Source organism: Salmo salar, chromosome ssa08 (assembly GCF_905237065.1).
Source record: "Salmo salar chromosome ssa08, Ssal_v3.1, whole genome shotgun sequence".
In the NCBI taxonomy this organism is placed as follows: domain Eukaryota; kingdom Metazoa; phylum Chordata; class Actinopteri; order Salmoniformes; family Salmonidae; genus Salmo; species Salmo salar.
Window position 1 is genome coordinate 20364367 of NC_059449.1, and position 72089 is coordinate 20436455.

The 72089-nt window shown below is 43.3% G+C and overlaps 3 protein-coding genes across 5 annotated transcripts; 2 read left to right on the forward strand and 1 right to left on the reverse strand.

Annotated features, from left to right (window-relative positions):
- The first annotated feature begins 10284 nt into the window (after window positions 1–10284).
- LOC106610441 (fatty-acid amide hydrolase 2-A) lies at window positions 10285–20175 on the forward strand. Of its 2 annotated transcripts, none has more exons than XM_045722964.1 (11): window positions 10285–10605; window positions 11683–11765; window positions 12104–12240; window positions 12712–12921; window positions 13140–13259; window positions 16813–16948; window positions 17287–17404; window positions 17957–18076; window positions 18183–18291; window positions 18666–18854; window positions 19055–20175. In XM_045722964.1, exons 1-11 carry the CDS (start codon window positions 10414–10416, stop codon window positions 19282–19284), a joined length of 1644 nt encoding a protein of 547 aa, XP_045578920.1. In that variant the 5' UTR covers window positions 10285–10413; the 3' UTR covers window positions 19285–20175. The 2 variants fall into 2 exon arrangements, with proteins under 2 accessions (XP_045578920.1, XP_045578919.1); XM_045722963.1 differs by having other exon boundaries at window positions 10286–10605; window positions 18180–18291.
- Window positions 20176–21562: 1387 nt separating this feature from the next.
- On the forward strand, window positions 21563–41725 carry tesk1a (testis associated actin remodelling kinase 1a). Of its 2 annotated transcripts, none has more exons than XM_045722965.1 (10): window positions 21563–21776; window positions 22341–23024; window positions 33790–33911; window positions 34465–34513; window positions 34860–35006; window positions 35138–35220; window positions 35598–35688; window positions 36431–36514; window positions 38671–38757; window positions 38948–41725. In XM_045722965.1, exons 2-10 carry the CDS (start codon window positions 22839–22841, stop codon window positions 40151–40153), a joined length of 2055 nt encoding a protein of 684 aa, XP_045578921.1. In that variant the 5' UTR covers window positions 21563–21776; window positions 22341–22838; the 3' UTR covers window positions 40154–41725. The 2 variants fall into 2 exon arrangements, with proteins under 2 accessions (XP_045578921.1, XP_045578922.1); XM_045722966.1 differs by having other exon boundaries at window positions 22368–23024.
- Window positions 41726–53304: 11579 nt separating this feature from the next.
- LOC106610455 (GTPase IMAP family member 9) lies at window positions 53305–64548 on the reverse strand. The gene is made up of 3 exons (XM_014209833.2): window positions 64334–64548; window positions 54817–54891; window positions 53305–54520 (listed from the first exon to the last, which is right to left on the reverse strand). The coding sequence occupies exons 2-3, from the start codon at window positions 54821–54823 to the stop codon at window positions 53622–53624; spliced, it is 906 nt and encodes a 301-aa protein (XP_014065308.1). The 5' UTR covers window positions 54824–54891; window positions 64334–64548; the 3' UTR covers window positions 53305–53621.
- Between the last annotated feature and the right edge of the window lie 7541 nt (window positions 64549–72089).

Consider the following 72089-nt stretch of genomic DNA (forward strand, 5'->3'; position numbering starts at 1 on the left):
CTCTCTCTCTCTCTCTCTCTCTGTCTTTCTCACCCTCACCTGTTGTCTATCACTGTTTATGATCACCAGGTCTGCTCCTCTCTTCAGACAGTCCTCTCTGCTCTCCTTCCAGGTTTTAGTCTCAGTAGACAGGAAGTACCAACTGGATTCAAACTTCTGCCAGCCTTCAGGACAGGTTTGTTATAAAAGATGAAAACATGTATTTCCTTCAATGTATCATGCTGGACACAATGACAGAATACAATACAATACAATAAGGTGCTTGGGATTAATGATAATTTATTACTGTAGGTTTACTCACTGAGATTGGTAAGCCTCCCGCTAGTAACATCTCTCTGTCTGTAGCTGGTATCTCTCTTCAGTCAGGTTGTTGTAACTGGACTGTAGCTGGTCTCTCTCTTCAGTCAGGTTGTTGTAACTGGACTGTAGCTGGTCTCTCTCTTCAGTCAGGTTGTTGTAACTGGACTGTAGCTGGTCTCTCTCTTCAGTCAGGTTGTTGTAACTGGACTGTAGCTGGTCTCTCTCTTCAGTCAGGTTGTTGTATCTGGTCTGTAGCTGGTCTCTCTCTTCAGTCAGGTTGTTGTAACTGGTCTGTAGCTGGTCTCTCTCTTCAGTCAGGGTGTTGTAACTGGTCTGTAGCTGGTCTCTCTCTTCAGTCAGGGTGTTGTAACTGGTCTGTAGCTGGTCTCCCTCTGTTGTGTTGTGATGACCAATGACTCCATCTATAAAAGGCAAGAGTTATTCAAACATCTAACTACCACACCATTGGTGATTAAGTATGTTTAAGTAGGCTATATAAGTCTCAGTGACAACATACTAAACTTACAGTAGACCGACAGGCCTATGATCCCAGTCAGTAGGAGAACACACAGCAGCCCCAGACACACTGCAGCAACTCCAGAGGGTCTCTTCCACCACTGAAAATGTACTGAATCACAAAAGTAAGATCTTTGGTAATGTGTTTTACTGTATGATCCAGGATTGGGACAAATAAAGCTATAGTACTACAGGGTAATCTGTTTCATTTATTGTGTGTGTAATTTATGTGTGTGTGTGTGTGTGTCACATATGCTCCTGCAACGCCCTCTACTGCTCATCCTGTGTCTCCTTGACCTGCTGCCACTCCCGGAGTGCTCTCTCCCTCTGTGTGTGTGTGTGTGTGTGTGTGTGTGTGTGTGTGTGTGTGTGTGTGTGTGTGTGTGTGTGTGTGTGTGTGTGTGTGTGTGTGTGTGTGTGTGTGTGTGTGTGTGTGTGTGTGTGTGTGTGTTCGTGCAATCTTACCTGAAGCAATAACTCCATCTCTTGGACTGGGCTTGAAGGCTCTTATGTTGGAATATAATTGGCCATCAATGTCTGTGTTCTTCATTGCATCAGGCTCATCATCTTCAAATCCATCTGGGTTTTCATAGACTCCTATCTGACATCTTAACACACTTGTGGTCAAATACAGTAACTTCTACTTCTAACCTCAACTCTAATATACGTCTGTGTTCCTGTGTCTTGTCACTGGACTGTCCTGCGTCTGTGTGACACTGTAGTTACAGTATGTTTTTAACATTCAACCAGAGTGAAGAGGAAACTGTCAAATCAACACAAAACTGGCCACCATGTGACTTTCCCAAAGTGCTCTTCTGTTTTAAACATGTGATTCAATTGAAGTGATAGTATACAACATGATATGACTCCCACCAGCCTTAGTTTGATAATATAACACATGATATGACTCCCACCAGCCTTAGTGTGATAATATAATACATGATATGACTCCCACCAGTCTTAGTGTGATAATATAATACATGATATGACTCCCACCAGTCTTAGTTTGATAATATACTACATGATATCACTCCCACCAGCCTTAGTTTGATAATATAATACATGATATGACTCCCACCAGTCTTACTTTGATATTATAATACATGATATGAATCCCACCAGTCTTAGTTTGATAATATAATACATGATATGACTCCCACCAGTCTTAGTTTGATAATATAATACATGATATGACTCCCACCAGCCTTAGTTTGATAATACAATATATGCTATGACTCCCACCAGTCTTAGTTTGATATTATAATGCATTATATGACTCCCACCAGCCTTAGTTTGATAATATAATACATGATATGACTCCCACCAGCCTTAGTTTGATAATACAATATATGCAATGACTCCCACCAGTCTTAGTTTGATATTATAATACATGATATGACTCCCACCAACTCCGGCCCTGTGTAAAGTACTTTAATTATGTCAAGACCTTCCTTCAGTATCTTTACTAGAAGATCAACAAGTCGGAAAGCCTGAATGGTAATTCACTGAGGCCAACCACACATGTTAAGAATATATACTGCTCAAAAAAATAAAGGAAACACTTAAACAACACAATGTAACTCCAAGTCAATCACACTTCTGTGAAATCAAACTGTCCACTTAGGAAGCAACACTGATTGACAATAAATTTCACATGCTGTTGTGCAAATGGAATAGACAACAGGTGGAAAGTATAGGCAATTAGCAAGACACCCCCAATAAAGGAGTGGTTCTGCAGGTGGTAACCACAGACCACTTCTCAGTTCCTATGCTTCCTGGCTGATGTTTTGGTCACTTTTGAATGCTGGCGGTGCTTTCACTCTAGTGGTAGCATGAGACGGAGTCTACAACCCACACAAGTGGCTCAGATAGTGCAGCTCATCCAGGATGGCACATCAATGCGAGCTGTGGCAAGAAGGTTTGCTGTGCTGTCAGCGTAGTGTCCAGAGCATGGAGGCGCTACCAGGAGACAGGCCAGTACATCAGGAGACGTGGAGGAGGCCGTAGGAGGGCAACAACCCAGCAGCAGGACCGCTACCTCCGCCTTTGTGCAAGGAGGAGCAGGAGGAGCACTGCCAGAGCCCTGCAAAATGACCTCCAGCAGGCCACAAATGTGCATGTGTCTGCTCAAACGGTCAGAAACAGACTCCATGAGGGTGGTATGAGGGCCTGACGTCCACAGGTGGGGGTTGTGCTTACAGCCCAACACCGTGCAGGACGTTTGGCATTTGCCAGAGAACACCAAGATTGGCAAATTCGCCACTGGCACCCTGTGCTCTTCACAGATGAAAGCAGGTTCACACTGAGCACATGTGACAGACGTGACAGTCTGGAGACACCGTGGAGAACGTTCTGCTGCCTGCAACATCCTCCAGCATGACCGGTTTGGCGGTGGGTCAGTCATGGTGTGGGGTGGCATTTCTTTGGGGGGCCGCACAGCCCTCCATGTGCTGGTAGCCTGACTGCCATTAGGTACCGAGATGAGATCCTCAGACCCTGGGTTCCCTGGGTTCCTCCTAATGCAAGACAATGCTAGACCTCATGTGGCTGGAGTGTGTCAGCAGTTCCTGCAAGAGCAAGGCATTGATGCTATGGACTGGCCTGCCCGTTCCCCAGACCTGAATCCAATTGAGCACATCTGGGACATCATGTCTCGCTCCATCCACCAATGCCACGTTGCATCACAGACAGTCTAGGAGTTGGCGGATGCTTTAGTCCAGGTCTGGGAGGAGATCCCTCAGGAGACCATCCACCACCTCATCAGGAGCATGCCCAGGCGTTGTAGGGAGGTCATACAGGCACGTGGAGGCCACACACACTTCTGAGCCTCATTTTGACTTGTTTTAAGGACATTACATCAAAGTTGGATCAGCCTGTAGTGTGGTTTTCCACTTTAATTTTGAGTGTGACTCCAAATCCAGACCTCCATGGGTTGATAAATTGGATTTCCATTGATTATTTTTGTGTGATTTTGTTGTCAGCACATTCAACTATGTAAAGAAAAAAGTATTTAATAAGATTATTTCATTCATTCAGATCTAGGATGTGTTATTTTAGTGTTCCCTTTATTTTTTTGAGCAGTGTATATATTTTTAATTCAAAGTTTATTTTATTTTCTATTTTGTAAAAACATACATATTGTCACGTCCTGACCAGTAAAGGGGTCATTTTGTTATTGTAGTTGGTCAGGACGCGGCAGGGGTGTGTTTGTTTAGTGTGTTTCGGGGTTTTTGGTTTATGTTCTATGTTTTCTATTTCTATGTGGGTTTTCTAGTTTTTCTATTTCTATGTTGGTTTTGGGAACGACCTCCAATTAGAAGCAGCTGGTTGTCGTTGCTTCTAATTGGAGGCCATATTTAAGTGGGTTTATTTTCTCTTGTGTTTGTGGGTACCATACAGGACTGTTTTTGCCGGTATTTTGGTCAGTGTTCATTTCTTTAATAAAACAAGAAGATGTTTCACATACCCGCTGCAGTTTGGTCCGATCATTATGACGAATATGACAGAACCACCCACCATAAGAGGACCAAGCAGCGGAGGAAGGAGCAGCAGGAGGAGTATAAGAAGAAGGACCATGGAGGAAGGCTGGAGAGGACCGGGAATGTTATGCGGGAACACGGCTGGCAAGGAAGTCTGAGAGGCAGCCCCAAAAAAAATTTGGGTGGGGGCACACGGGAAGATTGGCTAGGTCAGGCAATAGACCTGAGCCAACTCCCCGTGCTTATTATGGGGAGCGTTTGGCGGTAAGAGCACCGTTCTATGCGGAAGTGCGCACGGTCTCGCCCATCTGCACGCACAGTCTGGTGCGAGCGATACTAGCCCTCCGCAGGTGCCGTGCTAGAGTGGGCATCCAGCCAGGGAGAAGTATGCCTGCGCAATACATCTGGCCACCAGTGCGTCTCCTGGGTCCAGGCTACCCTGCGCCTGCTCTACACACGGCAGCCATTTTGCCTCAGCACAGTCCAGTTCGCCCTGTGCCAGTACTCCACCTGTGCCGGGCTACAGAAGAAATCCAGCCAGGACGGCTTGTGCAGGCTGTACGCTCCAGACCTCCAGTGCGTAGTCAAGGCCCCGTGTATCCTGTCCCTGCTCCTTGCACTAGCCCTGTTGTGCGTGTCACTAGTCTGGCGCCTCCAAAGCCAGCCCCACGCACCAGGCCTTTAGTGCGCCTGCCCAGTCCAGTTCGTCCTGCTCCTGCTCCTCGCACTAGCCCTGTGGTGTGTGTCACTAGTCTGGCGCCTCCAAAGCCAGCCCCACGCATCAGGCCTTCAGTGCGCAGTCCCCGTCCAGATCTTCCGGCGACAGTTCCCCGTCCAGATCTTCCGGCGACAGTTCCCCGTCCAGAGCTTCCGGCGACAGTTCCCCGTCCAGAGCTTCCGGCGACAGTGCCCCGTCCAGAGCTTCCGGCGACAGTGCCCCGTCCAGAGCTTCCGGCGACAGTGCCCCGTCCAGAGCTTCCGGCGACAGTGCCCCGTCCAGAGCTTCCGGCGACAGTGCCCCGTCCAGAGCTTCCGGCGACGTCCCACAGTCCGGAGCCTGCAGAGGCGTCCCACAGCCCGGAGCCTGCAGAGGCGTCCCACAGCCCGGAGCCTGCAGAGGCGTCCCACAGCCCGGAGCCTGCAGAGGCGTCCCACAGCCCGGAGCCTGCAGAGGCGTCCCACAGCCCGGAGCCTGCAGAGGCGTCCCACAGCCCGGAGCCTGCAGAGGCGTCCCACAGCCCGGAGCCTGCAGAGGCGTCCCACAGCCCGGAGCCTGCAGAGGCGTCCCACAGCCCGGAGCCTGCAGAGGCGTCCCACAGCCCGGAGCCTGCAGAGGCGTCCCACAGCCCGGAGCCTGCAGAGGCGTCCCACAGCCCGGAGCCTGCAGAGGCGCTCCTCAGCCCTGAGTCTCCAGAGACGCGCCTCAGCCGAGGTCTCCAGCGACACACCTTAGCCCAGAGCCTGTAGCAGTGGTCTACAGCCATGAGCCTTCAAGGGGGGTGGGCAGGTTAGGATGGGGACTAAGGCCGGAGCCTGAGCCACCTCCGTAGATGGAGGATTGGGGGGGGGGGGGGTGTAGCACGGGAGCCGTCTGTGACGGTAGCCACCCTCCCTTCCCTCCCTTTAGTTTGGGGTTATTTTTGTTGGGTTTTTTGTTTCGGTGCCTTCGGTGTCTGGACCTTTGGGGGGGGTACTGTCACGTCCTGACCAGTAAAGGGGTCATTTTGTTATTGTAGTTGGTCAGGACGCGGCAAGGGTGTGTTTGTTTAGTGTGTTTCGGGGGTTTTGGTTTATGTTCTATGTTTTCTATTTCTATGTTGGTTTTGGGAACGACCTCCAATTAGAAGCAGCTGGTTGTCGTTGCTTCTAATTGGAGGCTATATTTAAGTGGGTTTATTTTCTCTTGTGTTTGTGGGTGGTTGTTCCATGTACAGTCAGTGTACCTTACAGGACTGTTTTCGTCGTTCTTTTGTTCAGTGTTCATTTCTTTAATAAAACAAGATGTTTCACATACCCGCTGCAGTTTGGTCCGATCATTACGACAAATATGACACATATACAAATGCATTTTGTCAAGGCACATAGTACATTTTACAAATCCTTGTCAAGATATTAATCAAGAGGGATATTTCAAACATGGATTCCTCATCAAAACAGAGCCCCCCTACAACAATATCATCATAAAACTCTTCACTCTATGCATCCTAGCGGTTAAGAGTGTTGGGCCAGTAACCAAAAGGTCGCTGGTTTGATTCCTCAGACCGACTAGATGAAAAATCGGTTGATTTGCCCTGGAGCAAGGCACTTAACCCTAATGGCTCCTGTAAATCGCTCTGGATAAAAGTGCCTGCTAAATGACTAAAATGTAAATTTGGCTGATGAGAAGTAAGAAAATAAACCCACAGTTCTCCACTCCACCACCATTCTCCGCTCCCAGTACCTGCAGTAGAACCTACACAGAGTTATACTGGTCACCCTCTCAGAACCTAGAGTATGAACAACACAGAGAATCCGTCCTACTCCTTACACTGTGATCAGTGTTATTAGAGCAGTAATCTTTTACCTCGGGGTGGTCAGTGGGGTGCCGTCCACCCATTTCCAGGTTCCCGCAGTAACATTGGTGGAGTGGAGAACTGTGGGTATATTTCTTACTTCTCGTCAGCCAAAGAGTATGGTGGGATGTTGAGCATCTCAGGGCAATTCATTGGATCTGTGAGAAATAGGCCTCTCTGGCTACGTTTACACAGGCAACCCAATTCTGATCTTTTGCCCAATAAGTGGCAAAATATCTGATCTAATTGGTCAAATACCAATTAGTGGAAAATAATCAGAAGTGGGCTGCCTGTGTAAACGCAGCCTGGTACTTTCTCTGCATTGCTGTTTAAGGAACTATATAAACAGGAGGAATTCTAAGGTGGAATTACACAGAAAAAGATATATATTCAGGTTCATCCATTTGGATCTGATCCATATCATACGAAATGGACACCACATTTTGGGGACCTGTCTTGGCTAGTGAGCGCTACCATCAAAGCTACTGGCTGAAATGATACAAAACCTTTATAATGCATATTCAATACAATGTCTGTAGCAGTTAGAATAGCGGATAAGTGTGTTGGGCCAGTAACCGAAAGGTTGTTGGTTTGAATCCCTGAGCCGACAAGGTGAAAAATCTATTGGTGTGTCCTTGAGCGAGGCACTTATCCCTAATTGCTCCTGTAAGTCGTTCTGGATAAGAGCATCTACTAAAATGTATTCTCTCTCTTTTACCTGTTCCTCTCTGCTCTTTATGATCTTACTCTGTGGTCAGTCTTGGTCAACCACTTGTGAATGGAGGACCTACACTGTGGTCAGTGTTATTAGAGCAGTAGTGTATTACCTTGGGGTGGTCAGTGGGATACCGTCCACCCATCTCCAGGTCCCCTCAGTAACAAAGTCAGTCAGACCAATCCAGACTCTCTTGTTGAGGTTGAAGATAATTTTCTGTTTTTGAAAAAGATAAACATATGTACGTATTCTGTTTTGATTATATCTAATCCCTGCACACCCATATCATCTCTCTCTCTTCTCTCTCTCTCTCTCTCTCTCTCACCTGTTCCACATTGCGGCTTTTGATCACCAGGTCTGCTCCTCTCTCCAGACAGTCCTCTCTGCTCTCCTTCCAGGTTTTATTCTCAGTAGACAGGAAGTACCAACTGGATTCAAACTTGTGACAGGTTTCAGGACAGGGTTGTTGTGAAAGATGAAAACATGAATTGACGTCCAACTTCTTACACTGTACACTTAATGACCGAATACAGACACATGCTCAGGTGTGTGTGATTAATGACATAATCATGTATTACTGTAGATTTACTAGCCTCCCGCTGAGAACATTTCTCTGTCTGTAGTTGGTCTCTCTCTGCACTACATTTGTTTTCATAAGCTAAGAATCTCTTTAAGACCTACATTATCTGTAACAACTAAAAAAAGAGAAGTTGCTCACAAAATTAGATAACATCAGAACTGCTAAAATAGTAAGAACAATATCTATAATATTTACAGTAAATTTGAGCTGCGCAGCAAGAATGTCACATTGCCAAGCCACATCCAAATGTAAGGCAAAGATGTAAATAGAAAATTTGAAAATCTGCTGATCTGTGAAGAAGACGGCACAGCAACAAGTCTAGTGAATGTAATGAGGCCTTATACTCATAGTAGACAGAGAGGCCTATGATCCCAGCCAGTAGGAGAACACACAGCAACAAGTCTAGTGAATGTAATGAGGGACTTATACTCATAGTGGACAGACATGCCTATGATCCCAGCCAGTAGGAGAACACACAGCATCCCCAGACACACTGTAGCAACTAGGAAGGGTCTCTTCCCTGAGCTATCAGGCTCTGTAGACAAATAAGAGAGACTTGTGGTGTGCTGTGTTGGTAAATTATTTGTAACGGTGTCTGCTGTCTCGTCTCTCTTGGTGCTGGTCTCACCGTCTCTCAGGGTGTTTGCACTGACGTAGATATCCACAATCCTCTCCTCCATCTGACCTCTGTCAAACTTGACCTTCTTGTTCATGTCTGCTACTACAGCAAAAGTTCAGAGTGTTTGTTGTCGACAGCGGTCCTTTGAGGCCTATTGCGTAAGAAACTGGCTACTTCTGTGAAGACACTCAAATTATATTTTTGAGTGAAAAGTAAGGTATTTGAATTAAAAAAGCATGCCAGGTGTATGTTAAAGTAACTCTCCAGTGTTTCCAGATTTCTATAAAATATTACCTATAATTTATTAAAATATGAGTGAAATAGTTTTAGTTCCAAAAAATTGTAAATAAGTACGTTATGTTAAAATGATTTTCTGTGTTGGAAAGGTGTCACCCCAACAACAGAATGGGGCTTATACCGGTCATAAAAATATGAATGTGAGTAGATTGCTGATTGGCCAGCTCATCCTCAGGAGGATGACATCATTCCTTATGAAGAAATAGAAAGCTTTTTTTAACGGTCTGTTTGAGATACAAGTTTGAGGTGGAGACATATTATTATTTTTTACATATTTTTTTCTCCAATTTATGCATTGGTAGCAAATTCGAGTAAAGGATGAGTCAACAAATTATTTGGGTATGAGTTAACAGAATATTAACTTTGTGAGATTTTCACTGGACAGGTGTTCATTTATTGGTTTCTAACTTTATTGTTAGCAAAACCAACACGAGTGGAAACCATTGAAGGAACGAAGCTGCACAGATATTCAATGGCTCATCATATTCACATTGTTGTTCTGCAGCCTATTCCTTCCTACTGCATGTTTGACAGGTAGGCCTTCGTTGAAAGGGGGTGTTAAAAACCACTCTAAAATACTAAATAGTGCGTGTGTGTGTGTGTGTGTGTGTGTGTTCTGTGTGTGTGTGTGTCTCTGCGGGTCTGAATCGAGGAAGCTAAAGCGTTGGACTGACGGTTTAGAGATGTTTGCTTCCATCTACTGGTGGTAAAACGGAACAACGACACTGCAAAGACAGCGCTTGCTGCTACAATATACTGTATAACAACAATGCAATGTAATTGTATCACTGTGTAGTTTCAGCAGATTAGACAGTTTTCATTGTGATCGTGCCCTTACAACAAAAATATTGCAGTTTTGAAAAGTGCAGTAACTGCAGTCGACTGGTATTTTGGACGCAGTAATTGCAGAATAACTGCATTATACTGCAATTGAACTGCAGTTATACTGCACTCTAATTGCAGTTACACTGCAAAATTACTGAAGTAAAAAAAAATGTTTTTTTTATGCATACTGTAGTTATACTGCACTCTGACTGCAGTCTTTCTTTCCGTAAAGGTGATATAACATATCTGATTGTATGGGGTCACCTACGGAAATTCCGGCTAACTTTCATACAAGAAACCTAATGTAATAAAACATGTTGCATAGACAGCTTGTCTGAGAAAGTAAATACAAAGAGAGTCTGACATAACACCTGCAGCTAGCAGAGGTTCATTTTATTACAACACCCCCGTTGCATTCTGGGAGAGTGGAAAGAGACTGAGCAGTGGATCTGATCTTTTTTAGTAGTACGGCAATTTCTGGCACCCGAAATCTCATGTCGAAATAGGCTCGTCTTCCGTTATCGGTAGTAATGGCGCTGATACGGTTCGAACGGTTCCTGGCCTCGATGCTGCGGGGAGCGGTCTGGATGCTGTTTGCCGTCTTCAAGCTGCTCGCTCCGCGGCGGGGAGCCGACAGGTCGGTGAGGAGGCTCCCACCAATCACCAACCCACTGTTGAGGGTCCCGGCGATGCGGCTCGCCCGCATGATTCGACGGAGAGAGGCAGGTGAACTTTATTAAAGTGTTGTTAGATAGTTAAATGCGACCCGGTAGATCGTGACATAACGTGCATTCATATAGGTAGGGCCGGGATAAATGAAGAACTGCCAGTTGCTTGTTTTATTATGCATCGCAGCTCGGAATGTTTAGGGAATAGAAAGATGCTGGAAGGTGACTCCGTGGCACTGACGAATGCTGGGATATGTAGGCTAGTAATAACTCACGACAATAGTTTACTGACATAGTAGTTTACTGTACTTAGTACCTAATAGTACTTGTATTACTCTGGGCCTACTTGAAAAAAGTAGCCTATTGAATTAGCATTTCATGTAAAATATATTCAAGTTGGTTGTGTTTTCAAACACATCCTGTCACATCCCAGAGGATATACTGTAGTTTGGTTCCCTATTACATACAGGGCTCTGTTCAAAAGCAGTGCACTACATAATAATGTACCAGTTGGGACACAGGTTTGTGTGGCTTTTGATGGTTGAGCCGGGCTCCCTGTTGAGAGGGATTTATTTCTAGAATGTAAACAATAGTGGCAGGGGGCCACGTAGAGCCACCGGAGGGGACTTTACTTCACCTGCACAAAGGTCACTATAGTCAGGGGTCTACATCCCAAATGGCACCCGATGCCCTATATAGTGCACTACTTTTGTCCAAGGCTCATATGGTTCTGGTTGAAAGTAGTGCACTATAAAGGGAATAGTGTGCCATTTTGGGATAGAGACAGAAACAATAGGAACTCTTTCCCCTACTCTGCTATGTAACGTTACAGTGCTTTGAACATCTGGAAAAAATCACTATACATCCTGCCAATTGTACTCTCTCAGAATAGCTTTTTACAGTGTTTACAGTGTACGAAAATAGACATATTCATCCTAAATATTCACGGTTCTGCTTCTCATCTCTTTTTTGGATTGATTGTTTGTATCCCAAATGGCATCCTATTACCTATGTAATGCACTACTTCTGGTCAAAGGCAGTGAACTAACAGGGAATAGGGTGCCATTTGGGACACAGATCATATCTTGATGAATCAGACTGCAATTTATATAATTGCCCCTGTTCTCTCAGGTAACCAGTGTGGAGGTGGTACAGACCTACATAGACCGCATCCAAGAGATTAACCCTCTCATCAATGCCATGGTCAAGGACAGGTGAGAGAGGGAGGGTGTGTGTGTGTGTGTGTGTGTGTGTGTGTGTGTGTGTGTGTGTGTGTGTGTGTGTGTGTGTGTGTGTGTGTGTGTGTGTGTGTGTGTGTGTGTGTGTGTGTGTGTGTGTGTGTGTGTGTGTGTGTGTGTGTGTGTGTGTGTGTGTGTGAGAGAGAGATAGAAGACACCTACTTTCAGTGTGCATTTCAAGTCAAGCCACACTCCCTTAATCTCTTACCTCCTATTCTCCTTCCGTCCCTCCTACCCACCCCTCTCTACTCTCTCTCTCTCTCTCTCTCTCCATCCCTCTCTCCTCCCGCCATCCCTCCACCCATCTCTCTCAGGTTTTCCTTGGCCCTGCAGGAGGCAGCCCAGGTGGATAAGCTGATAGAGGAGGAGACAGGAGGAGAGGATGTTCTGGAGGACAGGCTTCCTCTACTGGGTGTTCCTTTCACTGTGAAAGAGGCCTTCTCCCTCCAGGGTAGGCTGCTAATGCTACTCCTTCTAATGATGCTTAGAATAGAGTCACTTTATTTCTATATACTCTGGTAAATAGGGTCACTGCCCTGACCTGCAGCAGTACTGCTATCAGTTGTATTTCAAAATTTGATACAACATTTGGTGCTGAAGTATGGAGTCTTGCATCCAGGGTAGGCTACTAATGCTACTTATAGTGAGGATAATATGATCAACATGGCCAATACCCTGACCTGTAGTTGTGCCTGTGCTGCAATCAGTGTTCTTTCCCCACTGGTTGTCCTTGATGCAAAGTTTGGTGCTAAAGTCTATCTGTCTCTGTGCCATTCCCTCACTCTCAAGGTCTAAACCTGATGAAATTGGAAACCTACTGAGCTGAACTACTACAGTTGAAATAGAAGCCTTGTTTGTTCCAATGCCTTGTTCACTGTCCACATTTACTCTCTCTCTCTCTCTCTCTCTCTCTCCCCCCCAGGTATGCCTAACTCCACAGGGCTGGTGTCACGGCGGGGGGTGATTTCAGCAACGGACGCGCCCCCGGTGGCTCTGCTGAAGAGGGCAGGGGCCATTCCTCTGGGGGTGACTAACTGTAGTGAGCTCTGCATGTGGCTCGAGTCCCATAACCGCCTGTATGGAATCACCAACAACCCATACGACCTGGAGAGAATACCAGGAGGAAGCTCCGGTTAGTTACACCACTGTCATTCTCGAATGGAATAGAGTGGATGGAATCCAATGAAATGGAAAGGCAACAGAATGTTTGGAATACGGTGGAACAGAGTAGGAGTAGATAATAGAATGATACCTTTATTGTCAACCTTCAATATATTGTTGTATGTCAGTGTGACTCCAAGTGTTACTACCATCTAGTATGACCTTTATCTCTCTGTTTGTCTCTCTCAGGAGGGGAGGGCAGTATTTTGGGGGGCGGTGGTTCAGTGATAGGGGTTGGCTCAGATGTTGGGGGCAGTATTCGCATCCCAGCATTCTTCAACGGCATCTTCGGCCACAAGCCAACATCAGGTGAGGGCCGTCCAGTCTGTCACCTGTGTGTGCGTGTTGTGTGTGTGTGTATAGATGTTTGTATCTATCCCGCATTGTAGAGAGACACATCCTGTGTGCGTGAGACACTCACACCAATCTGCTGTCTCTGTAGGAGGTAGCGGGGCCAGTTCCTTCTAATCGTGCGTGTGGTTGTGTTTAATTGCAGGTGTGTGTGTATTTTAAAATTTGGTATTTCATTAGTATCCCCATTAGCTCTTCCTGGGGTCCACACAAAACAGGAAACATAATACAGAATGACATAATACAGAACATCATTAGACAAGAACAGCTCAAGGACAGAACTACATACATTTTAAAAGGGCACGCAGCCTACATATCAATACATACACACAGACTATCTAGGTCAAATAGGGGAGAGGCGTTGTGCCGTGAGGTGTTGCTTTAACTGTTTTTGAAACCAGGTTTGCTGTTCATTTGAGCAACAGAGTTCCATTGAATAATGGCTCTATATAATACTGTAGGCTTTCTTGAATTTGTTGTGGATTTGGGGACTGTGAAAAGACCCCTGGTGGCATGACTGGTGGGGTAAGTGTGTGTGTCAGAGCTGTGTATCCAGTGCAGTCGGAAAGTATTCAGACCCCTTCCTTTTTTCCACGTTACGTTACAGCCATATTCTAAAATGTATTCAATATTTTTTTCCCTCATCAATCTACACACAATACCCCATAATGATGAAGTGACCACAGGTTTTTAGAAATGTTTGCAAATTTATTTAAAAAAAACTACATAAGTATTCACACTCTTTGCTATGAGACTCAAAATTGAGCTCAGGTGCATCCTGTTTCCATTGATCATCTTTGATGTTTCTACAACTTGATTGGAGTCCACATGTAGTAAATTCAATTGATTGGACATGTTTTGTAAAGGCAGTTTGCAGTGCATGTCAGAGCAAAAATCAAGCCATAAGGTCGAAGGAATTGTCCATAGAGCTCCGAGACATGATTGTGTCCAGGCAGAGATCTGGCGAAAGGTACCAACATTTTTTTGCAGCATTGAAGGTCCCCAAGAGCACAGCGGCCTCCATCATTCTTAAATGGAAGAAGTTTGGAACCACCAAGACTCTTCCTAGAGCTGGCTGCCCAGCCAAACTGAGCATTTGGAGGAGAAAAGCCTTGGTCAGGGATGTGACCAAGAACACGATGGTCACTCTTACAGAACTCCAGAGTTCCTCTGTGGAGATGGGAGAACATTCTAGAAGGACAACCATCTATGCAGCACTCCACCAATCAGGCCTTTATGGTAGAGTGGTCAGACTGAAGCCACGCCTCAGTAAAAGGCACATGACAGCCTTCTTGGAGTTTGTCAAAAGGCACCTAAAGGACTATCAGACCATGAGAAACAAGATTCTCTGGTCTGATGAAACCAAGATTGAACTGTTTGCCCTGAATGCCAAGAGTCATATCTGGAGGAAACCTGGCAGCGTCCCTACGGTGAAGCATGGTGGTGACAGCATAATGCTGTGGGGATGTTTTTCAGCGGCAGGGACTGGGAGACTAGTCAGGATCGAGGGAAAGATGAACAGAGCAAAGTATAGAGAGATGAAAACCTGCTCCAGAGTGCTCAGGACCTCAAACGGGGGCCAAGGTTCACCTTCCAACAGGACAATGACCCTAAGCACACAGCCAAGACAACGCAAGAGTGGCTACAGGACAAGTCTCTGAATGTCCTTGACTGGCCCAGCCAGAGCCCGGACTTGAACCCTATCGAACATCTCTGGAGAGACCTGAAAATAGCTGTGCAGTGACGCTCCCCATCCAACCTGAAAGAGCTTGAGAGGATCTGCAGAAAGGAATGGGAGAAACTCCCCAAATACAGGTGTGCCAAGCGTGTAGCATCATACCCAAGAAGACTCAAGGCTGTAATTGCTGCCAAAGGTGCTTCAACAAAGTATTGAGTAAAGGGTCTGAATACTTATGTAATTCAGATATTTTTCTTTTTTACTTTTTTTAACATTAGGAAACATTTCTAAAAACCTGTTTTTGCTTTGTCATTGTGGGGTATTGTGTGTAGATTGTTGAGGGGAAACAAACTATTTAATCGGTTTTAGAATAAGGCTCTAATGTGACAAAATGTAGAAAAGGTTAAGGGGTCTGAATACTTTCTGAATGCACTGTAAATTGACTATGTAAACAATTTTGGATTTTCAACACAATGTTTCTTATAAAAAGAAGTGATGCAGTCAGTCTCTCCTCAACTCTTAGCCAAGAGAGACTGGCATGCATAGTTTTTATATCAGCCCTCTGATTACAATGAGCTACAGCTTAACTAGGTTTTTCCTTGCAGCACTTGACCACATGACTGGACAATAATCAAGATAAGACAAAACCAGTTACTTGCTTTGTGGAGTGTGGTGTCAACAAAGCAGAGCATCTCTTTATTACAGACAGACCTCTCCCCATCCTTACAACCATTGAATCTGTTTGTTTTGACCATGACAGTTTACAATCTAAGGTAACACCAAGTAATTTAGTCTCCTCAACTTGTTCAACAGCCATTACCAGATTCAGCTGAGGTCTAGAACTTAGGGAGTGATTGGTACTAAATACAATGCTCTTAGTTGAAGATATGTTCTGGAACCGTTTATTACTGGCCACTCGTTCCAAAGCTGACTGCAACTCTTTGATAAGGGTTTCAGTGACTTCATTAGCTGTGGTTGCTGATGTGTATTTGGTTGAATCATCAGCATACATGAACACATGTGCTTTGTGTGTGTTTGGTTTTGTTTGCTTGCAGGTATGTGTTATACTGATATTGTCAGTTCTGCTCTCTCTACAGTATAGGTGTAGTATCTAACGTGGGTCAGTTCTGCTCTCTCTACAGTATAGGTGTAGTATCTAACGTGGGTCAGTTCTGCTCTCTCTACAGTATAGGTGTAGTATCTAACGTGGGTCAGTTCTCCTCTCTCTACAGTATAGGTGTAGTATCTAACATCGGTCAGTTCTGCTCTCTCTACAATATAGGTGTAGTATCTAACGTGGGCCAGTTCTGCTCTCTCTACAGTATAGGTGTAGTATCTAACGTGGGTCAGTTCTCCTCTCTCTACAGTATAGGTGTAGTATCTAACATGGGTCAGTTCTGCTCTCTCTACAGTATACATTTACATTTTAGTCATTTAGCAGATGCTCTTATCCAGAGCGACTTAAAGTAGTGAATGCATACATTTCATACATTTTTTTCCCCCGTACTGGTCCCCCGTGGGAATCGAACCCACAACCCTGGCGCTGCAAACACCATGCTCTACCAACTGAGCCACACGGGACCTAGTATCAGTATAGGTGTAGTATCTAACGTGGGTCAGTTCTCCCTCTCTGTAGGTGTAGTATCTAACGTGGGTCAGTTCTCTCTCTCTCTGTAGGTGTAGTATCTAACGTGGGTCAGTTCTCTCTCTCTCTCTGTAGGTGTAGTATCTAACGAGGGTCAGTTCTCTCTCTCTCTCTCTCTCTCTCTCTCTCTCTCTCCTCTCTCTGTAGGTGTAGTATCTAACGAGGGTCAGTTCTCTCTCTCTCTGTAGGTGTAGTATCTAACGTGGGTCAGTTCCCCCCGCCCTCGGGGCAGCAGCCTGGTTTCCTGTGTACAGGCCCAATGTGTCGCTACGCCCAGGACCTGCTGCCCATGCTCAGAGTTATGGGAGGAGCCAACGCTGACAGGTACAGAGGGACAACAACAGCAACAACATGCACAGATACACGACTACACGTTAATAACTCCACGTTGGCGGCAGGGTAGCCTAGTGGTTAGAGCGTTGGACTAGTAACCGAAAGCTTGCAAGTTTGAATCCCCGAGCTGACAAGGTACAAATCTGTCGTTCTGCCCCTGAACAAGGCAGTTAACCCACTGTTCCTAGGCCGTCATTGAAAATAAGAATTTGTTCTTAACTGACTTGCCTAGTTAAATAAAGGTTTCAAAAATCAATAACACCCAGATATGACCACGTCCTCTCTCTTTCTGTCTCCCCCTCGTTCTCTCTCTCCCTCCCCCTCTGCAGGTTGTCTCTGTCGTCTGAGGTGGATCTGAAGAGACTACGGTTCTTCTCTGTTCCTCACGATGGAGGCTCTCCTCTGGTGTCTCCTGTCGACCAGCAGCTAGTCCTGTCTCAGAGGAGGGTGAGAGAGGGGGGGAGGAGGGGAGGGAGACAGGAGAGTTCCTCTGGTATCTCCTGTCGACCAGCAGCTAGTCCTGGCTCAGAGGAGGGTGAGAGGGAGAGGGGGGGAGGGAGACAGGAGAGTTCCTCTGGTATCTCCTGTAGACAAACAGATAGTCCTGGCTCAGAGGAGGGTGAGAGAGAGGGGGAGGAGGGGAGGGAGACAGGAGAGTTCCTCTGGTATCTCCTGTAGACAAACAGATAGTCCTGGCTCAGAGGAGGGTGAGAGAGAGAGGGGGGAGGGGAGGGAGACAGGAGAGTTCCTCTGGTATCTCCTGTAGACAGACAGATAGTCCTGGCTCAGAGGAGGGTGAGAGAGAGAGGAGGGTGAGTTGGAGAAAGAAAGGGGGAGATAGAGCAAGGGAGGTAGAGAGAGAGTAAGAGATAAAGGAGATAAGAGATGAGGGAGAGGGTTGAATTAGGAGAGACAGAGGAAGATTAAAAGATGGAAATAAAGAGAGGGGGAGAGAGAGAGAGAACATTAGAGAATTCAGTGTCACCATGTCTTCCACAGGTAGTTCAGCGTCTGGAGGCAGACCTGGGTGTCAAAGTTCAGCAGCTGAAGATTCCTCAGCTCAAATACTCCTTCCAGATCTGGAGTGCGATGATGGGAGCCCCGGGGAAGGATGGAAAGGTGTGTATCTATTTGTGTGAGGTTTTGCTTGTCTCTGAGTGTATGGTGAGTGCTTGAATGTATAGTATTGCCTTAATGGTCTATATGCCTGTTCATCCAACAGCAGCCCACGTCATTTGCAGAGCTGATGTCTGACCATGGGAAGAAGGTGTGGCCTCTATGGGAGATGGCTAAGTGGACTGTGGGACTCTCCAAGCACACCGTGGCTGCTATAGGTATGTGATGGTGTGTAATGGTTATGTGATGGTGTGTAATGGTTATGTGATGGTGTGTAATGGTTATGTGATGGTGTGTAATGGTTATGTGATTGTGTGTGATGGTGTGTAATGGTTATGTGATGGTGTGTAATGGTTATGTGATGGTAATGTGATGGTTATGTGATTGTGTGTGATGGTTTAAGGACATGTAGTAGGCCTCCCCTACTTCTCTGTTCCTCCCTTCTTTTCTCTCTCTCCCCGTCCCCCTCTCCCTTGTCAACAATGTCATGTTGTCTGTGACTGGTGATAATGTTATATTGTCTTTCATTTAACTCGGTGCTCTTGAATGTGGGGCACATTGCTGTAAATGACATAACTAGAACTCCCCTCAGGTCTGGTCCTGGTAGAGATGTTCCAGAGGGCCCAGCCCACCCAGTTCATCCTGCAGCAGAAGGAGTCTCTCCAGAAGGACCTGGAGGAACTGTTGGGGACGGACGGGGTGCTGCTCTACCCCTCTCACCCCCATCTCGCCCCCAAACACCACCACCCCCTCTTCACCCCCTTCAACTTCTCCTACACTGGTCAGTGGTGCTTTAGCTAGCTTGGTGTCAGTGGTGGAAGGTAGGTAGTAGATTGCAGAGCCTCGGATGAGCTTTACCTGGTCAGGAAAATATCTAACCCAAATTATGACAGCCCTTGCCTGAAGTACAGTTCCTAAACTTATTTTGGTGTCAACATTTTTATCAGCTCTGACACTGTACCCCTCTCTTATCCCTCACAGGTATCTTTAACATTCTGGGTCTTCCGGTGACCCAGTGTCCGTTGGGGCTGAGCGCGGAGGGTTTACCCTTGGGACTGCAGCTGGTAGTGGGCAAGCAGCAGGACCGTCTCTCCCTGGCCACCGCTGTGTTCCTGGAGAAGACCTTCGGAGGTTGGAGAGACCCGGGGAGCATCGCCACTGCCACCACCCAGCTAGATACCTGGCGCGGGACGTCAACACCCACATCGTGAATATACAGAGATGTTTATTCTGAGATTAATGAAAGTCCTAGAAGACAAAGGAATGTATGCTCAGACACAGAAAGGCAGACACACTCACACTGTCTCTTTGCACATGCCGTCCTGTCAGTCGTCCAGCCTTCTCATTCGTTCTTTAAGAACAGACTATCGCTAGGTTACTGAGTCACTCGTCCACTACAGTATGTCTGTTGTGTCTTCGTCACAAAGTGTCCTATGCTTGTCCAAAGAGCCTTTATGTGTCCAGTCGTTGTGTGTTCTTGATTGGTCCCAAATGGCTCCCTATATAGTACACTACATTTGACCATAGCCCTATTCCCTACATAGTGCCCTACATTTGACCAAAGCCCTATTCCCTACATAGTGCACTACTTTTGACCAGAGCCCTATTCTCTTCATAGTGCACTACTTACATATTGCCCCCCCTATGGGCCCTGGTCAAAAGTAGTGCACTATGTCGGGAATAGGGTGCCATTTGGGATGCAGATTGTGACTGTCCGACAGCCATATGTTGCGTCAGGTTTTTTTGTGTGTGTAATGTCCAATAAGCTTTTCTCTCTGTACACTGTATTTGTCCACAACTAAAGAGACGGTGGAACCTTATTGGAGAGAGAATGTATTATGACAGTGTAATGTGTTATGGTGTAGTCCATGTTAAAATGACGGGCATTGATGGGTGATGTGATATACCACATCTCTTATATGACTGGCACTTTTCAACAAGTTAAAAGGTTAATGCGATCTACAGTATAAAGACATGTGCATATTATGATCATTTGAAAGGATGTCTTTGTGATAATGTTTCATATTAAATGTTAATGGTTACTGTCCTACTACAATTATGCCAGAACAAATATTATAATAAAATGCACATTATACCGAGGACAACATTGTATTTCCTAAGTGTGTTTTTGACATTTTCTCTGTGAAACTGACCATTATATTTTCCCCTAGCAGCAATGGTACACTACAGGCTGGTTTCCCAGACACAGATTAAGCCATTGAGCATACTTGTAAATCCAAGAGTGGCCTTAATCTGTATCTGGGAAACCGACCCACAACCTCAGAAATGTAGGCTAATCTTTTCTGCTGACAATGTCTTCTTCAATTTGACCACCAGGGGGTGTATATGCTCCAATTCCATTTTATCAATAGCATAGAATGTCCGGTTGTCATTGCAAAGGTTGCGTGCTGTTCAGATCTATGAATGAAAGAGAAATGGAGAACCTGAGCTAGTCGATTCAGTTTCTGTTTCTGTTTGTATTCTCAATTCTCAATTTACAAAGCCCTTTTTACATCAGCCGATGTCACAAAGTGCTATACAGAAAGCCTAAAGCCCCAAACAGCAAGCAATGCAGATGTAGAAGTACGGTGGCTAGGGAAAACTGGTTCATGTGACTGAATCATCACAGATTGGAGTGTTGCGCTTCAGAATGAAATCACGCAATGATGTCATCATTCACCACGCACACACCAGTCCCATAATAAGAATATGTCATCACTCAGGACCGTGGAATTATGCCGCCTTCAAAACAACTGGGAACTCGGAATTCTCCGACTTCAGACCTCGGTGCGTTCAAACCAACTGGGATCACGGAAACAAACGAGCTCCGACTGGGTAAAAATCATTCTAGAGCTCCGACTTTCTGACGTTATGATTGACCTCGTATATTTTCCGAGTTCCTCTGTTGTTTTGAACGCTGCATTAGAATTATCTTTCATTTTGAGCTGTCAGACTTTCATGTGCTCATTACAAACTGATGTGTATGGTCGAGGGAATTTGTCATGGTCAGTGAGGTAATGTTTTGCATCCTGGTGGAAGCTATGGTGGTTTTGTTTTATCCTGTAGCCTAAGGTTTTTATGTGCCAAGATAAGCAAAAATGCAGCCTATACAAAAGCGCATTGTTTTGAATGGATAATGTCCACTGACATCCCAATAGTTAAATATGTTTTATTCAAATGAGCTTGCAAATTCTGCTACTTGCTTTAATGTCAAAAGAGTATGAATTTGCTTCGAAACATATTTATTTCCAGAATATTTAAACTGACCATATGTTTGAATATCTGCAGTAGTTTGAGCTCATCGGGGTTTTCAGCGAGGGGCACCATTGCTTCAAGTTCCAGCGTGTACAGTAAAAGCACCAGTGGCACAGTGTAACAGAATAATACAATATTAGAAAGAAAAAAAGTGTCATTGCAGTGACCCTTCCGCTTCACGTTATTTTCTCTCAGGCCCCGCCCCGTGTCTCGTCCAATCAGAGAGCTCGTTTAGAAGCGCTTCAAGAGAACGTTATTATTATGGTGGAGATCGACGGCACCGGAGATCAGACCAAGAAACGGATCTAAATCGACTGTAAATCCACGGTAGATTTACCGTCGATTGACCATCTGTAGTTATTGTAACGATCGATTATTCTATTGTGACTGTTTTGACCGAGAAGCCGACACAATTCCGACATCATCCGATACTGCTTTGCAAAGACAGGTAAACCGTTTGATATCCGGCTTATTCGGCCATTATAGCAATCATCCAGGCAGAAATCCCCCGGTAATGAATTTACGGTTGTATTCTGAGCGAGCTCTTCCATTATTAACGTTACAGTGTCTGGTGGAAAGTGCAATCAAGCTCGTTTTGTTTTGATGATCTGTCTTGCAGCAATTTATATTTTCGCTGTTTATGTCAGTCAGCTTAATTCGCCAGCTCTATTTGTCAAGTGTAGAGGAGCGAGTAGCCGAGGGCATGGCTTATCGCCACACAAGGTGCTTTAGTAGCGGCCGTCTGCTACAGCGACAGCAACATTGGATCCTATAAACACCCCGTAGGATCGGGATTATCGATAGGGCTACAATGTAGCTAGTGTTGATTCATTGTAGCCGATCAGATTCAGAATAAACTATTGCAATGAGGTGGTGCTGAAAGATTGCGATAGAAAAATTAACAAGAGGGGGCGTAGCTGACTATATTTGAAGGTTTTCCCTTTGACCTGGATGAACTATAAACTATAACAAATAGGCTGTTCTTAAAACGACTTCCTTCTCTCCCTGACAGTGACAGCTGTGGTCTTTCTGCATGCAGCAATAGGTTCCATCGCCGTTAGGACGAGCCTGCATCGACTGAGACATTGTGATGGGCTGGCTATAGGAGAAGAAACCTGCTGCATGCACCTCCGCCTCCCTCCTCCACCGTCAGCAGCGAGGACAGTACCGTTCAGTGCCTGTATCACCCGTTAACGGGATGACGAAGTGAACCAAGCCTCCTCACGCACCGAACGTTGGATTCCGCATGAGGACTGAATGAGTAGAAAGAGAGGGAGGCAAGAGGTGATGGCGATGCTGATCTAGTGAGAAGGGAAAGCCTATTCATTTTCCCGATTGATTGATTTATCAGGACCCTAACAGCCGACACGGGGTCTGTACCGGGGTTTCAACAACCAATTAATCCCCTCGCACGAGGGAGGACATTTGTCATTCCGAGGAGATGGGAACCGCGAGGGGATGCCGGACTGCGGTTTAAACGTGCCTGTGTCTCTGTGAAAGCACCGCTGTGATGGAGCACGACGAAAGTAGCGACGCGGAGGTTGCTGCGGAGCCCCTTCTGCACGGTATTCACGCGCCCAATCGGATCAGGCCCTCGTCGTACCGGGCACTGCGGAGCGCCGTTTCCAGCCTGGCGCGCATCGATGACTTCGTCTGTGAGAAGATCGGGTCAGGGTTCTTTTCAGAGGTCTTCAAGGTGAGTCTTCAATCCAAGTTATTAACAAAACCAGTTAATTCATCACTGTATAATATTATATTGCAATGCTTAAAAAACAATGTATAGCCTCCTTGTATATATGTGCAGCATACTACTACTTCTGCCATGATCCATGAGGTCTGAACCTTGATGGCACTGGAAGTAGTAGTGTGCCCACCCTTTGACCCAAGGCATCACCTCCTCAAGTCCAGCTTGCTACACAAGGTTCATCACAATATACAGGTCACACACAGGAAAATATGTGTAGGACTGTTGACGGCAGACATCACAACCTGTTATTCTCAGTATAGATGACAGACCACCCTATGACCCCCAGAGAGACACATCTCATAAGCACAGCTACTAGGATCTCCGTTTCATTACATTACACATAAGTAATTGGAGGAAGGCGTCTTCTGTAGGGGGAGTTTTGTTAAGAGCGTGACACTCGGTCTGAACATTAAAGCACTCAGAGTGTAGAGAACCATTGTACCATCTAAGCCGCTGTGAAATATCTTTTCAATAACCAAACATATTGTATTTTCAGCCTTTTTTGAAGTTGGTGTTCAAAACCCGAAAGTAAAAGATGCAAAAACGAAACTTAAGAACGGGAAGCATAGAAATAGCACACACAGAACAGATCTACCACTTTTTAGACTTGCGCTCAATGCAATGACAAATCTAGAACTCACATTTCTATGCTTAAAAAAAGGATACATATTTATATGGTTAGTGTTCCCACACGGACATGTCTCCATGGTACAGCGCTTGTTTACCGAGAACAGATGGAAGACCAAGTGCACTGCCTATGCTAATTAGCTATCTGCGTCTCCGAACACCAGTGTAAATGGAAGACAGACGCCACAAACATGTTGTCACTGAAAAATACTGTCGGCTGCAACTGTGTTAAAAACAGCGTACATACAGTAAGTGTGTATTTTGCATTTTTGAAATGAAAGTACAGAGCTTTATGTTTCTGGAACTGTACCACAACTGAGAATCGATTCATGTTTAGATGGATTATTTGTTTGTTTTGGCTGCCAGAGCCAATTCACCTCTAAACACACCATGTAAGGTCCTTGGACTATAAGGAGTAAGGTTAGACTCTTTAGTCCATTGTTGGGCTAGGATCTAGTCTACTTCTTAGTGACCGGTTCAATATACACTAACAAAAGGTCTCGACATGGTGAAAGAGGTGGGAATCTCTCCGGTGTCATACACACACGTAAACAGACGTACATCACACACACAGAACACACACGCACGTAGGCTACATCACAAACATCACCATTGATGGGGGACCACCATCCCCATCAATCAGTGAACATGATCTTGGACCTAAGGGGGTGTGTATACTGTTAGTGTGTGTAATACAATGAGTGTGTGTGTGTATAATATGAGTGTGAGTGTGTATGCTATGAGTGGGTGTGTGTGTACTAGTCTAAGATTCTTAGTGTGTGTTTATATGCATGGGGATGTGTGCATACTGTATGTCTCCCTCTGTAGTGTTCTATGTGGGTGCTACAGCACTGTGCCCCTGCCCTGCCAGAGAGGTGTGTCTCAGTGGTACTGTGCCCCTGCCCTGCGAGGGAGGTGTGTGTCTCAGTGCCACTGTGCCCCTGCCCTGCTAGAGAGGTGTGTGTCTCAGTGGTACTGTGCCCCTGCCCTGCTAGAGAGGTGTGTGTCTCAGTGGTACTGTGCCCCTGCCCTGCTAGAGAGGTGTGTGTCTCAGTGTCACTGTGCCCCTGCCCTGCTAGAGAGGTGTGTGTCTCAGTGGTACTGTGCCCCTGCCCTGCTAGAGAGGTGTGTGTCTCAGTGGTACTGTGCCCCTGCCCTGCTAGAGAGGTGTGTGTCTCAGTGGTACTGTGCCCCTGCCCTGCCAGGGAGGTGTGTGTCTCAGTGGTACTGTGCCCCTGCCCTGCCAGGGAGGTGTGTGTCTCAGTGGTACTGTGCCCCTGCCCTGCCAGGGAGGTGTGTGTCTCAGTGGTACTGTGCCCCTGCCCTGCCAGGGAGGTGTGTGTCTCAGTGGTACTGTGCCCCTGCCCTGCCAGAGAGGTGTGTGTCTCAGTGGTACTGTGCCCCTGCCCTGCCAGGGAGGTGTGTGTCTCAGTGGTACTGTGCCCCTGCCCTGCCAGGGAGGTGTGTGTCTCAGTGGTACTGTGCCCCTGCCCTGCCAGGGAGGTGTGTGTCTCAGTGTGGCAGAGAGGCGGAGAGGACTGTGTGATTACAGGAGAACAGGTCGCGCTCACTGCTCACATTAAGCTGATTACCTCTCAGGCCCTGTGTGTGTGTGTGTGTGTGTGTGTGTGTGTGTGTGTGTGTGTGTGTGTGTGTGTGTGTGTGTGTGTGTGTGTGTGTGTGTGTGTGTGTGTGTGTGTGTGTGTGTGTGTGTGTGTGTGTGTGTGTGTGTGTGTGTGTGTGTGTGTGTGTGTGTGTGTGTGTGTGTGTGTGTGTGTGTGTGTGTGTGTGTGTGTGTCTAAAATGTAAACTATAACAAATTCACTGTGAACTCAAGGTGTGATGGTGAGCACATCAGTGTGTGGGGACTTAGTCACATCCCCTATGGGTGGAACTGGGGGTGTTGATTTTCTACACGTGTGTGTTTGTGCCTGTTTGTGCCTGTGTGTGTTTGTGCCTGTGTGTGTTTTTTCAAACCTCAAGGTCAGTGGCTGCTGTATAAATGCCCATGTCGTTACATCTCCCACCACCACCACAGACTATTAACATGACAGTCAATGTGTTCACTGGGCCAAGATACAGTCTGTTACTGACACACAACATCAATGTGTTCACTGGGCCAAGGTACAGTCTGTTACTGACACACAACATCAATGTGTTCACTGGGCCAAGATACAGTACATTACTGATACACAACATCAATGTGTTCACTGGGCCAAGATACAGTCTGTTACTGACACACAACATCAATGTGTTCACTGGGCCAAGATACAGTCTGTTACTGACACACAACATCAATGTACAAATCTGCTTAGGCTGATATAAGCCTGATATAAGCCTGCAGAACAGTCAAATGACCATGCATTAAAAGCATAAGATTCCTGAGCCCCAGTATGTTATTTGCCTCTGGTGAAAGTATTATGTTTTCTATATTGGCCAGTTCTACATTCCATTGTGCTTAATGATCTTTAGCTTTTCATTCTCTAAGCTCTGAACCTCTCTCTCTCTAGTTAGGTGGGTCTGAACCTCTCTCTCTCTCTCTCTCTCTCTCTCTCTCTCTCTCTCTCTAGTTAGGTGGGTCTGAACCTCTCTCGCTCTCTCTCTCTAGTTAGGTGGGTCTGAACCTCTCTCTCTCTCCCTAGTTAGGTGGGTCTGCAAATACAGTCCAACCTTTCATTTGTTTGCACACTTCAGTTTGTCTTGGATAAGAGCCTTGATTTCTTTCCTCCTATATCTTAGTCACATCCCCTATGGGTGGAACTGGGGGTGTTTATTTTGTACACGTGTGTGTTTGTGTGTGTGCACCTCCCAGTATGTAAAGGTTGTACTTTGTAAGTATAAGTTAGTATGTAAAGGTTGTACTTTGTAAGTATAAGTTAGTATGTAAAGGTTGTACTTTGTAAGTATAAGTTAGTATGTAAAGGTTGTACTTTAAGTATAAGTTAGTATGTAATGGTTGTACTTTGTAAGTATAAGTTAGTATGTAATGGTTGTACTTTGCTTCTGAAGGGTGTTATCATCATGCTGTCAGAGTGGGAAGTGTTTATTCAGTTAGTCATAAAACTGAACTTGGAGATTAAACATTTAAAAGGTTAAATATATGTTATGACCTCATGCATAGTGTGGGGCAACTTCCTGATAACAGACATCAACGACAATAGAATTCAAATATACCAAGACTGACACGATTGGCTCTTTCAAATGTTTACGCCCTCCACTGAGGCATGCCAGAGAGACTAAGGAGACTTCTCTGACCAACATCCCATTGACAGCCCAACTAGCCAACATCTGAATGTTATTCCTAACCTTAACTAAACACTTAACCCTAACCCTATCTTAACCTTCATTTTAACCAATCAACATTGGTTTGCTGGTCAGCCACGTCCCTTTTACTTTTTCCCTGAGGCTCAATTGGAAAGCGGCAGTGGAAACAGTCTTGGTGGATAAGCATTTTGTGGTCGTTGATTTTTTTTTTTTCAGCAGGAAGTAGTGAACTATACAGGGATTGGAATGGCGTGATATTTGGTAGGAATACTATGTTTAATGCTGTTCACTAGACCTGATTCTCAACTTGACATATGCCTCACAGGAGTGGCTTCATGTAAATTAGGCCCCAGATTCAAACCCCATCTCTCTTGATCATAGACCCCTGAACAAGGCAGTTAACCCACTGTTCCTAGGCCGTCATTGTAAATAAGAATTTGCTCTTTAAAAAAAAAAAAAATTATATTTAACCAGGTAGGCCAGTTGAGAACAAGCAAAGCAGTGCGACCAAAAACAACAACACAGAGTTACACATGGGATAAACAAATGTACAGTTAATAACACAATAGAAAAATCTGTATACAGTGTGTGCAAATTAAGTAAGGAGGTAAGGCAATAAATAGGCCATAGTGGCAAAGTAATTACAATTTAGCAATTAACACTGGAGTGATAGATGTGCAAGTAGAAATACTGGTGTGCAAAAGAGAAGAAAAACAAATATGGGGATGAGGTAGGTAGTTGGATGGGCTATTTACAGATGGGCTGTGTACAGCTGTAGCAATCAGTAAGATGCTTTGACAGCTGATGCTTAAAGTTAGTGAGGGAGATATAAGTCTCCAACTGCAGTGATTTTTGCAATTCGTTCCAGTCATTGGCAGCAGAGAACTGGAAGGAAAGGCAGCCAAAGGAGGTGTTGGCTTTGGGGATGACCAGTGAAATATACCTGCTGGAGCGCGTACTACGGGTGGGTGTTTCTATGGTGACCAGTGAGCTGAGATAACAGATTTTTACCTAGCAAAGACTTATAGATGACCTGGAGCCAGTGGGTTTGGCGACAAATATGTAGCGAGGATCAGCCAATGGAAGCATACAGGTCGCAGTGGTGGGTAGTATATGGGGCTTTGGTGACAAAACGGATGGCACTGTGATAGACTGCATCCAATTTTCTGAGTAGAGTGTTGGGGGCTATTTTGTAAATGACATCGCCAAAGTCAAGGATCGGTAGGATAGTCAGTTTTACGAGGGTTGCAGCATGAGTGAAGGAGGCTTTGTTGCGAAATAGGAAGCCGATTCTAGATTTAATTTTGGATTGGAGATGCTTAATATGAGTCTGGAAGGAGAGTTTACAGTTTAACCAGACACCTAGGTATGTATAGTTGTCCACTTATTCTAAGTCAAAACCGTCCAGAGTAGTGATGCTTGTCGGGCGGGCGGGTGCGGGCAGCGATCGGTTGAAGAGCATGCATTTAGTTTTACTAGCATTTAAGAGCAGTTGGAGGCCACGGAAGGAGTGTTGTATGACATTGAAGCTCGGCTGGAGGTTTGTTAACACAGTGTCCAAAGAAGGGACAGATGTATACAGAATGGTGTCGTCTGCGTAGCGGTGGATCAAAGAATCACCCGCAGCAAGAGCGACATCATTGATATATACTGAGAAAAGAGTCGGCCCGAGAATTGAACCCTGTGGCACCCCCATAGAGACTGCCAGAGGTCCTGACAACAGGCCCTCCAATTTGACACACTGAACTCTGTCTGAGAAGTAGTTAGTGAACCAGACGAGGCAGTCATTAGAGAAACCAAGGCTGTTGAGTCTGCCAATAAGAATACGGTGATTGACAGAGTCGAAAGGCTTAGCCAGGTCGATGAAGATGGCTGCACAGTACTGTCTTTTATCGATGGCAGTTATGATATCATTTAGGACCTTGAGCGTGGCTGAGGTGCACCTGTGACCAGCTCAGAAACCGGATTGCATAGCGAAGAAGGTACGGTGGGAGCCGAAATGGTTGGTGATCTGTTTGTTAACTTGGCTTTCGAAGACTTTAGAAAGGCAGGGCAGGATGGATATAGGTCTGTAACAGTTTGGGTCTAGAGTGTCTCCCCTTTGAAGAGGGGTATAACCGCGGCCGTTTTCCAATCTTTGGGAATCTGACGATACGAAAGAGAGGTTGAACAAACTAGTAATAGGGGTTGCAACAATGGCGGTGGATAATTTTAGGAAGAGAGGGTCCAGATTGTCTAGCCCAGCTGATTTGTAGGGATCCAGATTTTGCAGCTCTTTCAGAACATCAGCTGTCTAGATTTGGGTGAAGGAGAAAAGGGGGGGGGGCAGAGCTGTTGTCTGAGGTAGGGGTAGCCAGGTGGAAAGCATGGCCAGCCATAGAGAAATGCTTATTGAAATTCTCAATTATCGTGGATTTATCGGTGGTGACAGTGTTTCCTATCCTCAGTGCAGTGGGCAGCTGGGAAGAGGTGCTCTTATTCTCCATGGACTTTACAGTGTCCCAAAACGTTTTGGAATTAGTGCTGCAGGATACACATTTCTGTTTGAAAAGCTAGCCTTTGCTTTCCCAACTGACTGAGTATATTGGTTCCTGACTTCCCTGAAAAGTTACATATCGCGGGGGCTATTCGATGCTAATGCAGTATGCCACAGGATGTTTTTTTGCTGGTCAAGGGCAGGTAAGTCTGGAGTGAACCAAGGGCTATATCTGTTCTTAGTTCTACATTTTTTGAATGGGGCATGCCTATTTAAGATAGTGAGGAAAGCACTTTTAAAGAACAACCAGGCATCCTCTACTGACGGGATGAGGTCAATATCCTTCCAGGATACCCGGGCCAGGTCGATTAGAATGGCCTGCTCGCAGAAGTGTTTTAGGGAGCGTTTGACTGTGATGAGGGGTGGTCTTTTGACCGCGGACCCAAAACGGATGCAGGCAATGAGGCAGTGATTGCTGAGATCCTGGTTGAAAACAGCAGAGGTGTATTTAGAGGGCAAGTTGGTCAGGATGATATCCATGAGGGTGCCCATGTTTACAGATTTAGGGTTGTACCTGGTAGGTTCTTTGATAATTTGTGTGAGATCGAGGGCATCTAGCTTAGATTGTGGGATGGCCGGGGTGTTAAGCATATCCCAGTTTAGGTCATCTAACAGTACGAACTCAACATATGTTGTCTAGGGTACAGCTGGGAGATGAGGGGGGTCTATAACAAGCTGCAGCAGTGAGAGAATTATTTCTGGAGATGGAGTTGAAGCTCGAACTGTTTGGGCATAGGCCTGGATAGTATGAAGGAACTCTGCAGGCTATCTCTGCAGTGGATTGCAACTCCGCCCCCTTTGACAGTTCTGTCTTGATGGAAAATGTTGCAGTTGGGGATGGAAATTTCTGAATTTTTGGTGATCTTCCTAAGGCAGGATTCAGACATGTCTAGGACATCAGGGTTGGCAGAGTGTGCTGAACAGTGAGTAAAGCAAACTTAGGGAGGAGGCTTCTGATGTTAACATGCATGAACCCAAGGCTTTTACGGTTACAGAAGTCCACAAATTAGAGCGCTTGGGGACACACAGGGCCTGGGTTAACCTCTACATCACCAGAGGAACAGAGGAGGAGTAGGATGAGGGTACGGCTAAAGGCTATAATAACTGTTCGTCTAGTGCGTTGGGGACAGAGAATAAAAGGAGCAGATTTCTGAGCGTGGTAGGATAGATTCAGGGCATAGTGTACAGACGAGTATGGTAGGGTGCGAGTACAGTGGCGGTAAACCTAGGCATTGAGTGACGATGAGAGAGGTTGCATCTCTGGAGGCACCAGTTAAGCTGGGTGCGGTCTCCGCATGTGTGGAGGGTGGGACAAAGGAGCTATCTTAGGCATGTTGAGCGGGACTAGGGGCTCCGCAGTAAAATAAAACAATGAGAGCTGCCCTAAACAACAGTATACAAGGCATATTGACATTAGAGAGCGGCATAAAGCAATCACAAGTGTTGATTGAGAGAGCTAAGACAACAACGGTAAGACAACAACGGGTAAACAACTAAGACAACAACATCGGGTAAATGGCGATAAATGGACAGAGAGGGTCAGTTAGCTACACACAAGGCCTGAGTTTGAGGCTGGGGCCGACAGATAAACAAAATTAAGTACTGTGGTAATAAACAGTCCAGCAGGCATCAGCTGTGTAGCCGAGTGATCATAGGGTCCAATGAGCAGCAATAGATGAAACAGGGAGCCGTTCGGTAGTCGTTACTACGCTAGGCGAGCGGGAGACGCCGTTCAGAAAGCTAGCGGGCTGGCAGATGGATCTTCAGCGACATCCACAAGGCAGTGGCCGGTTGAGAGCACATCGGCCGAATTATGTCAGCAGGCCAGTCGTGATGGATCGGCGGGGCATCGTGTCAACAAAGGGTCCCGTCCAATTGGCAAGAGAGGTATTGTAGTTGGTGTACTTTGTTGGCTAGCCGGGATATAGGCCTAGCTCGAGGCTAACTGGTGCTTGCTTCTAGACAGGAACGATAGCCACAATAGCCACTCGGTAGCAGCTAGCTAGCTGCGATGATCCGTTATAAGGTCTAACAAAATTGCAGATCCGTACCACATTGGGTGAGGTGGGTTGCAGAAAGGTATATTTAATTCAAAAATGGAAAAAAGAGATTGCAATATATACAAAAAACCTAAGAAAAAATATGAATATTTACACGGGACAAAATAACACACGTCTTACTGCTACGCCATCTTGGATCTTAACTGACTTGCCTAGTTAAATAAAGGTTAAATAATTGTGTTATTTTTTATTTACACAGCTCATGCCGTCAATAGTTAATATTCACTAATCGTTTGATTGGCTAGACAACATCCTGTTCTTGCTTCATTCACCCTGCATGATCCTGATTGATTAGAATACAGGTCAATGATACTAAAGCTGACACTGTTTTGCATTGGTCTTTCCAATGGAAATAGTTTTACAGACTGTTTTAGTTCCACTTCATATTGGTTTACATTTTAAGAGTTGACTGGTGTGTTTGGAGGGTGTGTGTATACTGTAGTGTGTGTGTGTTTAAGAGGCTGAGACTGTCTTGTCTATGTTGTGATGTCACAGTGACGGTACCCTGGATTTGTGCAGATCAAGAGGGGTGATGGGAAATCCAGAAAGCCTATTAGTGCGGAGCGGCTATTAAATACACACACACACACACTTTATGTTCTTCTAACCTCATGGGGACCTAAAATGTATTTCCATTCACAATCCTATTTTCCAGAACCTTAACCCGAACCTTAACCTGTAACCCTGAACCTAACTCCTATCTAACTCTAATTGCAAACCTAACCTCTAAGCTTAAAATAGCCTTTGTCCTAATGGGGAACATGGGAAATGTCCCCATGATGGAGAGTTTTCCTTGATTTACAATCCTTTTGGGGATTTTAGGTCCCCCCCCCCCCCACACACATACACACACAGTCTGGCAGGTCCAGATATAAGCAAAAAGCCACACATAGGTCTACAACCAATCATTGATCATAACACATGTCACATGCTAGTACTGTATGTATACACACACTACTTACTCACTAATGGCAGCTAACACGCAACACATCCACCTCCTATTTCTCTTCCCCCTGTTTCGGTCCACTTTCTGCCATTTAGTTTCTAGTGAATACCACCCAGTCCTCTCTCTCACCCCATCTCCATGGTTGTCTCTAGTGAATACCACCCAGTCCTCTCTCTCACCTCATCTCTATGGTTGTCTCTAGTGAATACCACCCAGTCCTCTCTCTCAACTCATCTCCATGGTTGTCTCTAGTGAATACCACCCAGTCCTCTCTCTCACCTCATCTCTATGGTTGTCTCTAGTGAATACCACCCAGTCCTCTTTCACCCCATCTATATGGTTGTCTCTAGTGAATACCACCCAGTCCTCTCTCTCACCTCATCTCCATGGTTGTCTCTAGTGAATACCACCCAGTCCTCTCTCTCACCTCATCTCTATGGTTGTCTCTAGTGAATACCACCCAGTCCTCTCTCTCACCTCATCTCTATGGTTGTCTCTAGTGAATACCACCCAGTCCTCTCTCTCACCTCATCTCTATGGTTGTCTCTAGTGAATACCACCCAGTCCTCTCTCTCACCTCATCTCTATGGTTGTCTCTAGTGAATACCACCCAGTCCTCTCTCTCACCTCATCTCTATGGTTGTCTCTAGTGAATACCACCCAGTCCTCTCTCTCACCTCATCTCTATGGTTGTCTCTAGTGAATACCACCCAGTCCTCTCTCTCACCTCATCTCCATGGTTGTCTCTAGTGAATACCACCCAGTCCTCTCTCTCACCTCATCTCTATGGTTGTCTCTAGTGAATACCACCTAGTCCTCTTTCACCATCTCTATGGTTGTCTCTAGTGAATACCACTCAGTCCTCTTTCACCATCTCTATGGTTGTCTCTAGTGAATACCACCCAGTCCTCTCTTTCACCCCATCTCAGCTTGCCCTCCTCAAACCCTAAGCACAGATCTAGGATCAGCTTGCCCTCCTCAAACCCTAAACTGCGTCACTTGGGGCTCACGAGTGGCGCAGCGGTCTCAGGGCTTGAGGCGTCACTACAGACACCCTGGTTCGAATGCAGGCTGTATCATAACCGGCCGTGATTGGGAGTCCCATAGGGTGGTGCACAGTTGGCCCAGCGTCGTCCGGGTTTGGCTGGTGTAGGCCGTCTTTGTAATTAAGAATTTGATCTTAACTGACTTGTCTAGTTAAATAAAGGTTAAATTTAAACAATTAAAATAATAATCTCTATGGTTGTCTGAATCAGTGCTGCTCTCTGTCTCCCCCTGCAGGTGCAGCACAGGATCACAGGCCAGGTGATGGCCCTAAAGATGAACACTCTGGCCAGCAACAAGGCCAACATGCTCAGGGAGGTCCAGCTCATGAACCGGCTCTGCCACCCCAATATACTCGGGTATGTCTAGAGCTAGACACACACACACACACACACACACACACACACACACACACACACACACACACACACACACACTGCATGCACAATGTACACACTTGGCTATGTACAGTGCATATTGCACAGCTGCCCTGTCAGCCTCGCTCAGACCCATTAGTAGTAGCACTGTGTTGTTGTCACAGATTGAAGGGTTTAGTTATTATAATCTTTGTGGTTGTTTTGTGTCTGTAGTAGCCTACCTTTGCTGTGGGTAGAACTTGTGTCAACTCTCAACAGCACCACCCAGTGGAAAAGACACAACTGCTGTCCATTAGCTGGCTAGCTACATTTCATTTTACTGTTAAATCTGGAAAGATGGACAGACAGAAAACTAGCTAGTAAACTGCTGCCACCATTATCAGACAGAGAACAGACACACACAAACTCTCTTCAAATTTGAAGACAATGTTGGAATCATCGAAACCTCTGTCAACTAGGTTTGAAATCACATTGTTGTTTTTAGCTGTATAGATGATGTATTTCGGATGTTTTCCCCCTCTCTCTCTCTGCTCAGGTTCCTGGGAGTGTGTGTACACGAGGGCCAACTCCATGCTCTAACTGAGGTGAGCTCATCCTGATTCTGTCTCTCTGGAGGGAGTCCTTGCATTTTATCTTCCAGAGACAATAGTGTCTATGGTAAAGGAATTGGCTGAATGCATGGGTCATAGAAAGTAATGAAGATATGTGTTGCGTTCCATTTAAATTACAATCTGCAAATACCTGCAAAGAACATTGGCTAAAGTCTCTACAGAATATTAGGTCCTTACAATGCCTATGGAAATGTTTAACGTTTCAGGAACCACATCAATTTAGTGTAGGGTTAATTATGTAAGGCATGCACAGAAACTGTGTGTCTGGAATGGACTCAATCTCATGGACTATGTGTGTTGTTGTCATGGTTACCTACAGTACATCAACGGGGGTAACCTGGAGCAGCTGCTGGACAGTGACAAGTATCTGTCATGGTCAGTGAGGATGGGTCTGTCTCAGGACATCGCCTGTGGCCTGCAGTATCTCCACAGCAAGGGCATCTTCCACAGAGACCTCACCTCCAAGGTAGGAGATAGGAGCATACAGGGGACCAGACAGACACAAAGTAACACTTCTCTTCACTTCATCTTGCACTAATCCTCCATTTCATCTCTCACACACACTCATATGCCCTCTCTCTCCTCTCTCTCTTATAGAACTGTCTGGTGCGCTGTGAGAATGGTGTGTTCACTGCAGTGGTGGGAGACTTTGGTCTGGCAGAGAAGATTCCAGACTACAGGTTAGTGCTGTGAGAAGATTCCAGACTACAGGTTAGTGCTGTGAGAAGATTCCAGACTACAGGTTAGTGCTGTGAGAAGATTCCAGACTACAGGTTAGTGCTGTGAGAAGATTCCAGACTACAGGTTAGTGCTGTGAGAAGATTCCAGACTACAGGTTAGTGCTGTGAGAAGATTTCAGACTACAGGTTAGTGCTGTAAGAAAGTTCCTCCAGATTACAGGAAGACTATATGACTGGCTCCCCATATTCCCATCAGGAATCCACATATAGCCTACAGTCTAGATGAGTTAGTTAAATGTGTTGTACATTCTATTCTGTTTTTCTCTCCTGAAAAATCAATGTGTTCTATATTAATGTGTTATTTTCCTCTCCTCCAGTGACGGGGCTGATCAGCAGCCTCTGGCCGTGGTGGGCTCCCCCTACTGGATGGCCCCGGAGGTGCTGAGAGGAGAGGTCTATGATGAAAAGGTACTAACAGTAGCACAGATAGAACAATGAGACAGATCTTTCACCGGATGTATAAATGTGAAGCATCCAGTTGGCGTTTCCAGTCACTAACAAATATGGTGATGAGAGGAAGCCCAGAGGACGGCAGTGGGAGAAGATGGAATGTGGCCGACATTCTGCTAATATACTCATCGATGAAACATTTGATCTCAATACAGTTTTCTGTTGCCACAGCTACAATCTGTTAGGAAAAGAGTGGACAAATTATTGTAGACTTTACCCTTTGCCAGAGTTGCGTTGTTTAGAAGGAGTGCAAAGGTCAATTGAGTTATTCCATGCGTGCACTAGAGTAGGTGTTACCTAATGAAAATATGCAAATGCATGGTAGAACGAGCCAATGGGATCTCGCTAGCTCGTGCTTGGCTCTGCCCACTATGGCTCATTTGTTACCATTGGAAACGACAGGCTGTGGTTTATCTTAGTTAAGTTATACAAATCTTTGACAGTAGTCAACTGTTTCCTGGCTGCTATCTCGCTGGTCCGGGTGCATAATTAGACAAAGCAAACACAGTAATATAATGCAATAATACTATGCTATAATGCAATCTGTAAGGACAACTGTTCCATGTCCCTGCTGTGTTATTCTGGATGTGTCTAGTGGGTCTTGCTAATATATATGTTGCTATCATATGACCAGACTTTTTCAATGCGTATTATTGTGAATATTTCAAGTGAGATGTGATTGGCTGACTCTGACCCCTAGGTGGATGTGTTTGCCTATGGAATCATCCTGTGTGAAATCATCGCCCGGATAGAGGCTGATCCGGACTTCCTACCTCGCACTGAGGTACACACACACACACACACACACACCCAACCCCACAGTGTATGACAGGCACACAGTTAACCAATGTTTTTCCTTTTTTACACAATCACACAACCGTAAATCAATGGTTTCATACTATCACACAACAAACTGACAGTGTAAACCCTTAATCCAAACCCTTAATCCTTTCAACACCACTCTTTTCCACTTTGACCCAGAAAATAAGTGCCCTGCCTGTCCTTATTGCACACTATCACATGTAACTGCAGTGGAAAACTTGGATATTTTATCACTGCAGTACAGGGCAGCAGTTCCAGCTGCGTGTGAGGTTTAAAGTGGAACTGACAGCGTTTTCACTACTGTAACGACCCTGGGTTTATAAGAGCAGATATCGACTCTGCCACTTGAGCATGCTTTTGGGGCATAGTCGATAGCGCGCTGGACTTCGGGCTAGAAGGTCGAGGGTTTGAGGCCTGCTCCATTACACTACTTTGCAGATATGAAACAAACAGACAATCATAATATCAGCAAAACATATCATAATCCCAGTTCATGCTACAAAACCAACTTCATAAGAGGTTTTAAAAAGAGGTTATATTTGACTCAAAATTCCATGACGTACACGAAGGTATTGTTGGCAGAATAGATGGATGCAGTTCAATTAATTAATATAATTCAACAATGCATTTCTTGGTAGTCCAAAACATATTGCAACCAGGTTGTAAATCATTGCTGACCGACTTTTCCCCCTCATTGTTTTTCGGTGGGTACAGCGAGTTGCAGGTGTCATTTGGTTAGCTAGCAAAAAATGTGCTTTTGCTTTTGCTAGCTATGCTGAACTTGAATTACTTTTATCTGGTTAGCATATCTCTTGCGTTCGTAAGACGAATATATGAATTGATAAACACCCAACACGCGCTGAATATGACCGGTGTCAATAAATGTAGGCAAAACAAGTAACAGCGGATGAGTGGAATGGTATCAAAAACATGAAACGCATGATTTGATGCTATTCTATTTGCTTCGATCCAGCCATTATTATGAGCCATCCTCCTCTCAAGCCTCCACTGATGTAAACAGTCTAACCAGCTCTGCTAGTGCGAGTAAAATGGTCAGTGAGGTGTTCTCTCATTTGTGTCCAGTGTCAATTGTGCAGTCTACATTTACGAACAGACAATCTGACAAGGCTCTGAATTTATCGAACGACTCAGTGACACTAACAAACTGGAGGCAATTTATGAATGCACCCGTAGCTATTTGTCAATCGAATATATTTGGCATGCATTGGCAGGCAAGCTGCAGAAGTACGAGCAGGCAAGTTACTATTCTCCATCGTTTATCAGTGCTATTTTGACGGTCAACTAGCTGGAAAAGTTTGCGAGGGTTTGTCTAATGTTCCCTCATTAGATTTTGCCTCATCTTTCTCTGGCTTACATTAGTTGTTGGTCTGGTTGATGTGGATAACTGAGGGAGAGAGCCTGCCTTTTCATGGTTGTTTAATCAATAGTACTGTACAGTACCCAAATGTAAGAGTACTCCTGTGGTATTTGCAGAAATCCATTTAGGTGGCTTTAATTATCTAAAGTCGCGCTGTTGCTATTGTCTGTAAACACACAGTCCAGGTAGTTCAAAGTGAACGATGGCAGGCTGGTGTGGCAAATGGCCTATTTGCATAAAGCCCTATGGAAGCTGTTTATTGGCGATGGTGCACCTGACTGCATAGACTCCGGTCCTGGACGAGACAGATGTTTTTCTTTTAGGTTTTATTTACTACAGTGTCTATTAATTGTCCAAACACACGGCCGCTTTCTCACTCTATATTTATTGCTATAGAATTTTCACAAATTCCTTACTTAGTATACAGTATGTAATTCCCAAACATTCTAAGAATTTATGACATCGTGTAAATGATGTCATAAGTGCTCGCTTGTCAGAAAGTTTCTAAAAAATATATAGTGTCATATTCTTCCTGGGGGTCTATATGAACAGATTTTAATAAGATTTCATGTTGCTAAAATGCTGTCAGTTACACTGTGATAGTTATACTCATTAAAGTGTATGTCTCCATCTAGTGGATATTATGGAGAACTACAACATGTATGTTTTTTAAACCTAGTCAGACAAACTGATAGTTGCCTACATTAAAAGATGATGATGATGATCCTCTGTGTGTGCAGGACTTTGGCCTAGACGTTGATGCCTTTGAGAACCTGGTTGGGGACTGTCCAACACCATTCCTCAACCTTGCAGTCCTCTGCTGCAATGTAAGATACAGACAGACTGACAACCTGACAGATTGACTGACTTCATAATAATTGCATGCATCCTTGACTCTGTGTACATACTTACTGTAAATGCACAGACTGACAACCTAAAACCAACCATACATTCCAAAAAGTAGGCACTGTTTACACTCTTCCTGGCCCCCTCACTCTGTTTCTCCCTCTTTCTCAGATGAATGCAAAGATACGTCCCTCATTCTCTGAGATAGTGGTCTTGCTGGAGGGGATGGAGAGAGGAGAGGAGGAGAGGAAGACGGCCATCCCTCTGGGTGATTGTCTCTCCTCAGAACCCGCCACCGTCCACATCAGCCCCTACCGACGACGGAGTTCCCTCTGTCGCCCCGGTGACCAGCAGTTGTCACGGAGCCAGTCTGAAATGCTTCCCCCAACGACGCCCCCACTCGGCACCCCGGCCCGGGTCAACCCCTTCTCCCTGCGGCAGGACCTGAACGGGGGCCGCATCAAGCTCTACGACACCCCAAGCAAGTCTGTCATCTCCCTGACCTTCACCCTCCCTCAGCAGCCTGATCCCTGCGCCTCTCCCCCCCTCAGGGGAAACCTCTTACTCCGCGGGCCCCCCCGACGCTGCCAGTCCCTCCCCTGCACCCCCGAGCCGGGGCGAACCCTCTCCCTCCTCCGGGACCCCGACCTGCAGAGCTTGGAGAAAGAGGAGAAGGTGGAGGATGAAAGAAGGAAGGAGAAGGGAGGGATGGTGGAGGATGGAAGGAGGAAGGAGAAGGGAGGGATGGTGGAGGATGTGTCAGATGATTCAGGGCTGCCTCTGGAGCTGGACATGGTGTCTCTGGATCCTCTGGAAGAGGAAGACGAGGAAGGTTTTTCTCTTGGGGAGCCTATGGACTGCAGCAGGTCTCCTGACACACTAGAGGGCGCTGTCCCTACACCAGGGAGACGTCTACTACACCCAGCCTCGTCCTCTTCCTCCCTGTTTCTGCAGCCTAACGGCTGGGGCCACCCAGTCTCCAATGCCCCTCCCTCCCTCCCTCCTCTCCCTCGCCTGGACAACAACAACGGCTCGGCGATGGTGGTCGTCGGCCGTCCGATTGGCTGGAGGGCTAGCGGCTACCGCGCCGCAATCCCGGGGCCCCCGGCTGGCCTCGCCCCTGAACAAGATGAGGTCATTTCCTGTCCAGGCTGCTGTCTGATTGGGCTGAGCTTTCCATCCGTGTGCCTGAAGGGGGTGCCGACCCCTCGCCACGTTACGCCCCGACGACCCTACCGGAACCTCAACGGGGGGGGCATCAGTGACCCTTCAGCTGCCACGGCAACCAAGGGACTGCTTTGTTGCGGGGCGAACGGTCTCGCTCCTCCAACCGCACCTTGCGTGCCTGGGCTGCCCCTACCAGAGGCACAGACTTAGGAAGGGCTCCCCCTAGTGGGCTGACTGACCAACAACATCAACACCAGTGACATTACTGAGACTGACCTGTTCTGTTTACTGATGCTATTACTATTTATTATTACTATTAGGAACTGGGGAGCTGATGATGATGATGATGATGAAGATTGCTACTACTACCTGAAGTGGATGAAGTGTGTGTGTGTGTGTGTGTGTGTGTGTGTGTGTGTGTGTGTGTGTGTGTGTGTGTGTGTGTGTGTGTGTGTGTGTGTGTGTGTGTGTGTGTGTGTGTGTGTGTGTGTGTGATTGAGGAGGTGGTGGGGACACTGGTGGTTGTATTGGGAGTAAGAGGGAGAAGCAGAATAGGAAACCAGAAGTGGGTTATTAATGTGAGTTCTAATATATTGGTTGTTGACCTGGAGCCATTTGATAATGTCATTGTGTCCTTGCTTTGTTCACTCACTTTCTACACTCTGAATCTTTCTATTTGATTCCTCATAATGATTCTTCACTGGTCTGGGTGGTGCTGGAGATTTGTATTGAATTCAAACAGGTGCTTCTTCTTCCCTCAAGCCTCAGTGTTCTTCCCATAACCCACTATGATCCAGGTATCCTCTCAGTGTGTGGGTGTGTGTGTTGTGTGTGTTTTAACAGCCTGTGTAACTTTGAAACCGCATGAAAAGCAATTCTCCTAGCTTACTTATGTATTGTAATGATTAATTCACTTTAAGTTCTGTGTGTGTGTCAGAGGGAGAGAAATGGTATGTGTGACTGAATGACTAAGGTTTGTCCCCTGATGTCTATTTTGAAATGTTAAATGTTCGCAGGTCATTTCCCCGTACCTGTGTGTGTGAGATTAGAGAACTGAGTGTAATAATTTCATATAAAGTTATTGAGGTGTACATAATCTTTACTATAATGTTTTTTTGACACTATTGATGAGAATCACTCCACTCTTGATTTCATAGGGCTACTGGTTCCGTACCTGTTGAAGTTGACTCTGTAACTGAAATGGCACCCTATTCCCTATATAGTGCGCTACTTTTGACCATGGCCCATGGGGCTTTGGTAAAAATAGGATGCCATTTTGTCTGTTGTCCCCAGAGCTTAAGGTGTGTTTGTCTCCCTCTGCTGGTCTGGAGGACCCAGGCTCACCAGGCCACTGGCTCACAGGCTGTGTCTCATTACTCTTTAATGGCTTCCTTTCCTCATACGCTTTCCTTCTAGCAGAAGCTATACATGACCAGACCAGGGAAAAATCCAGGCTTTAGTTTTTGACCTGGAGGTCACTTGGTCAGGAAAAAGTCCTGGCCATATTCATATCATATCAACTGATATGAGGGGACTTAAAAAGGTTTATGACTATATGGCTATAGCTATTAATATTCATAACCAGTTCTAACCACTTAATCTAGCTAGTGATCTGTAGGAAAGAAAGAGGAGGAAACATAAACCAGTGTATTGGGACGTAGCCGGTCTCACTCAACTCTACTGGTCAGAGTATCTTTTATTACTTCACTGTTTAAACAGCATGATTTACAGAGTCTGGACAACTGTGTGCATCCATCCAAATAAATCCACTGTTGCGTCCCATATTGATGATGTCATAATGACAGTGGTATGAACACCGACCCATATGTCCATGGAACAACCGAGTCAGGGAGTGTAATGCACTTTCTTTTTTAAGGCTGAGAATCTTGTTGATTAAAATATTATTTATGAAATCATGCATGTAGCTAACTAGTAAACCCTTCTACTGGCTGGGATGTTGATTGGTCTGTTGCTAGTTGGTATAATCATTTATTATTATGGAAATATGTGTCTGTTCCTTTCCGGAAACAACCCTTCCCCTCTAGACACTTGATAAGTGGAATTTCACCATATTGCTTAAACCTGTCCAATCCTCTCAGATCTCCACCAGCTTTATAGGAAGGGGGTAGTTAGGGGTTGTTTCTGGACAGGGGCTCTGTTGTTTCTACTAGAACCCTTCCTCTACAGACAAGGCACTTCTGATTAGCATTGTTACTGTAAGTATCATCATTGTGTACAGTGCATTTAGAAAGTGTTCATACCCCTTGATTTTTTTCCCACATTTTGTTACGCTACAGCCTTATTCTAAAATGGATGAAATTGTTTTTTTTCCCGCATCAATTGACTGTACACACAACACTCCATAATGACAAAGCAAAAACAGTTTTTTGGACATTTTTGCAAATGTATTAAAATAAAAAACTGATAGCACATTTACATAAGTATTCAGACTCTTTACTCAGTACTTTGTTGAAGCACCTTGTCACTCGTGTAAAGAAGAGTAGGCAGGAGGCAGTCGCAGGTTTAGAACTACTGAATTTATTTAAGCACCATTTATTTTATATCCTAGAAACTTCACATGTTGGTGCTCATGGGTCCATTTACATGGAAATGCCCAGAGGTGACTGATGCCTTTGTTTCCATGGCAGCTGAACTATTTCAACACCATGATCTGGATTTGTCCACTTTCACATTGTTTGAGAGATACCTGTGTTCTCTATGACGAGACAACCAGCCTAGATTGTGTCAATGATCTGAGGAAGAAGCTCTTCTCCAATACGTCATTCTAGATGGAGAACATCACAGGCTACACTGCTACAAAATTCAAACAGAGCAGTGTACCAAACAAGCATTTTGTCAACAAGTCTGAAAAACATCCAATTGGCACTTTCACCAGAAGGTACTGGATGGACTAAACCAGTTGATTCCTGGACACCTTTGATGACACGCTTACCAGAGGCTGACCAAGCTTGCAGAGAACTCCTGACGTGTTGTATCGATGGTTGTATCGATGCCAGGATGCTGGATTGTCATGCACTCAGGCTCGGAGTTATGGGCAGGCCTTAGGGGTTCTGGCCCGCCCTACCTCGACCATCCAAATGGAATATATTTATTTGACAAACGTGTGCCGACAGAAACACGCATCAAACTCAGATAAAGCATCCAAGCGAGCGAAACAGCACCCCTTCTGTCTCAGTAAATGTAGCCATCTATCTGCTGCTGTCTGGCCAAAAAGAGTGTGGCATGTCATACTCTTTTTGGTCAGACAGCATCAGATACATGTATAGTAAGACAGAGGGGGTGTCGTTTTGCTCGCTCGGATGCTTGCTCTGATGAGGTAGTGTCAGCCACTTGTGAATTTTTTTAAAGTTGGCGGGTGCACAGTGTTCTGTTCGGATGCTGGAATTATTTTGGACAAACGTGTGAAGGTAACCTACTGTACCTTTTTGAAGTGATTTGTTTGACAATCAGATAACCTCATGACTGGCTGTGTTCATTCCACATTAAAAGGGAATACATGTTTAGAGTTAAATGACATGTTTTTACTATAAAACCCATTTTAAACACAAAGGAGGTCCCGTGGGTAAAAAGGTGCCCCTTTATGGAAATCAAATGGCTGTCCATCTGATTTCGTTCAGGTGCCGGCCCTGCATCATGTGAACCAGGACCCTATGTATGTTTTTTCTTCACTAATCAGAATTTAAGGAATACGTTTGTTGCGTGTTGTTTTGTGTGAAAATGTTACGTTATAAAGCTGTTTTAAATATGACTACTATACATTGCCATCTCCGTCGGCGTAAATGTTTAAATGAGCTCCCCTTCTAGGATGTTTTCATATAATCTGAGGAATGTTTGTACCAGGCTTTTATCTGTTGCGTGACAGTTTTTATTGATCAAATACCAGCTATTGCGGGAGCCATTTAGATTGTACACAATAACTTGCTTCCTGGTTACACTTGAAATGGGATCCCCTTGTTTTCATATCGTCTGAGGAATGTCTGTACCAAATGTCATGTTTGTATCTGCATTGTTAAAAAAATACTTTGCTAGGCCACAGACACTGGCTTAAGGCTCTCTCCCCCTCCCTAAAATAAAAATGAACTACTAGTATTGCCTACCGACCACTGTCCATGGTGCTGAAATTGGGACATGCCTATTAATAAATCAATGATAGGCCTTCTGCTGTGCCAGGGCTAACCTTTGCTTTAGCTAATGGATAACTGTTTATTGGAAGGCCTATTTGGTCGTTTTCTCATGTTAAGCCTAATATTTCACAAAGCTAAAACAGCATACTTATCAGATACCAATAGATTGTTTTTTTATATATGCACAAATGTGCTATATAGGGCACCTGAACCTTCATGACATCACGCTCCCTTCCAGCTTGGATAAAAAGTTGTGCGTAAAACCAGTCTATTAATGCCAAATAATACAGTCAGTCCACCCCCAAAACAGTAGCTTACAATGGATTGTTTCATTATGCAGAATATAGCTACAGAATATACAGTGTTTAGATGCCATTTATATACTAAAAAAATAAAATACACATCCAATAGCCTAACACTGAGGTAAAAAGTAGTCGGCTTGAGGATATATTCAGCCACTATGTATTGTTGAACTCAGCAGGTTTTATGTGGCTAACAGCCTACACAAATGGGCTGCAGTATTCAAGGTAAATTAAATAAAATGACATCCAATTTGAGAGACTTCCCTGGTGTCCTCCTTTTTTTTGTAATCGAATGTTTCACCACGGTCTGTAGGTTCAGGTTTCAGGCCTTTATGAGTTTTAGATTAGAAAACGATCTGTCTGCAGAAGTGACAGTTACAGGGATGTTAAAAACAGCTAAATTGTGGTAGCAACGTCACGGAAACTGGGCAGGGAGTTGTGCTTCAAATACAGCAGTTCTGTAACAAATTTAATTGAGAATCTCATTCTCCTTAATTGCTGGCTTCAACAGCTTATGGAAATAGATTAACTGTATACGAAGCTCTGGGGACAAGTCGTTTGGATACAGACAATAAATTGGCAGATGCAAACAGATTATAATCTTTAGCGGACAACAGTTCTTGAGGGCTGGAAGAAAAAATGTTAAAATTTTGTTCATACTCGTGAACCGCCGTTTGACTTGTGTGGTTGCAATATCAACAATCTCTTTTCTCTGGTATATCTTGGCACGCATCATTCAAGACTGAGTTTCAATTGTGTGCAGTGCAATGGCCATTTAATGCATTAGACTCTCGGTCCAACATGCTGACCACACCGTCTGTTGCAAAATACATTTGCACATACATGTTATTCAATCATTGCATCCACACTGCTTGCGCACGTCAACGAGCGTCTGCATAGCCAGGCGCTAAAATAGAACTTGGTTCTATTAGTGACGCTTTAAGCGCTGCAAGTCCCGCCTCTCCCATCTCCTCATTGGTTTATAGGAGCATAGTAGGGATGCACGATATATTGGTAAGCATATCGGAATCGGACGATATTAGCTAAAAATGCCATCATCGGCATCGGCCCGATGTCTAGTTTAATGCCGATGTGCAAAACCGATGTCAAAGCTGAAGTGCATACCTATATAATGTAGGTACAGTTGAAGTCGGAAGTTTACATGCACATAGGTTGGAGTCATTAAAACTCGTTTTTTCAACCACTCCCCAAATTTCTTGTTAACAAACTATAGTTTTGGCAAGTCGGCTAGGACATCTACTTTGTGCATGGCACAAGTAATTTTTCCAACAATTGTTCACAGACAGATTTATTTCACTTATAGTTCACTGTATCACAATTCCAGTGGGTCAGAAGTTTACATACACAAAGTTGACTGTGCCTTTAAACAGCCTGGAAAATTCCAGCAAATGATGTTATGGCTTTAGAAGCTTCTGATAGGCTAATTGACATCATTTGAGTCAATTGGAGTTGTAGATGTATTTCAAGGCCTACCTTCAAACTCAGTGCCGCTTGACATCATGGGAAAATCAAAAGAAATCAGCCAAGACCTCAGAAAAATAAATGTAGACCTCCACAAGTGTGGTTCATCATTGGGAGCAATTTCCAAATGCCTGAAGGTACCACGTCCATCTGTACAAACAATAGTACGCAAGTATAAACATCATGGGACCAAACAGCCGTCATAACGCTCAGGAATGAGTTCTGTCTCCTAGAGATGAATGTACTTTGGTGCAAAAAGTGCAAATCAATCCCAGAACAACAGCAAAGGACCTTGTGAAGATGCTGGAGAAAACAAGTACAAAAGTATCTATATCCACAGAAAAACAAGTCCTATTTTTTTAGTACCTTTATTTAACTAGGCAAGTCAGTTAAGAACAAATTCTTATTTTCAATGACGGCCTAGGAACAGTGAGTTAACTGCCTCATTCAAGGGCAGAATGACAGATTATTGCCTTGTCAGCTCATGGATTCGATCTTCCAGCCTTTCGATTACTAGTCCAACACTCAAAGCACTAGGCTACCTGCCACCCCTATATATTCTATAAAAATAGAATTGTTTGGCCATAATGGTCATAGTTATGTTTGGAGGAAAAAGGGGGATGCTTGCAAGCCGAAGAACACCATCCAAACCGTGAAGCACGGGGAGGCAACATCATGCTATGGGGGTGCTTTGCTGCAGGAGGGACTGGCGCACTTCACAAAATAGATGGCATCATGAGGACGGAAAATTATGTGCATATATTGAAGCAACATCTCAAGACATCAGTCAGGAAGTTAAAGCTTGGTCGCAAATGGGTCTTCCAAATGGACAATGACCCCAAGCATACTTCCAAAGTTGTGGCAAAATGGCTTAAGGACAACCAAGTCAAGATATTGGAGTGGCCATCACAAAGCCCTGACCTCAATCCTTTAGAAAATTTGTGGGCAGAACTGAAAAAGCGTATGCGAGCAAGGAGGCCTAAATACCTAACTCGTTTACACCAACTCTGTCATGAGAAATGCGCCAAAATGTACCCAACTTATTGTGGGAAGCTTGTGGAAGGCTACCCTAAATGTTTGACCCAAGTTAAACAATTTAAAGTCAATGCTACCAAATACTAATTGAGTGTATGTAAACTTCTGACCCACTGGGAATGTGATGAAAGAAATAAAAGCTGAAATAAATCATTCTCTCTACTATTATTTTGACATTTCATATTCTTAAAATAAAGTGGTGATCCTAACTGACCTAAGACAGGGAATTGTTACTAGGATTAAATGTCAGGAATTGTGAAATACTGAGTCTAAATGTATTTGGCTAAGGTGTATGTAAACTTCCGACTTCAACTGTAGATAGCATAAGGACGCCATGAAAAATACAGCGCTACACGTGCAACACAGCATTCCTAATCTAGCCCACAATGTCTGCGGTGTGAGTCTATTTTGAAGTTTCAAAGGAACATAACAAAACGGCCATATGCAAAGTTCTCTGTCTTGAATGATGTTGGCTTTCGCCGACTGGTTGAGCACCGGTACACTCTACCAAGTAGGGGCTATTTTTCAGATGTTGCCCTACCGGAGGTACACAGTATTGTTGAAACACACTTGCTAGGGGCGTCACTGCTATTAGCGTCACAACTGACATTTGGACCATCGATGTCAGCCCCATGAGCTGACAGCACAGTGGGTTGACGAGGATTTCGTACTGAGGAAAGCCATATTGCATGCTCAAGAATGTGCTGGTTCTCATTCCGCTGCTGCCATTACAATGAAATTTGAGAACATGTTTGAAACTTGTGTTTTTTATCCCAGGACAAATTAGCTAGCAAAAGCAAGCTAGCTTGCTTGCCATAAATGTTTTTCGACCTGTCCCCAAATGAATATATTTGGTTCATTGAAAATTCTTCATCTTCCAAAGTGAGAGACACTCCTTCCACGCTAGCTTCTCACTCTGCAAAAAAATAATTTCTAAGGCCCCCTGAGCAGTGATTCTTTTTTCCATACTGATTGAATGTGGTAAGGAGCCACATATGCAAAGCTATTTGTTCTGTCACTCCCCCAATTTACACCTGGCTGGGGTAGAGTGTGGGGAAAATACTGCATGTTTTTACAATGTATCAAAATAATGTATCGAGATAATGTATTGTAATAACATTGTGTAGGTTGTTAATATCTATCAAGTAATCTAACAATTTCACAACAACTACCTTATACACACAAGTGTAAAGGAATGAATAAGAATATGCACATATAAATATATGGATGAGCGATGGCCGAACGGCATAGACAGGATGCAGTAGATGGTATAGAGTACAGTATATACATATGAGATGAGTAATGTAGGGTATGTAAACATTATATAAAGTGGTATTGTTTAAAGTGAATAGTGATACATTTATTACATCCAATTTTTAATTATTAAAGTGGCTAGAGATTTGAGTCAGTGTGTTGGCAGCAGCCACATAATGTTAGTGATGGCTGTTTAACAGTCTGATGGCCTTGAGATAGAAGCTGTGTTTCAGTCTCTCGGTCCCAGCTTTGATGCACCTGTACTGACCTCACCTTCTGGATGATAGTGGGGTGAACAGACAGTGGCTCGGGTGGTTGTTGTCCTTGATGAGCTTTTTGGCCTTCCTGTGACATCGGGTGTGGTAGCTGTCCTGGAGGGCAGGTAGTTTGCCCCTGATGATGCGTTGTGCAGACCGCACTACCCTCTGGAGAGCCTTACGGTTATGGGCGGAGCAGTTGCTGTACCAGGCGGTGATACAGCCCGACAGGATGCTTTCGATTGTGCACCTGTAGAAGTTTGTGTGTGTTTTCGGTGACAAGCCGAATTTCTTCACCCTCCTGAGGTTGAATAGGCGCTGTTGCGCCTTCTTCACCACGCTGTCTGTGTGGGTGGGCCATTTCAGTTTGTCCGTGATGTGTATGCCGAGGAAATTAAAACTTTCCACCTTCTCCACTACTGTCCCGTCGATGTGGATAGGGGGATGCTCCCTCTGCTGTTTCCTGAAGTCCACGATTATCTCCTTTGTTTTGTTGACGTTGAGTGAGAGGTTATTTTCCTGACACCACACTCCGAGGGCCCTCACCTCCTTCTTGTAGGCCGTCTTGTTGCTGTTGTTATCAAGCCTACCACTGTAGTGTCGTCTGCAAACTTGATATTTGAGTTGGAGGCGTGCATGGCCACGCAGTCATGGGTGAACAGGGAGTACAGGAGAGGGCTGAGAACGGACCCTTGTGGGGCCCCAGTGTTGAGGATCAGCGGGGTAAGGATGTTGTTTCCTACCCTCACCACCTGGGGGCGGCCCGTCAGAAAGTCCAGGACCCAGTTGCACAGGGCGGGGTCGAGACCCAGGGTCTCGAGCTTAATGACGAGTTAATTAGGAGTATGGTGTTAAATGCTGAGCTGTAGTCAATGAACAGCACAGGTATTATACAGGTATTCCTCTTGTCCAGATGGGATAGGGCAGTGTGCAGTCTTATGGCGATTGCGTCGTCTGTGGACCTATTGGGGCAGTAAGCAAATTGACGTGTGTCTATGGTATCAGGTAGGGTGGAGGTGATGTGATCGTTGACTAGTCTCTCAAAGCACTTCATGATGACAGAAGTGAGTGCTATGGGGCAATAGTCATTTAGTTCAGTTACCTTAGCTTTCTTGGGAACAGGAACAATGGTGGCCATCTTGAAGCATGTGGGCACAGCAGACTGGGATAAAATCTGGACACACCTACTCATTCAAGGTTTTTTCTTTATTTTTACTATTTTCTACATTGTAGAATAATAACGAAGACATCAAAACGATGAAATAACACAGTGTTAAACAAATCAAAATATATTTGAGATTCTTCAAAGTAGCCACTCTTTGCCTTGATGACAGCTTTGCACGCTTTGACATTCTCTCTACCAGCATCATGAGGTAGTCACCTGAAATGCATTTCAATTAATAGGTGTGCCTTGATAAAAGTTAATTTGTGGAAGTCCTTCCCTTCTTAATGTGTTTCAGCCAATCACTTGTGTTGTGACAAGGTAGGGGTGGTATACAGAAGATAGCCCTATTTGGTAAATGACCAAGTCTATATTTTGACATGAACAGCTCAAATAAGCAAAGAGAAATGATAGTCCATCATTACTATAAGATATGAAGGTCAGTCAATGCGGCACATTTCAAGAACTTTTAAAGTTTCAACAAGTGCAGTTACAAAAAAACATAAAGAGCTATGATGAAACTGGCTCTCATGACGACCGCCACAGGAAAGGTAGACCCAGAGTTACCTCTGCTGCAGAGGATAAGTTCATTAGAGTTAACTGCACCTCAGATTGCAGCCCAAAATAAATGCTTCACAGAGTTCAAGTAACAGACACATCTCAACATCAATTGTTCAGGGGAGACTGTGTGAATCCGGCCTTTATGGTTGAATTGCTGCGAAGAAACCACTGCTAAAGGACACCAATAATAAGAAGAGACTTGCTTGGGCCAAGAAACACAAGTAATGGACATTAGACTGTTGGAAATCTGTCCTTTGGTCTGATGAGTCCATATTTGAGATTTTTGGTTCCACCGCCTTCTCTTTGTGAGAGGCAGAGTAGTTGAACGGATGATCTCTGCATGTGTGGTTCCCACCGTGAAGCACGGAGGTGGAGGTGTGATGGTGTGGGGGTGCTTTGCTGGTGACACTGTCAGTGATTTATTTAGAATTCAAGGCACACTTAACCAGCATGGCTACCACAGCATTCTGCAGCGATACTCCATCTCATCTGGTTTGTGCTTTGTGGGACTATCATTTGTTTTTCAACAGGACAATGACCCAACACACCTCCAGGCTGTGTAAGGGCTATTTGACCAAGGAGAGTGATGGAGTGCTGCATCAGATGACCTAGCCTCCACAATCACCCGACCTCAACCCAATTGAGATGGTTTGGGATGAGTTGGATCGCAGAGTGAAGGAAAAACAGCCAACAAGTGCTCAGCATTTGTGGGAACGCCTTCAAGACTGTTGGAAAAGTATTCCAGGTGAAGCTGGTTGAGATAATGCCAAGAGCGTGCAAAGCTGTCATCAAGGCAATGGGTAGCTACTTTGAAGAATCTCAAATATAAAATCTATTTTGATTTGTTAAACACTTTTTTGGTTACTACATGATTCCATATGTGTTATTTCATTGTTTTAATGTCTTCACTATTATTCCACATGGTAGAAATAGTAAAAAATAAAGAAGAGCCCTTGAATGAGTAGGTTTGTGCAAACTTTTGACTGGTACTGTACATGAGTATGACCTGAGTGACTAATAAATTTGACTAATAAAAAGTAAGTATGGACACAATTCAGAATAACACAACACAACAATACTTCGGAGTAGAAAAAGATCTATGTTTATTTTGAATTGAATAAGAACATATGCCAACTTGCACAATACTATAATACATTGTGTTCCGTTTAAATAATTTGGTTATTTCAAACCGCATTTGTTAGATCCTGTTATTAATCAGTAGCAAACTAATCAAGACAAAAGCAAGTTGACTAATAACCAATATGTCTATTAATAATTGGTGTTGAAAACATGTAAGTATAACAATTATCTGAGCAATTTGTTCAGAGTTCCTTGGATGATTATATCCACAACCCGATACTGTAACTTGTTACCTATATCTCCCCACACTATGCAGTATATTACACAGTGAATATATTTGTAACTCCAGTACTACACTTAACATTCAGTAATGTGAATATAAGCAGGACAGGAGGACTCTAGCGTCTGTGGGAAGACACCAGGTGGACACTGGCTGAACAACATATTATTTAAGACATGTAATAATGTTTATCAGTTAAAGTTTGAGTGACAGCTAACCCAACAATAGATAGTGTTTTGTGACACACCATTACTGTACGCTGCACTCCTGATTTTATAAAGGCTGATTGTTCCAGTTGAGGCTGACTGACTGGTTGTATCTGAAAAGACACTCTATTCCCTATACAGTGCACTGTTTTTGAACAGAGACAAATGGGTAGGGCCCTGCTGTTTGGAGAGGCAATGGAAGCACAGTGATTTTACTGGTATTTCCAGCAATATCCGCCAGAGTTGCTGCAGGTAGGAAATGTTCTATAATTGAAACAAGCTGTCTCCAATCAATCAATGAAACAATCAATCAATCAATCAATCAATCAATGTCTGGTTGTGTGTGTTTGACCGGGGGATCACCTGAGGCTATTATGTTCATATTGGTTGTTTTGTTGATTACATTTATTTTATCCAAAATGTGTGTGAACAGAAACAATATATTCTGATAATATGACATACCACCATAAGCACAGCTTAAGTCACATGATTTTACATTTCAACTTCCTGCCCCTGTCACCACCACAATTACTACCATTAGGGGTGGTGAAAAAAACTTCTACTCAAAGCACAGAGATTTAAAGAAGACCATTTATACACCACATCCCCACCTCTTCTGCAAAAATGTTACTTCCCCTTTAGGTCTATCCCTCCTGTTATGCCACCATCTCTTTGAGTGTGATTTAGCAGCCTAAATCACATGATTTCATAGAAAATGGGACTTTGCATTAGAACTCCCTGCCCTCTAGACACTTTTGTGTTGACTTCAAAGTGTCAGTAATGTATCAAGTTTCTAAGTTGATACAACATGAGGGAATAAGTTGACTGTGGTGCATAGTAGATAATGAGGCTTTTTTTCAGTTATGAGAACCATGGTTCTGTGAGGTCATAAGAACATCACAATACAGAATTATCACATAGATGATGTAATTAATGACATCATGTCCAATAGGGAAATGCTTGATGGCTGAAATGTGTCCATTGTGAGTGTTAATAATACATCTAAGTAATAATTTATTAATGAGTGTTAATAATACATCTAAGTAATACTTTATTAGTGAGTGTTAATAATCCATCTAAGTAATACTTTATTAGTGAGTGTTAATAATACATCTAAGTAATACTTTATTAGTGAGTGTTAATAATACATCTAAGTAATAATTTATTAGTGAGTGTTAATAATACATCTAAGTAATACTTTATTAGTGAGTGTTAATAATTCATCTAAGTAATACTTCATTAGTGAGTGTTAATAATACATCTAAGTAACACTTTATTAGCGAGTGTTAATAATACATCTAAGTAATACTTCATTAGTGAGTGTTAATAATACATCTAAGTAACACTTTATTAGCGAGTGTTAATAATACATCTAAGTAACACTTTATTAGCGAGTGTTAATAATACATCTAAGTAATACTTCATTAGTGAGTGCCTCCCATCTTTTTCAGGTGTCTGTAACTCCTGATAAAATGTAACTCAATACAACAAACTTTTCTTGTGATCAGTAAAACATAATAACAAAAACAGCTAAATATTTGTTCATCAACCCCCTAAGTATCATTCTTAATGTAGGATACAATAACAGTAGCCTATATTTATTTGTTTTTTAAAGTTTATTTGAACAGAGACAATGTACGACAAAACACAGGACTCAGAAGTGAGAAGTGAAACGTTGCAACAGATTTAGCTAACATCTCATTTAAATTTGCAGTCTTCCTGTGTCTTTAGGACCATTTCCACATTGATAAAAAAGGCAAGACCAACTTTCACTCTCTTTTTCTCTATCAGTTCTCAATATTAGGAAGATGTTCCAAATGTTTTGTTTACTCTGTGTATATAGAGAAAGCTTTCAATATCAAGTAATGAAGTCAAACAACTTGTAGAATGTACAGCACTGTTAGCTACGGACTCTCATTGAGTATTGCATACATTTACTGCAGCTCCCACTGTAATTCCCACTGCTGCACCAACTGATACACCAATTGGGCCTCCGAATGCTCCCAATGACGCTCCGATTCCAGCACCTGTGGCTATGTGGTTTACATTCTCAGCATTCTTTCTAGCTTCTCTTTCCTGTTTGATCCCCAGCTTCTCTACTTCTTCTCTTAGACACACTCCTTCAAACTTTGCATTCAGTTCTTCCCTCTCTCTGCGTATCTTCTCTTCATTCTCTCTCAGGATCCTGTTCTTCTCCTCTTCAATCGCTCTCTCAGCCTTCTGGAACATCTCAGTGGTGTAGTGGCTTCCTCCATTCATCTTCACCATCTTGTCTATCTTCTCAAGCAGCTCAGTGACCTGGGAGGGATTCTGATCTTTGTTTTTGAAGACATGATATCCCCCATTACATTTGGCAATGAAACTTTCCAGTTTGGGATTTCCATGCAGGAAGTCTTCAATTGTTACATCATCAAGAAGGTCTCCATGTGTGAAGACAACCATGGTGTATTTGGATGCTTCATCACCAAATAGCTTCTGGATCATCTTCAAAATGTTCTGCTGCTCTTCAGTGAATCCTCCCAGCTTGAGCACAACCAGGAACACATGGGGACCAGGAGCGGAGAAAAGCAGGCACTGTGAGATCTCTTTCAGTGCTTCCTCCTGTGTTAACTTAGTGTCAAACAAGCCAGGTGTGTCGATGACAGCTACATGTTGCCCTCCCACCATTCCTCTTTTCTTTTTACTTGAGGATGTCACAGAAATAGAGGACATTTTGGATTCAAACGCTTTTCTCCCCAGGATGGCGTTTCCTGTTGCGCTCTTCCCAGAGCCAATCTTCCCAACCAGAACAATCCGGACCTCTTTATTTTCTCCTGTTGGATAAGAAGGAAATGTTGTTACTGTAGAAAAAAGTCTAATGTTTATGTTCTTTCTGTTTGGTCATCTTACAGAACAGCTACTGAATATGATCAGTCTCTATCTTCTTAGACATTGATGGTTTATAGAATATTAACTGTAAGCAAATTAACAAGAGCATTATCTATAAATGAAGTTTCCAGACTACATTCATTTTATTAAAATGTATTAATAATGTAATAAAACATTATTTTGTGAAAACGCATTAAACAAATAAACCGATTTATCTCTGTCTTGTAGACTAAGTACTCACCAGTCATGTTTGGGTTTTGGAGTGCTGTCAAGCTTTTCAAAGGAACAGTCTTTCCAACCAGAGTAATCAGGGTCTCTGTTGGATGAAAAATAAAATGTTGTTTTTGTAGAGAGAAGTGTGATCTTACAGAACAACTACTAAAGCTACATTTTCAGTCTCTCATTGCTTCTTAGACTGATCTGTTTTGTCTATAAAATACAAACTCTAAGAAAATTAACAATGATGTTATCTACAGGTAAATGCCAAAAATAAAGGAAACACCATTGACGGACCTGTCATTGTCCATTCCTTGCCTACATACAAAGTTTTGACATTTGGCAAATATAGCAGTAGGCGTTCTGCCTTGGGTAGAGCACCAGTTGAAAAAAATGCAATAGAATCAATATTGTGTGGGACACATACAAAGAAGATAGTCTAAAAGACTCTCAAGTTGGGGAGACAACCAACTTCCATGGAAGTTCTCTGACTTTCTCAGAAACCCTAAAAACAAACTGGAGCTTTTCAACATGTTGATACAGAAGGTGTGTGCCAATGAATCTGAAGATGGAAAAGAGATCTATGCTGCAACTGATGAATCTGTGGTTTCAAAGGGCTCTCTGACATCAACGCTGGAATGAGACCAGGAAGAGGCACACACAAGAGCGTGGTGTAAAGTACTTAAGTAAAAAATATTTTAAATTACTACTTAAGTCGTTTTTGGGGGTATCCATACTTTACTATTTGTATTTTTGATAACTTGTACTTTTACTTCACTACATTTCTAAAGAAAATAATTGACTTTGTACTCCATGTTATTTTCCCTGACACCCAAAAGTACTCATTACATTTTGAATGCTTAGCAGGACAGGAAAAGGGTCTAATTCACACACTTATCATCTTTACTGGTCATCCTTACTGCCTCTGATCTGGCGGACTCACTAAACACACATGCTTTGTTTGTAAATTATGTCTGCGCGTTGGAGATAGCCCCTGGCTTTCCGTAAATAAATTTTTTAAAAAGAATATGGCGCCAACGGGTTTGCTTAATATGAGGAATCGCAAATTATTTGTAATTTTATTTTTACTTTTGATACTTAAGTATAACTAAAACCAAAAACTTCTAGACTTTTACTCAAGTAGTATTTAATGGGTGACTTTCACTTTTACTTGAGTCATTTTTTAGTAAGGTATCTTTACTTTTACTCAAGTATGACAATTGGATACATTTTCCACCTCTGTTCATCTCAAAGATGCCTTTCAAAAGGGTGCAAAGACCATTATATTTCCAACAGTGGATACAGACATCATTGTCCTCCTTGCTGGTCTGTTCTACTATCTTACCAAGGATTATTCAACCATAAAACTGTGTGTTTCTTTTGGTATGGGGAAAAAATACCAGGAGATTTGCATAAACACCATCGTTGAGAAGCTTAGAATGCACAAGAGTTTGGCTTTGTCAGGCTTCAACACATTCACAGGTTGTGATGCAACCTCAGTTTCATTGAATGGGCAAAAAGACAGCTTGGAGTGCATGGAAATCATTTCCAGAAGTGACTGATGCCTTCGTGTCCATGGCAGCTGATCCATTTCAACCACTTGATCTGAATTCATCCACTTTTACATTGTTTGAGAGATCCATCTGTGTTCTCTATGACAAGACAACCAGCCTAGATTGTGTCAATGATCTGAGGAAGGATCTCTTCTCCAAGAGCTCATTCTAGATGGAGAATCCCCCCCCCCCCCCCGCCCGCCCACTGCTACAACATTCAAACAGAGCAGTGTACCAAACAAGCATTTGGTCATCCAATCGACACCTTTACCAGAAAGTACTTGATGGACTAAAACAGTTAATTCTTGGAAACCTTTGTAGACACTCTTACCAGAGACTGACAAAGCTTTTGAGACCAACCTATTTAGCTCAAATTAAATATTAAAAATCTGGCATAAATTTTTGTTACATATCAGATGCAACATAAACATTCACATGCAAAAAGTTGAATACATTGGCCATGCTGTCAATCCAGCATGACCTGCAGAGAATGCCAGACTTTGACAAAGTTTGCCCACAAGAAGGACCGCCACGCCACCTTCCTGTTCAAGTGATCACAGCACAACAAGATGATTCCAAAAATGCATTATATACTGCTGCATAAATAATGTAATTTGCCAGGGAGAAATGTATACTGTAGCTAAGAAACTAATACTAAGTGTATGTTGTGTAGTAAGCTATTAGTAGGCTATGTCTCGCCGTAAGAATTCGGTCCCTCTCTGCCTCAGAACTTAGCCTATACTGTTCTGACTTGGTGGTGCACATGTTTTAGGGAAATGACATCATTGAATTTTGTAAGAGCTCTTTCATTTTCTGCTTATTTGGCCCCCTTACTTATCCTATGGTTCTGACTTGGTTTACAGGTAGAATACTGTAAGAACGGCCCATGTTCTGAATTCTGTTGCTATTTAAAAGTGCTGAACAAATAGGCATATTGACATCAGTCTTAATTGAAATTATGGCTTGCCTCTTATCTGCTCATCGTTCCCTTATGCCATAGTTTGTACATCTCCATTGTTATATTGCATATATAGGTCTATCGCATTAGTGTCTTATTCATCATTTTAGGCAATGTTGGAATGATACATTACATTTTCTTTTTTTTGCTTACTTTGTAGATTATAATTACCTCATGTGCTTTTCTCCACGAGGAGGGGATACAATATAATGTTGTTGAGTCTGTAACTATGTTTGCCAGTGAGTCTCTTCCCGTTCACATTTTTTTTTTCAACAAAATGTTCAGTGATATAAACATGTAATTCCGGTTGATATTGCAATATTCGTTTTGTTTGCACAAAGTGGATCCTCGTGGTTGCATTTCCCTTCCTTTTTAGTCCACATAGGCCTAATAAAATACTTAAAATGGTAGCCTAAACGCATCTCTCTCTCTCTCTGTATGGTGACTTAAGGAAGAGTAAAGTTAACTTAACATCTTGCTGAACGTATCTGAACTAACATATCTGAATCTGTCTCTGTACATTTTGAAAGTGCTGAATCAATAGGCCTACCTCGTCGCAGCTCGTTTGCCTGCACTTGCTTATACTTAGAGCTATGTGTTAATGATATAAGAACAAATATTGTGAATTTACTGAACATTTACTGAATGTACTGGATGTTTTCTCAGGTGAGCCAGATTCAGCCGCTTGCGAATTTAAAAAGTTTTCAGTTTACAGTCCATTGTTCGGATGGAATTATTTTGGACGAACGTGTGAAGGTAACCTACTTTTTCAAGTGATTTGTTTAAAAATCAGATGAAAACAACATCATGACTGGTTGTGTTCATGCCACATTAAAATGTAATAAATTTTTTACAGTTACATGACATGTCTTTACGATGAAAACAATTGTAAAGACATAGGAGGTCCCGTGGAAATAAAAAGTGCCAACCTATGGAAATCAAATGCCTGTCCAACTGACAAATGCCGGCCCTGCACTGCATTATGCCATGTTTGTATCTGATTTATAACAGGTTTTTTATTCCCCTAGGCCTCGGACACTGGCATGAGGCAGTTTCTTTGCCCCCACCTATAAAAAAAATCTAATCATGGAATAAAAAATTAATATTAATAATTAAACAGTAACATGCAAAACATAAACAGAATAGCCAGAGGGATTCCACAAAGAAATAAGAGAAAGAAATATATAATTACAAATCCACATTATATAAATTCAAGTACAGACATGTAGCGACATTTTTTGGGGGGACATTTTGTTTTGTATACGTTTTAATGACTCTAAATAGTTTTCTAAATCAGATGAAAAAAAATAAGAAAAGGGGCTTTTTCTTCATCCGTTCAACTACTCTGCCTCTCACAAAGAGAAGGCGGTGGAACCAAAAATCTCAAATATGGACTCATCAGACCAAAGGACAGATTTCCAACGGTCTAATGTCCATTACTTGTGTTTCTTGGCCCAAGCAAGTCTCTTCTTATTATTGGTGTCCTTTAGCAGTGGTTTCTTCGCAGCAATTCAACCATAAAGGCCGGATTCACACAGTCTCCCCTGATTTGTGTATGAAAAATTGTCCTATTAAAATAAAGAGATTTATGACATACTCGCGTTCAATTGTGGAATCAGTGTAGTAAAATAATATGTCTAACTTAGACATTTCAATGGTTGTATGCATTTTGTGGCCAAGATATAGTTTTACATCAGTCCAGAACACTTCACTATATAAACAATGACAGAATAAGTGTTCAATAGATTCAGTTTCTAGTTCACAAAAACTGCATTCACTGGTAAAACATCAAGTATGTTTTTAGAAATCAAACTATTACACGGATAGAATCTATGGATAATCTTAAGGGAGATCTCCTTTACTTTATTGGTCATCATAAATGTGTGTGCAGTGAGCCAAGCACGGCGCCAGTTTACATCAAACGATGAAGCCAAACAAAATATCGCAGAGGGAATAGACTTCCTGTAGAAAATATCCCTTAATAAACGATTGTTGAATTTCTTATCTAGTAAACCTATGCTATTCACCTGGATATCGCTTACAATAGGAGATATTCCAAGATATGCATTATTCTGAAGTAAAGATTTTATCCCACTATGTATAGCTTTAATAAACGTGTCATATTCCTTGCTTGAAACGTAAATAGATTCCCACTAATACTAACTAATTGGCAGACAAGGACAATGTTTTTTGACAACCAGTTACGGTAAAATAACATCTTGTTTCTATGTAATATCGACCCATTATTCCATATAAAACATTTGAGGTGAAAAGTTGTGTTTATAGAGCAAAGCCCAGCACATTAAAGCCCGCTGGTGAAAAGCCGCCAATTTCACAGGAAGTTTACCCACAATATATGGACATTGTAGTAAAAAAATTAAGCACTCCGAGCTTCTGAAAAACAAAATGAGGTATAATATTCCAGAAACTGTGAGGATTTTTTATGTACCTTTATAACCGAGTTGATTTTTGATATCTGATTGAAGAGAGTGAAGTCTAAGACATTAGACCGCCATCACAATCCCTGTTGGTGATAACATCTATTTTTATTTCATGTGGCTTGTTTTTCCATATGAAGTTGTACAATAGCCTATCTAAGGTCCAGCAAGTGGATTTGGGAATGTCAATAGAGGAAAAGAGATAGGATGTACAATATAGCCACTCAGCTTTGGATAAAAGCACCCTTCCTTGAAGACTTAAATCCCTCCCTAACCATGAGGATATATATATTTTTTTACAGATTCAGTTACAGGGTTCAAATTAAGAACATTCACAGCCTTAAGATTTGTGGTGATCTTTACACCGATGTAGGTTACAGTATCTTTTTCAGAGATGTTACAATCTGCTGGATTGACAGCTCCTTTCAGAACCAACACCTCACATTTGGAAAGATTTAATACCAAATCTGAGATTTTGGATAACTGCCTCACAATAGCCAATGCTAATCGAAAATCCAGTAAACATAAATTAGATTCTTAATCCAATTTTTTAAATCATCATGCAATAACAATGACTTATTTAATTTCCAATAACCACCAGAGTATTTATTACCATCATTACTGCACATTCTTACAGTCAGCCATATGACTTTATGATCCGCAGGCAGTACTTTGACCTCTACTGTGTTGGGCTCAAGACTAGAGGTTATCACCCACAAGTCAATTCTTGATTGTAGAGAACGATCTCTATTACTCCATGTCTACTGTTTCTCTCCAGGGTTTTTAACTCTCGATATGTCAATTAAGTCCAGGCTTTGGCAGAAATTCACCAACTTGTTCACACCAATGTTAGGCCTATGAGGCAATCTATCAATCTCATTAGAATAAACCATATTACAATCTCCACCAACTATAATCTGACTGGATGGATATTTTCTCAGAAGACTTTTAAGAATTTCCTCAATTTCCTCTAGAAGTAAGTTATTTGGAGGACTAGAACAGTATCCGTATACATTACACAACACAAATAATCTGTCCATTACATGTCCATTGGTGTCCATTTGAGTAAACAAAAATTTGCCTTTGAAATTGTGTGCTAAAAGTGCAACCTCAGTTGAATGATTAGTCCCGTGGGCCAAAAAAATGACACTGCCCCACTGATTTTTCCAATAATTATAGTCCTCTTTGCATGAATGTGTTTCTTGAACGAATACAAGATCTGCGTTGCAGTCCTTACAAAATGCCAGGGGTTTCCTATCCCCCTGGCATTGATGGACATAAACTTCAAGTCCATATAGAACAGAAAGAAAAATACTATGCAATCTCAACTCTACCCTCTCTATAAAAAGTTGCTTCATATATATGTATTAACAGAAGTCTTAACTTGTAAACCATAACACAACAATTCAAAACTAGAACGTTCTGTTTGCTGATTTTTGATGTGTTTTCGCGTATCATTTTCACCAGACCATCGGCTCTTTCGTTTATCCTTGCAGAGACAGCATCGATTATGTTGACCTGGAGTTCGCCCAAAGACAATTCTTTCTGTGTCTTTTTCTCAGAATCAACCTAATGTCCAGATTCCTCCATGTCTTCTCCTGAGGAGTCAGGTGGCAGTTTTTCTCCGATGTATGAGTGGTCAGCTAGCAACTGGCTTCTCCTCCCTTTGCTCTTTCGCACATTTCTTTCTTCAATTTTTCCAAGTTTCAGATCAAATTAGCGGTCAACTAAGCGTTGTTCTTTATTGTGTTTACTATAAGCCATTTTTTTGTTACATTGAAGTAAGTTTGAGAGGGATAAAAATGAAGGTTACTCAGAACAAGCTAAAATCTCGTCTGCACTCGCCGCCATCTTCCTGGAACTCGTCATTGAATTATCAGCCCAATCTCACCTTCAATTCGCGCATATATGTACAAAATGTATTTCAGCAGATTTCGTGCGTTTTTGTGCATTTTTGTGTGGTTCAAACGTTTGAAAATATACGAATTTATGTGCTACTTAATTCGTGCGAAAATACACGAATTTAACCAGTAGGCGACACCAGCCCAACCTCACATTCAATGAATTATAGACTACTGACCATCGTCCATGGTTCTTACATTTCAACATGCCTATCAAATCGACGAAGGCTTTCGGTGGTGCCAGGGCTTAGCTTTGCTTTAGCTAATAGATACATGTTTATTGTTAGGCCTATTTGGTTGTAATTTTTTCATGTTAAGCCTAACATTTCACAAAGCTAAACACGGTTTAACAATGCTGCCATTGTTAGACTGCTGACAATAATGTAAATACTTATTCAGTAATTAAAGTTGGTCATTCAAACATAGCAGATTATTAAATAAATGTCCAATGCAACAGCATACTAATCAGCTAATCGATTGTTTATTTTCTTGAGAATACAACTGTCTGCATAGGCCACCTGAACCTTCATGACATTACCCTCTCTTCCAGCTTGGATCGAAAGTTGTGCGTAAAACCAGTCTATTAGTGCCAAATAATACACCCTCAAACACTATCTTACTAGGGATTGTTTCATTATGCAGTGCACCATCTATAACTGTATTCCATATTTAGCTGCTATTTATAAACATTTTATGACAATGACACATCAAACAGCCTAACACTGTGAGGTAAAAACTAGTCGGCTTGAGGATACATTCAGCCACTATGTAATGCTGAACTCACAAATGGGCTGCAATATTCAAGGTAAATTAAATCCAATTAAATCTAATTTGAAAGACTCCCCTGGTGTCCTGAAGTCCTCGTTTGTTGTGTTTCCGTATTTTGTGTGCAAATGTATTTCACCGCCGCCTGTAGGTCCAGGTTGCAGACCTGACTGTTTTCTATACTGAGTATTGCCAACCCAGACAATATTTCCTGAGACATTGTGCTTCTTATGTAGTTCTTTCTGAGTTGTAGTTTAGACAAAGATCTCTCCGCAGAAGCAACACTTACATGGATGTTAAATACAGCTATATTGCGTTTGCAACGTCAGGGAAACTGGGAAGAAGGGAGTTGTGCTTCAAATACAGCAGTTCTGTAACATCTTTAATTGAGGCTCTCATTCTCCTTTGTTGCCGGCCTCAACACCTTAGGGAAATAGATTAACTGTATATGAAGCTCTGGGGACAAGTCGTCTTGATACTGCTCATTAATTGGCAGATGGAAACGGATTATCATCTTTAGCAGACAACAGGGCTGGAACAAAAAAAGCTGTTTGCGATTTCGTTCATGCTGGTGAACCGGCAGCGCAATGGACATATAATCATTTTAGATTAGACAAAATCTAGAAATGTTACATCTAGGTTTATAATAAATCAGAGGTGTTGCACCACTTATTTTTAAACCTGGATGACTTAATCTAAGGTTAAATAACTAAACTATGAAGTAGTAGCAGGTAGCCTAAAAATGGGGTGACAGGTAGTCTAGTAGGTGGACTAGTAACTGAAAGGTTGCAAGATCGAATCCCCGAGCTGACAAGGTAAAAAATCTTTCGTTCTGCCCCTGAACAAGGCAGTTAACCCACTGTTCCTAGACCGTCGTTGAAAATAAGAGTTTGTTCTTAACTGACTTGCCTTGTTAAATAAATAAAAACAAGAATGCATTCACTATAGCAATATGTTCAAATTATATTTCTATGGAAACAAACCAGCAACAAACCAGTATCAAACCAGTGAGTTTTCAGTTCAGGCTGATGAAATAAATAATTTTGTCAAATTAGTTAGCTGGCTAGTTGACATTACATGAGGCCACATGAGCAAAAAACCTTATCACACGAAAAATACAACACTTACACTGACATTTGATTAACTTCAACCTCAACCAGTTTAGATTTAAACCCTAAACTACATTTACATTTGATTTAAAAACAATGGCGCAACAAGATAAAATGTGATCTTAGTTAAAAGTAAAACTTAAACTTAGTTTAGAAGAACGATTACCATTAGGAGTAATTTAAAACTAGGTTTAAAATTTGGTGCAACAATATGAATATATAAAGCTTTATTTAACTCAGTTTAAGAGTTAATCCATGTTGGTGCAATCCACCCTAAATCTCAGTTCATCCATTCATTTCTCAGTCTATGAATTTGAGAGTGCTTACATTTCTCCAGCTTAATCCCTTAGCTTTTTAGCATCAGGGGTGAGGAGGACGCTTTGTAATTGTTTCAATTAAGGATTCTAGCTTCAAAAAAGCTAAGAGAGCTTTTATAGTGCAGGCAGAAAAATTATATAATTCATTGTCAGAAATCAATTGAAGTGCAGTATGTGTAATACGTCCATATTCGTCCCGTATTAGGAATGTGCATAACGCCTACATCATAATGCCTACATCATAATGCTGACATAATAATGCATTCATTTACAAATTACATGTATTCATTAGTTACTCTATCGTTACAATAAACCTATTATAGAAGGATTTGTATAAAATGAATTGTTGTAAAATATAACGTTTCACAGATAATAAACTTAGTCATACTTCATTTTGTTAATGTCCATTTGGCAAGAACACCCATTTGTTGCATCAAAACATGCAAAAAGAATGTGGTTCAGGCTTATGTCTTGTATTAGTAACTTTATAGACGTCCTTACCTTTGCCTGCCTGTTGAGCTGGGTATCTAGAGTCGTATGTCTACAATTGGAGATGCAGCCGACGTTTTATAGCAATGTGGGGCGTAAGAAAGTTGTTGCTTTCTAGTCAGGTGATTTCTTGTAAATCATGGTGCAGCCCAGGAAAAAAAAAAAATCTCTCTAGCATAAACAGACTGATTTTGATGTGGATTTTTTAAATTATGTTAATTCGATTGTAGGTTATCGCTTCGAACACACCGACTGTGTTTTGCGTTTTGGTACACCAGAAGTACATTCATTTCCAATGGAACGCTGCGTTTGCCTTTCAGCATTGCGTTGCGTTCTGAGTGGTGCATACGTTGGATTGATCGAATGTATGCGTCAAACTGTATGCGTAAACGGGTTGACAGAAATGATGGCAGAAGGTGAATGTTGAACTTTTGTTACACACATATCTAGATGATGCTGCAAACTATTTTGCGCAAAACACAGTCGGTGTGTTCGAAGCATAGAATTACTCTAAATGTTTAGAGTCTATGGTTTGGACTTCACATTGCAGTAATGTGTCTTTTAAAGCTGCCATTTACTATGGGTTGGGTTTGCACAGAAAGACACTGGACTGGAAATTATTAAAGTGTAACAGTGCAAAAGTTGAATAAAGTGTTGAATACATTTTTTATATATACTGTGTATTTTTTTATGAAGAAAGTACACAAATCACGAAAGCAATATTTTTACAGCATCAATACAATATTTAGGAAATTTAGCAGCCATTGTTTACTGTTCATTTTACAGTACCTAATGGATTCAACAATGTCAAGTGGTATTTTTAGTGTCATTTTAATTTACAGTGCCATGAAGTAATTATGAAATTAATATGAACAATTTATGCTTAGCCATTCATCATTCATCATGCTCCCGAGGAGGGAATGGGAGCTGTATTGATAGTATTACATGTCTTACGTAGCCTGACCTTACTTATTCTGTGACTGAAAATGCTTTAAATATCACATGTAATGGTACAAGGCATTTTAGTTTGGTATGCAGTCCCTTACATACAATCATAATTTCACAAGAGTTTTGTCTGGGGTAAAAAAAATATATAAATTTTACAGAGCGACTTACAGATTGGTGCATTCACCTTATGATATCCAGTGGAACAACCACTTTACAATAGTACATCTATATATCTTTTTTTTTGGGGGGGGTTTAGAAGGATTACTTTATCCTATCCCAGGTATTCCTTAAAGAGGTGGGGTTTCAGGTGTCTCCGGAAGGTGGTGATTGACTCCGCTGTCCTGGCGTCGTGAGGGAGCTTGTTCCACCATTGGTGTACCAAAGCAGCGAACAGTTTTGACTGGGCTGAGCGGGAACTGTGCTTCCGCAGAGGTAGGGGGGCCAGCAGGCCAGAGGTGGATGAACGCAGTGCCCTTGTTTGGGTGTAGGGACTGATCAGAGCCTGAAGGTACGGAGGTTCCCCTCACAGCTCCGTAGGCAAGCACCATGGTCTTGTAGCAGATGCGAGCTTCAACTGGAAGCCAGTGGAGTGTGCGGAGGAGCGGGGTGACATGAGAGAACTTGGGAAGGTTGAACACCAGACGGGCTGCGGCGTTCTGGTTGAGTTGTAGGGATTTAATGGCACAGGCAGGGAGCCCTGCCAACAGCGAGTTGCAGTAATCCAGACGGGAGATGACAAGTGCCTGGATTAGGACCTGCGCCGCTTCCGGTGTAAGGCAGGGTCGTACTCTGCGAATGTTGTAGAGGATGAACCTACAGGATCGGGTCACCGCCTTGATGTTAGCGGAGAACGACAGGGTGTTGTCCAGGGTCACGCCAAGGCTCTTAGCACTCTGGGAGGAGGACACAATGGAGTTGTCAACCGTGATGGCGAGATCATGGAACGGGCAGTCCTTCCCCGGGAGGAAGAGCAGTTCCGTCTTGCCGAGGTTCAGCTTGAGGTGATGATCCGTCATCCACACTGATATGTCTGCCAGACATGCAGAGATGCGATTCGCCACCTGGTTAACAGAAGGGGGAAAGGAGAAGATTAATTGTGTGTCGTCTGCGTAGCAATGATAGGAGAGACCATGTGAGGATATGACAGAGCCAAGTGACTTGGTGTATAGCGAGAATAGGAGAGGGCCTAGAACTGAGCCCTGGGGGACACCTGTGGTGAGAGCACGTAGTGCGGAGACGGATTCTCGCCACGCCACCTGGTAGGAGCGACCTGTCAGGTAGGACGCAATCCAAGAGTGAGCCGCGCCAGAGATGCCGAACTCGGAGAGGGTGGAGAGGAGGATCTGATGGTTCACAGTATCAAAGGCAGCAGAGAGGTCTAGAAGGATGAGAGCAGAGGAGAGAGTTAGCTTTAGCTGGGTGCCGTGGTATATTGGCCATATACCACACCCCCTCATGCCTTATTACTTAAATAAAACACTTTGGATTCAGTGTCTTCACAACTTATTACTGCGCTTGCTTGACATTCGTCACTTTTGTTTTCAGCCGACTTCACCGTCGGCTTTGACCGTGGCACCCAGCTCACCCTGGCAAGGCAGCCCCTGTTTTACTAAACCCAGTTCATCCATTAATCGAATCCCCTCATTGTGACACTCCATCTTATCTCCTCCTCCACATGTACTGGATTGGTTGAACAGTGCAGAATAGAACCCCATCCGTTTTTTATTCTTCTCCTCAAGACCAGGAAGTGGGGCATCCCGCTCAGGTGTTTCTGTTACGCTTGCTACATCAGGTTATTCCCAGTAACAGCATGCCACTGTTTCAGAACGTTCAACGTCCAGAATGTTCTAAAGTACTTTGCAAACTGTTGGTTTTAAATTCATATTGTGCATTTTTTTGTTGTTGTTGATCAAATGAAAAACAATACTATGGTGCCTGGTGAAGGGTTTCCTTCTCCGTGACCTCTTGTTTCATATAAAACCTTTAAATTAGAATTGTCATATTGCATGTAGGTCTACATACACTGAGTTTAACAAACATTAGGAACACCTGCTGGCCCATGTTGACTACAATGCGTCCCACAGCTGTGTCAAGTTGGCTGGATGTCCTTTGGGTGGTGGATCATTCTTGATACACATGGGAAATTGTTGAGCATGAAAAACCCAGCAGCGTTGCAGTTCTTGACACAAACCCCTTTCAAAGGCACTTAAATATTTTGTCTTGTCCATTCACCCTCTGAAAGGAACACATACACAGTCAGGGTTGCCAGGACAAGCCTACATTTCTAGCCCAATGACATTTCAAAATGTGCCAACAAGGCCTGAAAAGTAGCCCAAAGAGTAGTTTTTGCAGCTAGAGAGGAGTTGCCACATTTAGCCAATAAACCATTTTTCTATAACGTCATCGTGCGAATTAAGAAGAACTCTCGACTTAACTTCTAACGACCTAAGAAACAAAATTTGATTTTCCATCAAATGTAATAATTATTGCGAGCAGATGTGACTAATAAAGGATTGTTAATATGTTGTAAGAGAAAAATTATTTGCCCTTATTTCATTTTTAATTATTAAATGGCAATTGTGCCGTTATTATGTGCCAGATGTTATTAAGCCTACAAACCGTTATAAGTGGCCTTTTTGCGAGATTGACTTGTCATTTCAATAGCCATTGGCTGGGTTTATGGTTATAACTCAACTTTTCCATGGTTTGGTTAGCTAGATGCAGGTAGCCTACAGCCCTTGATAGGCCCACATCTAATTTCAGATAGCCTACAGTAGTCTAGGCAAGATGTAAAATGAACGATTTAGCAGCTTGCTGTCACGGTTGTCGTAGGTTAGAGTGGACCAAGACGCAGCGGGGAAATGTGCACTCATCTTCTTTTATTAAATTGGACAAAGAAGGTGAACCAAAATAAACACGTACACAACAAAAAACACAACGACGACTAACAGGCCGGTAAGGCACAAAGCTATACACAGCACAATCTCCCACAAAACACTAAACAAACACAATCCTAATATATAGGACTCTCAATCAGAGGCAACTAGACAACACCTGCCTCCAATTGAGAGTCCAACCCCCCCATTACCTAAACATAGAAATACTAATACTAGAAAGAACATAGAAATACAAAAACATAGAACATTGCCCAAAACCCGGAAATAATAAATCAAACACCCTTCTTAACACACAACCACCCCGAACCACATAAAACAAATACCCTCTGCCACGTCCTGACCAAACTATAATAACAAATAACCCCTATTACTGGTCAGGACGTGACACTTGCTTAGTTCAAATTGACAGACTAATTTATTCAGCGAGGCAAGGCGAGGCGATTTCGAGGTGCTTCCGTTGTCCAATAGCCTGCTGGAATAGGCAACGGAGGGTGGGGTCGAAATCACTAAAACAAATATGGAAATGAACTGAATAGGCCTATTGTCACATTCTGACCTTAGTATGAGGTATGGTTTCCAATCAGAGGCAGGTGTTTTTCGTTGTCTCTGATTGGAAGCCATACTTAGGCAGCCTGTTTTTCATGGGATTTTGGTGGGTGGTTGTTTTCCGTTTAGTAGTTTGTAACCTGACGGAACTGTTGGCTGTCATTTTGTTTCTTTTTGTAAAGTGTTCTAGTTCTTCATTAAACTTCGAGATGAGCACTAAACACGCTGCGCCTTGGTCTACTCCATTTGACAATTATGACACCTATGCTTTTTAACAACAGCCAGTGTATATTTGTTTTTATGTGTAGCCTAATCTGACTGATTTACCTTCAATCTAATGCAATTCCGATAGAATTGTTACCATGATCACAGTTGATAACTTCCAATTTCATTAACTAAACATGGCCATTAATAATTGCATAATAACACAAGGCTACAACAACAACAACAATAAACTGAAGTTATAGGCTATTTATTCAATCCATTTGCCAGCTCCAGGTAGGCTACACAAGCGGCACAAATTGATTTGCAATGACTCCAGTGATATCGTAATTTCCACATATTTATTGTATAAAATGGTTGGCTACATAGGAATAGCAATTAAAAGGCTAATTGATGACCAGCAAATGTATCATTCTCCACATTTAATGTCAGTTTAATTGAGGACTTTTCCCCATGACAGAAGCACACGAGGGAGTTCCGTAACTTCCATTTCAAAACGTTCATTCGTGCAGTGCTCAAGACCCAAGAACTGAGCATGCGTAAAACCCTTTGCTTGATATGATTTTCCAAGTGCTGAGGATTGATGTGATGAGACTTGGGCACTGCGTCTTTGATTGACAGTGCATCTATTTGTTTGTTTGTTATTTAGCTATACAAGCAAGTTACAACTGCACACCAATGTGAACAAGCCATCTCGACCAGTTTACAGCGAATTATGCTAGTTAGCTAGCTAAATCAAGGGAGAGGGGGTGTGAGAGAAACCTCTGCATGAGCTCAGCCATCCACACCTTCCCATTTACACCAGAGATCTGTATACAATGAACGAGATGCTCATGTCTCCACCCTAAAAATAGGAGTTGTTGTCTCAAAGGCAGGAAGGCATGCGACAAGGTTAAAAAGAAACGCACTGGGCTTATTTTGGACAGATTTTGGCGAGAGTGAAACCTCTCACTTCGCCTCTTTCTCCCAAGTCCCTCCAGCTACCAGTCACAACAACAAAGATGAGAGATCACTTCTTCCTCTGACAAACGGTTTCAACTCGCAATTTGCATTTGAGTTTTGGTCCAAAATAATCGGTCTTATGGACACTTGAAACACATGGAGACATTATTGTACTGCAATAGAGGAAAAGTGAACCTTTCGAACCATACCCTGGGGCTCCAGAGTGGCACAGCAGTCTAAGGCACTGCATCACAGTGATAGAGGTGTCACTACAGACCCTGGTTCAATCCTGGGCTGTATCAAAACCGGTAGTGATTTGGAGTCCCATCGGGCGGCGCACAATTGGCCCAGCATTGTTCTGATTTGGCCGGTGTAGGCCGTCATTGTAAATAAAAATTCGTTTTTAACTGACTTGCCTAGTTAAATAAAAGGTAAAATTCTTTTTTTTTCTCGACTCCTCAAATTTCGAGCAGAGCTGACACTACTAAAACAGATGTACCAATGAACATTCATTCTGGAAAATGAATGCTCAGTTTGTCGTGCGCATTACGGTACCACGTATCACTAGCAGCATTTTACTCAAATAAAGATTGTTATAGTCTGTTAGTCTGTTTTTAAAAAAAATTATAACCACTTTTCCCTTTTTAAAAAAAAGTAGGCCACTTGATTTCAACATCTGAACAAAGTGGACAGGCTAGCATGCTGTTCAAACAGTTGGAGATGGACAGAAGGGTGTGTTCATAACAATTAAACTGTTTTGCCTTGTTAACTGAATTCTGAGCTTGTGAAATTATACTTACATCCAAGTTGGCTAAACTTGAAATATAAATATTTGCTGGCTACTCACTAGCACGTGGGCTTGTGCTTGAGAGATTGTTTATGAGACCCGGTGTTAATTTCCCATAATGCTTTCTACATTATTAATGAATGTGCGTAATGCATGGTTCTGGTTAAATTTGTTACAAAAAGGGAATTTGTATAGACAGACCAGAATGATTAATGCAACAACAAAAAAATCAGGTACAACTATTTAGATCAAATAATTAAATAATTAGTGGGTCTTATGGTTGTGGAAGGCCTATATTCAGCCTAGGTTTAATTTCACAAGCTCTGAATTAATTCGTTTATTTTTGACTGTTTTTAATGCAGTGTATTTGACCTTTAATTTAGAGAAACATTTAAAAAATCTATATATGAGTTTTAGGCCATATCCCCCAGCGATACACTCGCTGCGGAAACATATCCTCATGAAATCATGTGATTTTAAATCTCCCGTACCTGCCACCGCCCCTACTATCACCATTCCCATCTCTCCCATCACCCCTCCTGTCTCTCCTATCACCCCTCCTGTCTCTCCTATCACCCCTCCTGTCTCTCCTATCACCCCTCCTGTCTCTCCTATCACCCCTCCTGTCACTCCCATCACCCCTCCTGTCTCTCCCATCACCCCTCCTGTCTCTCCCATCACCCCTCCTGTCTCTCCCATCACCCCTCCTGTCTCTCCTATCACCCCTCCTGTCTCTCCTATCACCCCTCCTGTCTCTCCTATCACCCCTCCTGTCTCTCCTATCACCCCTCCTGTCTCTCCTATTACCCCTCCTGTCTCTCCTATCACCCCTCCTGTCTCTCCTATCACCCCTCCTGTCTCTCCTATCACCCCTCCTGTCTCTCCTATCACCCCTCCTGTCTCTCCCATCACCCCTCCTGTCTCTCCTATCACCCCTCCCGTCTCTCCTATCACCCCTCCTGTCTCTCCTATCACCCCTCCTGTCTCTCCTATCACCCCTCCTGTCTCTCCTATCACCCCTCCTGTCTCTCCTATCACCCCTCCTGTCTCTCCTATCACCCCTCCTGTCTCTCCTATCACCCCCTCCTGTCTCTCCCGTCACCCCTCCTGTCTCTCCTATCACCCCTCCTGTCTCTCCTATCACCCCTCCTGTCTCTCTATCACCCCTCCTGTCTCTCCTATCACCCCTCCCGTCTCTCCCATCACCCCTCCTGTCTCTCCTATCACCCCTCCTGTCTCTCCTATCACCCCTCCTGTCTCTCCTATCACCCCTCCTGTCTCTCCTATCACCCCTCCTGTCTCTCCTATCACCCCTCCCGTCTCTCCTATCACCCCTCCCGTCTCTCCTATCACCCCTCCTGTCTCTCCTGTCACCCCTCCTGTCTCTCCTATCACCCCTCCTGTCTCTCCTATCACCCCTCCTGTC

Bases quoted from the DNA above. Each gene is read 5' to 3' on its own strand.
- LOC106610441 (XM_045722963.1), top strand. From the start codon at position 10,414: ATGGCGCTGATACGGTTCGAACGGTTCCTGGCCTCGATGCTGCGGGGA. The intron at 12,241-12,711 runs GTAGGCTGCTAA...TCTCCCCCCCAG, and splicing joins AGAGGCCTTCTCCCTCCAGG to GTATGCCTAACTCCACAGGG. The intron at 18,855-19,054 runs GTCAGTGGTGCT...TATCCCTCACAG, and splicing joins CTTCAACTTCTCCTACACTG to GTATCTTTAACATTCTGGGT.
- tesk1a (XM_045722965.1), top strand. From the start codon at position 22,839: ATGGAGCACGACGAAAGTAGCGACGCGGAGGTTGCTGCGGAGCCCCTT. The intron at 35,221-35,597 runs GTTAGTGCTGTG...CCTCTCCTCCAG, and splicing joins GAGAAGATTCCAGACTACAG to TGACGGGGCTGATCAGCAGC. The intron at 35,689-36,430 runs GTACTAACAGTA...TCTGACCCCTAG, and splicing joins GAGAGGTCTATGATGAAAAG to GTGGATGTGTTTGCCTATGG.